The sequence below is a fragment of the Solanum stenotomum genome, chromosome 7 (assembly GCF_019186545.1).
Source record: "Solanum stenotomum isolate F172 chromosome 7, ASM1918654v1, whole genome shotgun sequence".
NCBI lineage: Eukaryota > Viridiplantae > Streptophyta > Magnoliopsida > Solanales > Solanaceae > Solanum > Solanum stenotomum.
The window spans coordinates 30678385-30750473 of NC_064288.1; the positions used below are offsets into that span (position 1 = coordinate 30678385).

The 72089-nt window shown below is 35.1% G+C and overlaps 3 protein-coding genes and 3 pseudogenes across 3 annotated transcripts; 2 read left to right on the top strand and 4 right to left on the bottom strand.

The window, feature by feature from the left end:
• Positions 1-2432: 2432 nt before the first annotated feature.
• LOC125871555 (protein RETICULATA-RELATED 3, chloroplastic-like) lies at positions 2433-3912 on the bottom strand. Its single transcript, XM_049552181.1, has one exon. The coding sequence runs from the start codon at positions 3774-3776 to the stop codon at positions 2712-2714; it is 1065 nt and encodes a 354-aa protein (XP_049408138.1). The 5' UTR covers positions 3777-3912; the 3' UTR covers positions 2433-2711.
• A 9165-nt stretch (positions 3913-13077) lies between these two features.
• Positions 13078-13782, top strand: LOC125871828 (protein MAIN-LIKE 2-like; annotated as a pseudogene).
• Positions 13783-14183: 401 nt separating this feature from the next.
• On the top strand, positions 14184-15484 carry LOC125869808 (uncharacterized; annotated as a pseudogene).
• Positions 15485-15885: 401 nt separating this feature from the next.
• Positions 15886-16704, bottom strand: LOC125869809 (uncharacterized; annotated as a pseudogene).
• Positions 16705-17576: 872 nt separating this feature from the next.
• LOC125871843 (uncharacterized) lies at positions 17577-17980 on the bottom strand. The gene is made up of 2 exons (XM_049552526.1): positions 17710-17980; positions 17577-17626 (listed from the first exon to the last, which is right to left on the bottom strand). The coding sequence occupies exons 1-2, from the start codon at positions 17978-17980 to the stop codon at positions 17577-17579; spliced, it is 321 nt and encodes a 106-aa protein (XP_049408483.1).
• A 984-nt stretch (positions 17981-18964) lies between these two features.
• On the bottom strand, positions 18965-29350 carry LOC125871305 (KH domain-containing protein At2g38610-like). The gene is made up of 7 exons (XM_049551898.1): positions 29129-29350; positions 28963-29054; positions 28013-28164; positions 23271-23387; positions 23046-23162; positions 19906-20049; positions 18965-19556 (listed from the first exon to the last, which is right to left on the bottom strand). The coding sequence occupies exons 1-7, from the start codon at positions 29206-29208 to the stop codon at positions 19410-19412; spliced, it is 849 nt and encodes a 282-aa protein (XP_049407855.1). The 5' UTR covers positions 29209-29350; the 3' UTR covers positions 18965-19409.
• Between the last annotated feature and the right edge of the window lie 42739 nt (positions 29351-72089).

Sequence of the window (72089 nt, forward strand, 5' to 3'; positions counted from 1 at the left end):
AATATGCAAATATGTTAAAGGTCAAGTTAGTTGTCCTGGGAGAGTTGACCTTTTTCCAAAAAAGATTATGTAACCAAAATTATTGCATCTCTACAATCAACTGTTAACTTATTTCATTTTTGGGTGCTATCAAATATGCTACAAAGTTGTGCAAAACCACAGAGAGGGAAACAAATCTGACATATATACCACTGGCTTAAGCAAGCAACTCCCCTACAAAGTTATCCTGGCTTTCCCTTAGTTTCTCAAATTTTTGACCAAAGTACGCCATTAAGTAAGTCAATTCGCCAAAATAATATGTTTTTTTGAAATTTTACAAAACTAGAATAAACGTATTTGGCAGTAACATTTTAGGTATTATTTTATTAAAAGAAATCAGTAACAAAAAGACAAAAATCTGACGGAGTTAACAGACCTAAAACGTTACTTTCAAATACGTTTTATTAATTCGTTACTCACAGACACATTTTATATCTAAAACGTTACTTTTAAATACATTTTATTAATTCGTTACTCAAAGACACATTTTATACCTAAAACGTTACTTTTAAATACGTTTTATTAATTCGTTACTCACAGAGACGTTTTAAGACTAAAAGGTTATATTTGATGTATCGTTATCTCTAAAGGCGAAATTTTCTCCATTAATAACACTCCCGACTTTCACCACCATCAACCTCACTAGTCACTCCCACAACTCCGCCTCCCCCAATTATTATGACGCTCTTCTTCCATATTTCTCCGACGACTTCACAAATAACCTCTGCGTTTCCGTAAACAAAACTCTTTTGCTGGCATTTCAAACAGTTGTCGTCTTTGCTATGTTTGTCACTATAAATTTCCCACTTTTTCAAAAATTTCTTAAAAAAATATATTGAATTGATTCTTGGAATTTGACTTTCTTCCATATATAAGATTCAAATTTCAATAAGTGATTTCGATTAACTTGTCAGTTAGGTATTTGAACAACTAATTTGAAACTTAAATTTGAAGTTTCTGGATGTAAATCTTACTAAAAGGTAAGATTTCAATTACAAATTTGTAATTTCAGTTTCTTACAAATTAATTAAAACATAGTAACTTATATGTTTATATTTTATTTTAAAAAAGGGAAAAGGTCCTGATTTACCCCTAAACTTTATGATTTGGAGCTGATATACCCTCCGTTTAAAAAATGGCTCATATATGCCCCTGCTGTTATAGAAATGGCTCATATATGCCCTTTTACTTAACAGAAATTTTTTTAATAAATTAAAAATTAATTTTTTTTACTTTAATTTGGGTGGGTGAGATTTTTTGTTTCCAATTGGGTCGGGTGGTATGGTGGAGTTGAAGGTGGGTATTTTAAAAGCCACATGACATTTTCTTAAATTAAAGTAAAAAAAAAAAATTTTTAATTTATTAAAAAAAATTCTGTTAAGTAAAAGGGCATATATGAGCCATTTCTATAACGGCAGGGGCATATATGAGCCATTTTTTAAACGGAGGGTATATCAGCTCCAAATCATAAAGTTTAGGGGTAAATCAGGACCTTTTCCCTTAAAAAAATTCATAATTCCGAAGTTTGGATACATGTGCAGACACTCAGTTATGTTTTAGCCTCTATCTGTAATTGAATTCTAATGGTCAGTAACGTTTTAGTCATAAAACGTGATTGTGAGTAACGAATTAATAAAACATATTTGAAAGTAACGTTTTAAGTCTGTTAACTCTGTCAGCTTTTTGTCTTTTTGTTACTGATTTCTTTTAATAAAATAATACCTAAAATGTTACTGCCAAATACATTTATTCTAGTTTTGTAAAATTTCAAAAAAACATATTATTTTGGTGAATTGATTTACATAATGACTTACTTTGGTCAAAAATTCTAGTTTCTCCTCCTTGAAATTATCAATCATGAAAATGTGTTAGAACTCCAAAGATACAGCTCACGGATGACTCCACAGGATACAGTGAACTACCAAGAAATGAGTCTACAATTTGAATAGTCTATAACTGCTGTGCTGATTGGTAATGAAACAGGTGGAAGCTACTACAGATTGTTATACCTTTCCTTATTTGGAATCTACGTTTTTTTGTCGACTATGACTTTCTCACACTACCAGCAAGCTCCCACAGGCAATGAACTGCTTCCAAATTCTTCATCTTTTGCTTTTCGTGAGCATCTACTAGCAGGTGAGAACACCTTCTCTGCCACAACTAACTCTAGGCGATACTATATTTTTTTTTTGAGAATAACTCTAGGCGATACTATATTTAGTACTACACCCATAAAATTTCAGTGTCTTGATTTTTTGAGACAAGTTTAAAATATGTATTTTCCATAAAAAGAAAGAACCCATAAACCATCAAGACTATAGCTAAATCAGAAGTAACGCAAGACTGAATAAAAGAAATTATCTATGCTGCAGGACCGGAAAACGGTTCTACTTCCTTTAACATGATTTGGGCATAATGTCAGTTGCAAGCATGAATGTCATGTTTACCATACAAACGGACATAAATCATAATCAACACCAACAAATAACTGGTTCTATCATCACTGAAAACGAAAGGTAGACAGGACACACAAACTCAAAACTCCTAGAGGACATGAAGTCAGAGAAGCTAAATACTACTATTATTTATGATCATAATTCATAGTAAGGGGCAAAAACTGACTAAGCTGAATCGGGGGATTGTAACTAGATATTCATACACACAAAGCCTATTCACTTTGAAACAGAATGACCAGTTTGTATGCTGTCGCTCTGATTCAGCAACCTCTCTTTCTCTACATTTACTCCATCTTTTGCAGTAACTACCTCCCCTTTATCTACACTCTGAGAACCAGTCAGCCTTGCCAACATGACAAATGACATTCCCCCAAGGACATTATTCAAGCATCTCAAAACCACAACGAACGTTTTAAAAACCACTGGAGGAAGAGCTTTGTCTAGCAAGAACTCAATTCCATTAAGAGTTTGGTATCTTAAGTTACTGCTGACACCCATATGAGTTGCCCATGTTGCAGCATTTAGAAGTGTTGGAGGAGGCTTATTTGGCGTCTCAAAATTAGGATCCATCTTTTTCCTTATCTTGATTAAACCATTAGAAATTGCAGTTCCAACAAGTCCAGCAGCAAATCCAACTGCAGCAAAGAGAGTTCCTTTGTAGACCAATGTCCCAACCCTACTGAATAAACTGTAAGCACCAGGCTCGAACATGTGGCTTGGTGGGCAACTGGCAAAAATTGAAGGCAGCGTTCGACTAGAAACAGATGCTGTTGGAGCCAATATATACATCAACACAAAATTCAAAATGGAACCAACGACAAGTGTGGAAAACACAAAATCCAATTCATTAAGGCCAAAGTTAGGACGAGATGCCATGTCTCCTATGACAGCAGAAGTGACACCAACCAATTCCTCCATAAGAACCTTAAAAGGGAATTGTGGATCCGCAGCAACCCTAGATCTCCAGCCATTAAGAAAAGCACCAATTGGTCCAAAACTGTCCCAGGAATCATCTGAATGTCCCCCATCACTCGAATCCTCATCACCACCACCACCAATGCCAATGCTTCCTCCATCACCACCGCCACCCCCAGCACAAGGAACTTGATACTTGATAAGCAATTTTTTAGAACCCACATGGCTGGTTCTTAATGGGTTAAAGTTGAGAATTTTGACGCAACTATTGTCTGAAAATGTGGGTTTGACAGCAGAAAAGTAACGACTTTGATAGTGATAGTGGGCTGGAAGTGAAGAGCAGCGAAGTTGAACCACCGCCGACATCTTTGAACCTACTTAGAAGAAGATAAAGAGATGAGGAAAAAAGAGAGTATGATTTCAGCAAAAGGGGTTAGTTTTTGCAGATAAAAAGGGGAGTAGAGAAACTACCTTTTGAAGAGAGAGAGGGGGGGGACTGGAGTGGTTTGTTGTACTATCAGCAATGTTCACAAAAGAGACGGTGAAAATGTATTTCTGAGGAGAAGGTTGAAAATAATTTAAAACCCTAAATAGAGGGTCGGGTCGACTTGCTTCATTTTTTTTTTAGTAGGAAATAGATTTGTTGTATTTATGTATTTTTCATATCATCACAGCTCACAACCACTAATGAATAAAAATAGGGAAAATGATATGAAATAATAAATTATTAATTCAAATTAAATGTTATAGTCATAGTTTATTTTAATTGTAATTTGCAGGAAACATCTCATTTTTCTGTCATCTGATTCGATATACAATTAGCCATTTTCGGTATACAATTAGTCAGTTTATACATTTCAGTATAAAATGTATAAAATGTATTTGTGTTTGTATAAAGCGAGAGAAAAATGTATATACAGGTACAAATATATATTTTTTCATCATATACACTTATAATTATACAAATACAGATCTTATTATACAAATTACACTGTATAAATAAATTTATACAAAACTGAACAATTTGTATAAAACTGGATGTTTGTAACGAATTATACAAATCAAAAGTTCCATAGTAAACATAAAATTTGTTATGGAGCGCAATTATTTAAACTATAGTTATAACATACAAATATAATTTTTATGTTTGTTATATGTGAAAGTTGCTCAAAAAAAATCACACTTTAATAAAAAGTGGATCTAAAATATCTCAACTTCTGGAAAAAAAAAAGGGTCCCTAAAATACTTTTAAAATTTCTTTTATTTTTTACTTAACAAAACGCGCAAAATTCACCGAATCAACAAATTAAATTAGTATTTGACCATCCATTATTTAATTTATATATATGGCCATAAATTTAATTAGATTTTTAAATTTTGATATTTATTATTAAATTTATCTATTTTACCATGATTTTAATTAGATTTTTAAAATCCGATTTTCAATTATTTTAAGGTTTTCATAATTAATTGAGATTAGTTTTTGGGGTTTTGGAATTTTTATTGATAAGACTTTTTAAAAAAAATTATTACATATTCAAATGCAACTTCAAATTTTTAAAATCTAATTTAAGAAACTTGAATTTCAAATTTAACTTCAAAATATATGACAAGACCATTAGAGATATATCTTAGATCAATTGTATATTATTTCATTCCTTATTTACAGATTTAGTTTCCATAGTTTTAACTTATTCATAACAGTAAAGATCCTCACTTATATTGATTGATTGTATTAATTTCCCTCCTAGTCCTTATGAATCCACCCTCTTGTATAAATACACCATTCAGTATTAATAAATCATCTATTATCGCTTCATTAAACTACTATATGGTATCGTGACTATTCCGCTTCACAACCAAAACGTTTTTTGGGCAGTAGTTTTTTTTTCAACAGTCATGACTTATTCGAAGGGCACCTCTAATTCCCTCCCAAACCCAACAAACAAAACTACTCCAAATATTGTTGCACCCTTTAACAACATCATCTCCTTGAATAATAATGATCAACTTATCTCCATTAACACCGCTTCTCAAGCCCCATTGAAACTCACCACCACCAACTACCAATCTTGGCAATATCAATAAGAAACACTACTTACTGACTATGATTTTCTTCAATTTATAAATCAACGACCATCCACCACAGTTATCTCGCTCTATAAACGACAAGACCATCTCATTAGAAGTGTCATGGTTGCATCCATTTCAATAGAAATTATGTCCTTTGTTACTGATGACAAAATTTTCTATGTGCTTTGGCAAAACCATGCCACGACTTATACAAGCCTATGATTTTCTTCATTTTAGAAATGAACCACCATCCACCAGTCACCACAGTTATCTCGGTCTATAAATGACAACATCATCTCATTAGAAGTGCATGGTTGCATCCCTTTCACCAGAAATTATACCCTTTGTTATTGATGACAAAACTTCCTATGTGTTTTGGCAAAACCTTGCCACGACTTATGTGAAGTCGTCGTGTTCTCACATAATGAGTTTGAGAGAAGACTTGAATACTATTCAAAAGAGAAATCTCTTTATTACTATGTATTTGCAGAAAATCAAAGAGATTTGCACCAAGCTTGCTTCAGTTGGTGTTCACATCTCCGCTGATGAAAGTTTTATTCATGTCGTACATGGCCTTCCTTCCGAGTATGATAGTGTTGCATCTGCACTTTGTGCTCCTGAAACAGACATAATCTTTCCAGAGCTTCATGACAATTTGTCTGACTTTGAAGCTCATTTGACTTGTCGATCATCCAGAATGTGGCGCCAACCATGGCGAACTTTGCTGCTAAACCTCCCGCATACACCAATCGAAATACTGCTAACTCATGCTCCAATCAAAGAAATTTCCTTTCTTTCAATTGGAATAAAAATGGAGGTTATCAAGGAGGTTATTTTGGTGGCCAAAATAATCGACCCAAGGTCACTTGTCAACTGTGCGAAAAAGCTGGACATCATGTGAAGCAATGTGATAACGCTCAAGTGTCCTCCTTAAAACCCATTAAAAGAGATAGCGCTCGTAGTCAATAAAAATCCAACGAAGAGTCGGGGTCAAATCCCACTTAGAATGGTATTTCATAGAACATTCCTTTCAAGAAATTTGGATTATAAAATTTATCATTTGTAATAGTAAGAACAAGTGGGTGGATGACTCTACTAATTTAATAAAAAGCTTTGGTTATCAATTATCGCAATTAAACTAAATTTTCAAAGAATTCAAGAGTAAACAAGCAATCTAGGGGTGCAGAGATTGCAAATCAATATCACGTAGGGGTATTGTGCAGCTCTATAGCGATGAGCATTCATGAATAGGCTAGGTCATCCTCAATGACACTAATCATCTTTCAACCTCAAAGCATCTATGCATAAAATCTCTTTTCGGTCTCATCTAAATGCCAAACTAAACCGCTTAATACCTTACTCTATTTTCTCTTTCGATGCAGAAATAGGGAAAATAGATTGGACCCACAACCTTTATTTTCAAGCAAGTTACATGCATCATACCTAAATTTCTAGTACCAGACTAATTACCCACTCCAATCAATCTCTTTCAAGCATCGACCAGAGATCTGAAGTAGGAATTAAGTTTGCAATTTTAACCCATAAAATAATCCCATGCTAATTAGCCCAAATTCATGTATGAACAGCAGCAAAACAGAGCATAACACAATACGTACTACATTAAATTAACACATAACCCATAATTGCACAACCCCATATTTGCACCCTTAGATCTTGGGGTTTTAGCCACCCATCACAAAAAGCAATGAAAATATACTTTCCATGAAAGATTACAACTAAACCCATTTTGGATTCAAGTTCAATTTATCAAATTCAAGAGCAAAATTAAAAAAATCCCGAAAAGCTAGAAATTGTTCTTCACGAGGGTTAAAATTTCTCTCTCAAAACTCAATTTCAGAACAAATATTTCATGACCTCTCTTCTTCGACTCTTTAATTTCTCTCTCCTTTGGGTTGTTTATAGTTTCTCAAAATTTGGCTCAAAAACTCAATGCACGTCTTATTCGGCAATATAAGTCGGGCTTGCCGAGCTCGTTCGGTGAATTGCCTCTTGCTCTTCAGCTCGCCTTTTCATGTTCTATGCTTCATGTGTTTGAACCTTAGTTTGTGAACTCGTTTGAGTCAGCCTTTCACATTCAGCGAATTTCCAAGTACCACTTTGGTTCGCCTTTCGAGCATTCAATCTTTTCTTCTCACACTGTCATTGTTGGTGATGTTTAGCAAGACCGACTTTCTCATTCAGCGCATCGCCTTATCTAATGGTGTTCGCCAATCGTGATTTGATAGACACAAGTGTTATGCATAATCATTTTGGACGAGGTCGTGCTCATTAGGCAATCCACCTTTCTTGTTAGGTTATCAATAATGTATAGTTTGCACTTCTTTTTGCATTTTTGGCTATTCTTTATAACATCAATCTTTGCCTTGTCTGTTTGCCTTCATAGTTATAAATCATTAACATTTTATTAGAATAGAACAAAATTAGGCATTGAGAACACTAATTATTAAGCTAAATATACCTATATTGAAAATCTACCACTTATCCATACCCTCAAATTAAATTTTTGCTTGTCCTCAAGTAAATAAAGAACAAAATTAGAGAAAATAAGGGTGTCTACAACAATACTCAATAAGAGATAACATGTAAGTGTCATAGCAAGACTACTCTCAACAACATGCTACACCCAATCATGATAAAAAAAAAAAAGCTTCAAATGATGACTAGCCATTCTCAACACAAGCTCAAGCTCACTTTAGCCTCTTATCTAATGCATGAAATTATTTCAATAAATATATTGCACTCACATCCAGAACGATTCCATGCACTCATAAAGCAAATCAACAAAGATATAAGGAATCAATGCAACTCTCACTCTCTTCAAAGGAGTCCTATAGATTTGCCTATATTTTTCAATCATCACATAACCTAGTTCATGCAAGATCTCAAGGGTATTTTAGGCTTGAAATAGGGTGAATGTCACGACCCAAGGTAGCTCCTAGACGTAACATGGCGTATAAGAACCCGAGAAGCCCCATACAATCCACTTAGCATTTGTCATACAAGATAATATAGAATATAAGAGATTTAAAAGATAGTTTCAACATATAAAACTTTTATAGAGAAAAGCGGAAATCTAAACATTGTCTCAAAGCCATTTAGTACATAAAAATGATCAAGGTGTAGCCAGTACATCAAGTTTCAAAACTGGAAGTAAAGACAAAAAGGGAAACCAAGCTCGGTCCTCGAAACATGAAGACTCACCAATCTTCAAGCTTCTATATGAGATTCCTAGCCACAGAAGTGCAAATCTGTAAGTTCAGTCCCTACATTTGGGGAAAATGTTGGCAAGATGTACCAAGTAAGATAGCCATGCATGAAGCATAAAAATCATGATAAAGGGACATTTTTGTACTACGCAATAACCAAGTTAAAACATAATATGAAAGAGCTAGAAAACATAGTCATAAAACATGGTCAATGCAAGTAGACATCGTCTTAAAACGCATGTGAGATGCTTATGAAGTAACCTTGATTCATTAATGTGGGATAATTACCTTTAATCGACATGTAAGACTATGTGAGCTATTAACATGGAATTTGGTGTCTCCCGCACCGAAAAGAGGTGTCCTACATGTCAAGGTAAGACCATGAACTTCTAGCTTACGTGGATCCACTAGCTAATGTCTATCTAGACAATCATATGTTGGCACATAGTTTATGGGACATGGGTAATCACCACTTGTCTACTCGATGCTAAGCATAACTCCCACTGAATATTTATTATTCTTATTCATCTTTTCTTTAAGGGATTTGGGTAATCGCTTCTTGTCCTTACATCTTGTGACATGTGTAATCACCTCTTGTATTTCATTAGAGGTCATGGGTAATCGCCGCTTGCCTCATTATTAGAATAGCTCCTTAACTTTAATTCATTTTAGGTGAGAAGACCTTTCAACCTTAGAATTCTTTTATGTGAGAAAACCTTTCATATGCATGAATGAGGTACTTATGTGAGCAATCCTTTCACATCAATTAACCACAACAATAACATATATGTTTTTACTCTTAATGCAATTACATCCTATCTCATCAATTCCATAAGAACATGCATAATTCCATAATTCACCTTCATAGTTCAAAACTCACTTTCAATCATCAATATCTAGAAAACATGAGTTAAGCATGGATTCATTGGGATTCATCCTAAAATCATGGAATATAACTCAATTCATGCATAATAATTCATAACCCAATCAAATAAATCAATATATAAAGGAACCCATGACATGAAAGAAAAATCTTAACTTAATTGGGGGATTCTAACTTTGTAAATTGGAGAATTTGAGAACTCCATGGAGGAAAGGGCTCCATGGATGAAAACCATCATACCTCAATGCTAAGAGCTTGCCCTAAATGGTGAAATTGGAGGCTAATATGGGGTCAAAGGTAAGGGTTAGTAAAGCATACGACCGTAGGCCGACAAAGTTATGTGGTGAAATTCCCTATTTGGACGACCAATCACTTAGCAGATACATAACTTACTGATTTTGCATGTTAAACACTAGATAGAAATACTACTATAAGGTTTACTGCGTTAAGGACTTGTGGGGAACATGTACACCCTAGTTGCATCATCTATTGACTTAACAAAACATTAAATCTTGTTTACTTGGTTACTTGTTATTCAACTAAATCAACATAGATTTTGTATTACAAAATCCCCCTTTTTATGGAAATAATCTGACTAAAAGTACAATCAACAGTTAAATAGCCTAAGTCTAGACCTCATTCCTCGTGGGATTGACCCTAACCTCTGTTAGGTTCTTTATTTGAACAACGACTTTTTATACTTCATTAGGAAGGTGTAATTTGGACGTGTCAATGGCTTAGTTGATCGGATCTAGATCAGACTCCATATGCTCCCATGATGGTTATGTTGGGTTAACCTAAATATCTTACGAAATTAAAAAAAATCATTCTTATTTTAGTTTTAAGATATATTATTTTGGCCACCAGTTGTAAAGATTTTGAGAAATGTATTGCATATATATATATATATATATATATATATATATATTCAGTTAGCCAACATTTCATTTAGTTATCGATTTCTCAGTTTCAGAAGTTCAGTTTAAGCTCTTTAGTTTTACTAAGTGATTTAGATAATCATAATATGTTTATTATACTTTTTATACTCTAATATTTTATGTTCTTGACGTCTATCATATTCACATTTAGTTGTTCAACTTTACCTATTATAGTACCATTTCAATTCAACTATTTTACATATTGTGCATTTCATGTAGTGACATCATCCGCGTTATATCATTTTATGTGCATATTCAGGTATTCGGATCCAATACTAGAAGATTTGTTAGCTCTACTTTTCTCAGCTTAAGTGAGTCCTCCTTGATCGTATAGGACTTAGAGCCCATTTATATAGGCTTAAAAAAGTAGTTTTTAAGTCAAAAATCAAACTTAAATGATTTTCAAGTCAAAAAATAAAAAGTAGGGGGAGGTCTACTTTGGTTTTTAACTTATTTTAATATATTTTACACTTATTTTAAGTTATTTTTAACTTTGTCAAACATTTCCTAACTTATTTTAAGTTATTTTTATATTCTCAAACACTTCTAGAAGTCAAAAACTGACTTAAATGTAGGTTTGACCAACTTTAAACCAATCCAAACACCCTCTTAGTTATATTGAGCTCAGCTCAGTAGATAGTGATTAACTGATTAGCCAAAGGTAAATCGAGGGTCTTGTGCCGATAGACACTACTCGGTTATGTTAAGGTTTCATAGATAGACAAACAATCATGTATTTTAGTTTGACCTTGGTGTCATTATTCTTCGAAACATCAATAATTTATTCATGAATAGTTTTTATTTAAGGCTTTATCCTCTTTATCATGATGAATTTTTCAAAGAGAATATTTTTAAATTATGCATTACGCTCATGTCTAAGTGTATGCACAGTTTCATGTCATGTTATGAATATCCTCACATTAGAAATGGCATCAGGTGTTGACCACGTTTAGGGTGCAGGCTCGGGAGGGGGGTGACAAATTTGATATCAAAGCACAAAGTTGAAGTGTTTTAGGGAGTCCATGAAACCATGTCAGTGAAATCTTTTTTATTGTTATGAGGACTCCACTTCTATAAATGAGATACTATAGACATTTAAGAATTTATTTTTTCTTTCATACCCTAGACCATCCAACTGAGTTGACCCCTAAGGAACATCTGCAAAATCGTGTGCTCCAATTTCTCCACCTATACCTCATCTATCAGGTAGTAGAAATAGTAAAGCTCAAATCCTTATCGATGGGAAAGTCTCAATTAAAGCCATTAAAAAGTAAAGAGATTGCACAAGGGCATGAAAAGAGCTCAAGTGCATTTAACCTTATTCGATTTCAAAAGATGCACCTTTGTTGGTTCTCATAAAGCCATTAGTGCATTTAATCTTATTCTATATCAAAAGATGCACCTTTGATGGTTCTCATAAATCATGCATTGAGCTATAGTATGATATGTGAGTCCGGAGTCTAACGGGCAAAAAAAATTGACAAAAATTTCAAAAGGGTACATCAGATTTTTTTCTAACCAAAAGGGCAAAATCGCTTCCCTATCAGCGATTTTGTCCAACTTTTTTTATTTTATTTTTTCAAAAAATCGCTGCCCATGAAGCATTTTTGCGATTTAAAAAAAATATATTAAAATCGCTGGTATGGCAGCGTTTTTATAAAAATGATTTTTTTTTTGGAAATTGCTGCCTTGGGAGCGATTTTCGTTAACTTTTTTTTTTAAATCGCTGCTGTTGTAGCGTTATTATAAATTTTTATTTTATTTTTTTAGAAATCGCTGCCTCAGCGGAACTTTTTTTTTATATATATTTTTTTAAATATCATTGCCAATTTTTTTTTTTAAAATCGTATTAAATATTTTTTTATTTCATTGACAAGCAGCGAAATTTTCTTTCAAATTTCTCTTTTTTTTTTAATTGTTCAAACATTCACATGTCATATTAAAAAAAAAAATCAACTCACAGGCATGCCTAAAAAATAGAAAAAGTTTACATGTTTCATTTAAAATTTTCTTATAAATTGGTTGAAGTCTCCCTTCAAACTTCATGTATAATTTTTCAACTCTCCTTTCAAATTTTTTCAATTTTTTTCAAAAGTCTTTCCTCTATAAGGTAAGTTTGGATTTATTTTATTTTTAATTTTAAGAATTAATTTTTAACTTTTATATTATGTTGTGAATATATTCATCTTTAAATAATTATATTAACATTAACACTTATTTTTATATTTTGTATATAGATATGTATCAGTCAAATATTACGTACATCTTGGTCCAGTAGAGTATGATGTATTAACAATTCAAGTTCATCATCGTTCCGAAGAAATTTGTAACGGTAGCTTAAGAGAAGAGAATTCTTGCTTATATACGCATCGCGGTGATGTTGAATTTTGGCCACATATAAAATATCATCCATACATCCTCGCATTCGTCGGTATTTTGAAAATTGTAGGTTTAAAGGAATTCTTGATGTAGAATGTGTGTTGTATGACTTCGGATTAATTTGTGTTTTAATTGAAAGGTGGCGTCTAGAAACGCATATCTTTCACATGCGAACTGGCGAGGCTACCATAACCTTACAAGATGTAGAAATTTTGTTCGGAATGGTAATAGATGGTAGTCCTATGATTTTACATGGCGCTGATACTTTAGGAGTTTTGGGTAGACAAGAAATGATGTTTGAATTAACGGGATGGTTACCCGATAATGATTGTTTTTCTAGTGTTAGTAGATTGTTAACATATAAATTAATTGAGCATATTGAAGGTTTAGATGATATTACTGATCATTCAACTAGCATGAGGTGCAACAAAAGTTTAGATTATATTTATTATGGTTATGTGGTGGATCAATATTTCCAGATAAATCTAATAATAAGCTTAATTTAGACCTTTTGATTGACATGAAAAATTTAAATGTAATGTCAACACAAGCATGGGGAGCAGCCGCATTATCATATTTGTATAATTGCTTATGTCGTGCATCAATGAAACAATCAAATGAAGTTTGTGGATTTCTCTCTTTAATGCAGGTATACATTTTTTAAAATTATTTTTTATATACTAGTAATATGCACTTTTAAATTTAATTGTATTCTAAGAAATGTTGAATTTTATTTATTACAGATTTGGGCATGGGAACGTATTACTCCCCTGCAATCATTACCGAAATCTCTAAGGACCAACCAACTTGGGGCTTCAACTACGCTTGCACGTAAATGGACGCGACGTAGAAATCATCAAAATGAGGCATGAACTGTAATCGGTGTGATTAGGGATGTACTAGATAATCTAAGTAATAATCAGGTATTTAAATATTATTAGTGTTTTTAACTATTCATATTTGTATCCCATTTTATTTAAATTTTTAACTATTCACACTTATATCTCACTATCCAAGAAAATCATGTGAATATAATGACATATACATAGATTTTTGGTAGGTCCTCAAAATAAGATATTATATGACATAATAGTACAAAATAAATATTTCATCAGATTGTTTTAATTAATGTACATACTTGTTTTTATTTTTTTGCCAAAAAAATTTAATAATTATCTTACTTACATTTTTTTTATAGTTTATGTGGCAACCTTATTCAGAAGATGTTATTAATGGATTGCTTGAGTGGTGTAGGTCAGGACAATCTATCTGGATGGCACATGTGCCACTTATTTGTGAAATTTATCATGAGTGGCACATGATTGATCGTGTTGTGAGACAGTTTGGTTATTTACAACATGTTCCTGGATCGTGTACCCAATTTTCCAAACATCATTTTAAGCGTGATAAACTATCCAAAATAAAACAAGAGGATATAGATGTGTTTAACTACACAATATTTATGGGAACAACGTCAAAATCGTATATTTCGACCTCCATTTGTAAGTGATCAAGCAGATTATTTTCGTTGGTACATGATGCATTCCCGCATGTTCATTGGAAATTCACAACATGTTGTACAGAAAGGGTATCAACACATGGCAGGAAGACATGAGGGTATTAGTATGTATATTATGTAAATTTTAAATTATTATATCGATCTTTAGCAATTTTTTTGTTATTAATATTTTTTTATTCATTATAGGCTAGGGGTCATGAAATGCAATCTAATGAAATGAGACAATATGCGGAGGAAGTCGCTCGTATTTCAATGGAGTCAATGAATGCGGCCTTCCAGGGAATGCGATTGAGCTTTGCTCCTAATTACAATTCTCCCACTCAATACGGTGAACCACCACTAGTACAAGTATCTCGCCGATCGCGACAAACAACACCTAGAGATGGTGCACGTCGAGGTAGAAGGAGCGCTGGTGAAGGTCGTGGTCGAAATCGTGCGGAGTATCATTTGATTGATGGAGATAATTTGGTTGATAATAACACACATTTGGTGGCTACTCCCGAGCCTTATTATCCCACGTTTGATTTTTCTGCAGGGCCCTCTAGCACTAATGCTAATTTTTCAAGTCAGGAAATAGTTGATTGTGTAACTCCACATGTTTCGATATCTGATTTTGCGCAATTTAGCGGTTCTCAATATGGTATTCAGCATGGTATGCATGAATTTCCTATACATAATTCTCCATTTGGTGGGAGGTTGAATTTTTCAAATGTAAGTATGATAATTTTCGTAGAAATTTTATAATTTTTTCTTAATTTTTTGTGCATATTTATTTAATTATATTATATTGTATTGTATTATAGGTAACCGTGTCCCATGATTCAAAGTTTAATGCTGAAGCTTCACAATATTTAATTTTTGATAGAGAAAATCCACCTCAAAGAACATCTAGGCTACACAAATCAACTATATGTGGAACAAGTTGTCACCAAAATGAGAAAGATTCTGAAAATGAAGACAAAAATGAAGACGTAGAAGATTCGGAAAAAAACTCAGAAGAATATTTTTTATGTATCTTTATTCGAAAGGCTAAAGAGTTTTATGCAGTAAATTAGATTTTTATGTGTGTTGAAATTTATTGTTTCGTGTAAATTTGAACAAAGAGTTTGAAAATTATTGTTATTGCAATGAGATTCTCCTCTTTATTTTCAACATTTGCTGGATGTTTTTTTCCCTTTAAGTTATGTCAAATCATTACTTTTTAAGTTAGGTCAAATTATTACTTTTTAAGTTAGGTCAAATCAATTATATAATTATAATATAAATGTAGTGTACTTACAAAATATTAAATTATCTTTTTACTTTTTAACTCACTTGAAAGAATAATTTAATCAATATATTTAAAATACAACAAGACAGATTAAAGTCATGTCAACAAGTATTTAAAAATGATATATTATAATATTAATAACAAGACAGAAAAATTACATTCATCTTAAAAACATAGACAATATATTTAAAATCGAGTAGGACATCGTGCCTTTGTGTGACATGTTTCCTTACAAACACTATATTTTTTGGCCATGCGAGCTGGAGCTATATCCATATCATTCTTAAGTCGGCTTCTTACTTGCATACCACATGTCCGCAAATATTCAGTATTTGCAATTAAATTAAAAGGAGTTGGCGGCCAATACATTTCATCACCCACTGGGGTAAATGTCTCAGTGTATGTTTGTTTATAATATTTTGTACTGTAAAATTTACTTACATATGACTTTGGCTCGATTCCGCGAAGTCCACAAAATTTAATGACATGCGAGCAAGGCATATGATAATTTCTCCATTTTCCACAAGAACATTTCTTACCTTTTGCAGTAACCTTGTGGACATTTCCACCTTTACCATCATGAGCAAAAGTAAGAATTTCAAATACTCCATCACCAGTGTTGTAAGTCATCATATCTGTGTGCCCTTGAGCTCTTTGTTAATAATCATTAAATTTTTTATCTATTGCAAGAGGCCACGACATATTACTTTGAAGTAATATGATTGCAAGGTTGTTTCTTTCGACAAAACGATCAACAAGAGCTTTGAACGTCATTCGAACCATGGCAGTCACAGGAAGCCCCCGAGCTTTTTTCAATAAACCATTATATGACTCAGACACATTTGTTGTCATGACACCCGATCTACGACCACCATCCTTATACATTGTCCATTTTTTCAAAGGAAATTCATTTAACCATTCACATGCTGCAAGAGACAATATTTTGAATTGTTGCATCCGTTGCACAAACTTTTTCTTCTGGTGCTCTGTAGCAGCCAACCACATTAATTTCTCGAGTTCACTATTTACAATTTTTTTATTAAAAATTGCTTTTAAGTGTCGAACACAAAAGCTATGGTATGTGTTGGGTGAACTCAACCAATCATAAGATTGAATGCATTGCAAGATTTCTTGATGACGGTAAGAAATGAGACCAATACCTTGTCGTTCACAAACAACATGTGTCCATAATAACTTGAGAAACCACGACCAAGACTCAAAACTCTCATGTGCAACTAAAGCATATGCAAGTGGGAAAATATTTCATTCACATCAATTCCAACCGCAATTAACAGTTTCATATCATACAAACCATAAAGATGTGTGCCATCGATGGAAATGACCGGCCTACAACTTTTGAAACCATCAATGTTCTGTTTAAAGCCCAAAAAAGAAATTTAAAGATTTGCTCACCTTGCATTGTTGTAGAGTGATGCTCCCACTCAATAATAGTGCCTGGATTGAATAATTGTAGTGCAACCATGTATCAAGGTAATGTCTTAAATGAACTTTCAAAATCACGATAAATCATTTGAAATGCTTTTCTCCGACCTTTTTGTGCTTTTCTATAACTAGGAGTATAGTGATGCTTTCCTTTGATGATTTCACGGATCATCTTAATATTTATGTCTGAATTTTGCATAACATATGGTATCAATAAAGTGACAATCATGTTACTAATCAAGTTGAAATGATCATCCTTATAATTATCTGTAAGACAAGTATGCAGTTAAATCATTTTTCATGCCTTTCAGATACCACTTGAAATCTCTCTAAAGCGAATCATCCAATTACACTCCAACTCATGACGCTTGCAAATAACTCTCCAACTTTTGCTCTTGGATTGATCACAAAGAAATTCTTTTTCTATTGCAAGACTATGCTCTTACGACAAATTTCATTTGCTTCTTATTCATAAATAGCATACCTAGTTGCATTTACAAATTAGATTAATCAATATAAAATAAATAAATAAATAACTACAAAATATTTAGTTTGCAACAATCAAACCTGACTGGATATATTTAGGATTGTTTGGATTCCAAAGTGTCGTTCGGATAGAACCATCATCTCTTGTATAGATAAAATCTTCTACACTTTCTTCAGTGTGATCTAAGTATGGAATCAATGTAAAATGATGATTAACACTTTGATCTTCAACGGGTGCACTAGGTGCACTATCCACATCATCATCGTCATCCTCATGCATTTCATCATTGTCTGTTAATTCATGCTCCAAAGGTTCATCACTATGCAACTCATCAACTCGTTCATCACCCATAACATTATTATTCACAATTTGTGTACAATAATTCACTGCATCTTGAAGTTGGTCACATCTATAAAATATAATAATATAAATATATTGCATATTAAAAAAAATTAATTTTAATAAATAAGAAAACATTACATTATTTACCTATTAGTTGGCTCCGGTAGAAAAAAATTCAAGTGCATGGAAGCATGGCTAGGCTCTCCCATATTGTAATCTGGCACACTTCAATTCAAATAATGATCATGAATATATAAGACAATTTTTATTTATGAAATCACTGTGTCAGAAGCGATATTTAAAAAAAAAAAGTTAGAGGGGAATTTCGCTACCCTGGCAGCGATTTTTTTTTTAAAAAAAAATTCTTTACTAAATCGCTGCCAAGGCAGCGATTTTAAAAAAAAAATAAAAAATTTACAATTAGATGTTGACTAGTTGACAGAAATTTTTTTGTAAAAAAATAAAAAAATATTCCACTAAAATCGCTGCCTTGGCAGCGATTTCTAAAAAAATAAAATAAAAATTTTCCACAAAATTTATAATAACGCTGCAACAACAGTGATTTTTAAAAAAATCATTTTAATAAAAATGCTGCCATAGCAGCAATTTTAATTTTTTTTTTTTTAAAAAAATCGCAAAAACGCTGCACGGGTAGCGATTTTCTGAAGAAAAAAAAAGTGGGACAAAATCGCTGATAGGGCAGTGATTTTGATCTGTTAACGGCGTCAAAACAAAATCGCTACATCAATACCGATTTTGCCCTTTTGGTTAGAAAAAAATTTGATGTGTCCTTTCAAAATTTTTGTCAAATTTTTTTGTCCTTTAGGCTCCAGACTCTATAATATGCTCTCAAATCCCTTTTAGAACCTTTGTATGGATGATACCTTTGGGCCAATTCTTATTTCCTAGCACAAGAAACAAACAGATCATCCAAGAAAGAATTTAAAATACTGTCGCATTTCAACATATTACATGTTGCACTAATAGGTGAATATACATAAATCCAACTCCAGTCAAAGCACCAATATTGGTGTCTCTTTGATAATAGTTGTCCAAATGTACGACTCCAACAAAATGAAGGAAAGACCTATTGGCTTCAAACTGCTAATGCTACCATGTACCAATAACAGCATATTTCACACTACAATTACTAACACAAGAATAAATCAATGAAGTTTACAAGGGACTGACATGACCAAACCTAAATAAAAAAGCCAACTGTATAGACCATAAGTTCTAATTTTCCTTTTTACTCTTTCTCATTTCTGTTGTTGAAAAAATAAATAAAACCCAAAAGCAAACCAAAAATCACCCGCAAGGACCTGTGTCTATTTATAGCTTGGGTTTAGGTAGTGATGCGGATATGATGTATGTTGAGAGGCATGTCCGAGGAGTACAAACCTCTCTTAGCATCAACAACTTCAATTTCTCATTTCTCTCAACGGCCAGTCTTGGGACGTTTCATGCCACTAGTATTGAAAGGAGAGACACTGCCACTTGGTCCAGGGCTCTCTTCCCTGAAATTTGAATTTAGCATCGCCAGTTCACGCAATTGCTGTCTCTTTATGTAGTCCTCTGATTCATCCTGTAGATAAAAGCATTGCAAAAAATTAAACACTCATTTGCTAAAAAAAAGAAGTGCACCTAATAGGAGAATTTCTTCTCATCAAAGAAAAAAAGGGAAGTAAATAAATTCTATCTAGAAGCCACTGATGATATCTCAATATTCAACTATGTTAAAGGTCAAGTTACTAAAAATAGTTGTCGTGGTCAACCACCTCTATAGTTGACCTTTTTCCAAAATAAAAAAAGTAAGGTAACAAAATTATAGCTTCTCTACAATCAACTGTAAACTTATTTCATTTTTGGGTGCTCTCAAATACGCAACAAAGTGATACAAAACCACAAAGAGGGAACAAATCTGAGATACATACCACCGGCTTGAGCAACTCCTCTATGATTTCCTGTGCCTGTCTCAATCTAATATCCACAACACTGGCTGGCAAATCAGCTTCAATTAAAATGTGGAGTGGTTCATTCAGGTGCTCATATCCTGGTCTTCCCCTTAGTTTCTCCTCCTTGAAATTATTAATCATGAAAATATGTTAGAACTCCAATAATACAGCGTGCACAGATGACTCCACAAGATACAGTAAACTACCAAGAAATGAGTCTACAAATTGAATAGTCTCTAACTGATGTGCTGATTGCGAATGAAACGGGTGGAAGCTACTACAGAATGCCGTGTCGATTACTAATGAAGGTGTAGATTCCAGAATCAACCAGAAGAAACCTGGTATACTAGGCAAGCTGGACATAGAGAATGCATATGATCATGTCAACTGGAGCTATCTACTACCTTCTGAAGATGTTGGAAAGAATGGGCTTGGGGCAGAAATGGTTGAGATGGATAAAGTATTGTATTTCAACTGTCAAGTTTTCGGTGCTTATTAGTGGATCCCCTGCAAGATTTTTCAATACTCAGAAGTCTCTGGCAAGGTGACCCTTTGTCACCTTTTTTGTTTTTAGTCACACTATGGAGGGGTGAATAGTATGATCAAAACAAAAAACAACAAAGCTTGATTGAAAGGTTCTGATGTTGCCAGAGAGGGTAATGATAGTTTGGAGGTGACATAGACACACCTATGGTATGCAGATGATACCCTAGTTTTTTGTGATGCTTAGGAACAACAACTAAAATATCTGAGGGTTATGGTAATTCTATTTGAAGGAATTTCTGGACTACATATCAATTGGAGGAAGTGCTTGGTGTATCCAATCAATGTAGTCACAACTATGGTATGGTCTGCCTAGCAGCAATCTTTAGTGGGGAAATTGGTGCTCTGCCAACGACTTACATGGGCATGCCTCTAGGTGCCAAATTCAACTTTGTTGATATATGGAATGGTGTGGGAAAACTTTGAAAAAAAAATTGGCTAGATGGAAAACTCAATATCTGTCCTTGGGAGGCAGACCGACTCTCATCATTTCTGTCCAAGATGCCTTGCCAACTACATGATGACCTTGTTCCCAATACCAGCAGGAGTCATCAAGAGACTGGACAATATTAGGAGAAAATCACTATGGCATGGCAACAAGGAGAGGAAAGGCTTTCATCTGGTGAAGTGAAAGTAGTGATAACTGGCTAGAAGCAGGGGTTTAGGGATAAAGAACCTGAAGGTGCAGAGTAAAGTTTTCAGAATAAAGGGGTTGTGGAAGTTGTCAATGATAATCAGATGCTATGGAAAGGGTAATAAGTGCAAAATATGAAGGTGAAGATATGTGAATGACATAGAAGTGACTACACCTTATGGAGTAAGTTTGTGGAGATCAATAAGAGGCCTATGGGATGAAGTTAAGAGTAATGCAAGGATCAAAGTTTAAAATGGAAGCAAGACAAGATTCTGGAAAGATGAGTGACATGAAAAGGGAAACCTAGAGGCTAGAAGTACTTTTCCCTAACATATATAATATAGTTCTGGGATGACAAAATACCATAGCATAGTTATGGACAAATCAGGGGTGGAGCTTTAATTTCAGAAGACAATTCAATGATGGGGAAATAGTAGGAGTGTCGAATTTTTCAACATTGTGGAAGCTTTCAATGGGCGACAAACAGGGGAAGATGTTATGTGATGGAAGGGCAATAGCATAGGAAAATGCAAAGTTAACTCAGCCTATAGGCTGATGGATCAGACAAACCCACAAATACACAATCGGTCATGAAAACAAATATGGAGAAGCAGAATACCTCATAAAGTTTCATGCTTCATATGGTTGTGGGCCAAAGAAACTGCTCTGACTCAAGATAACTTGACGAAAAGAGGGATAACATTATGCTCTAAATGTTTCCTTTGTGAGGATAACTTGGTGAACCATTTATTCCTACACTGCAAGTGTACCCAACAACTATGGAGGTTTTTTTAAACCTCAAAGGCATCTCTTGGACCTTTGCCCAGAAAGGTTTCAAAGTCTTTAAAGAGTTGGGAGGCAGCAAGGGTGAATTGAAAGGACAGAAACAGATGGAGAATTATCCTTGCAAGTATATGGTGGACTAATTGGAAAGAAAAGAATTCTAGGTATTTTGAGAGCATAGAAAATAGTGTCCAGAAGGTTCAGTTGTGCTGCATTTTATTGTTATGTTTTTGGTGTAATCAGTTATACTCCGATGACAGTATCTATAATTGATGTTTAAGGCTCAATATAGACTGAAAACACTGGAAATTAAGACATATGTATGTGCAGTACAACCCATGTACTGTTTTATGATATAATACAAAGTTATCTATTTCAAAAAAAAAAAAGCCATAGTTCTGTAGTAACTAAACTTCAAATACCAAAATATGGTCTATATTTTAACATTGTAAGTAACAATAAACAAAAAAATCATAAGGGAACTAGCATTAAACAGAAATTTGATAGATGCAGTATGATCTTCTTGGTTTATCGAGTTCCACTATACTGACTTGTATTTCACACAACTTTTGGTTTTCTCTGAACTAAAGAGCACTTATTATCAGATGCAATAGCTTGTTTTTATTTCATGCATCCCAAGAACTAGCACTCAACTTTTTTCACCATTTCTACTCTCTGTCCTTTGATTGTCTAGAATCTTGCTTTATCAAAAGGCACTTCAATGCAGTCACTCAATACATCTCCACACTAAATATCCACTTTGGATGGGTCACTTCATATTTAAGACCTTCGTTGATAGGTAAGTCACACCCTTCTTATACAAATATACTTAAAAGGATTAATGTGAGAAAGCTATAGCAAATAGAAAGATCCAGCTGCACTTCTTTTTTGAAATGCTAAGGGAAAAATTGCAGCCCATCAAAAGGATGTGGTAACCTGACATTTATTCACTTATTTATTCAAATTGGTAGAAGTAATAAGTAAAAGACCTGATAATTAATCAATCAATTGCCAAGACTCCAAACCAAATTGAAGTCGGAAAAACCTGACAATCATTGGCTCTAACAATGAATAGTTTATATATCTCTACAGTTATAGTTGTGATACAATCAACCACGCAATCCAACAGTAGTGAGAAAGAAAAGAAGATGAAAACTACCTTGTCTGGATCTTTTATTGAGCCTTTTCCTCTAATAAAAACACGGCATCCTGTGGTAGCTTCCACCCGTTTCAATGAATTCCCTCTGGGGCCAAGAAGTCGCCCGACAAAATTAAACTGAAATCCAAAATGAAGTTAGTTCAAAGTTCACACAAGCCTATACTACTAAGCTATATACCTATTCCAAAGCAAACTGTGGTTAAACAACAGCACTAACAGCCTTACATTTGGATAAGTGTCTACTGGAATTTCTAACCGCAATATTCTTTTCACAGTGTACGAACTAGGACTTGCTGGGGCCCCTTGCCAGTCCATAGACATTCCAGGAGGTCCACTCAACCTCTGTAACAAATTTGAGAATTGGTATTTTAGATAAAACAAGGAAAAATAACTAGCAAAGAAGAAGAGAACCAGTTATCTGACAGCACAAAATGCTTGGCACTTTGGATTGTAAAAATAAAGAAGGATGCCGACTGAGAGATAATTAAGCACAAAAAAAGAAACTATCAGTCCTGAAAGTGTTCAACAGGAGCAAATTGCACACAGCTATACTGCTGAAACCAGTCAGAGTATTAACCTTAACTATAATTGATGTGACAACCAGTATAACTATAACTGATGTGACAATCGGTATGCGATAATAGCCTCCAAAACGAGCTAGAAACCGTCTGTATCTTCACACATTGTCCAGCCAAAATCCCGCATTCTTACCTTCAAATTACTATACCCAGAGAAGTGATAAAACAAAAATTCTCAGGGAACCAATTTTGCATTTTACGGGTTCACCTATCTTGTTTTTTTGGGGGGCAATTTTCTGGTATTATGAGAAATTGATGTCCAGATGGAGAAACCCAAGAGATAATACAAATACAATGAGTCAAACATCTCTGTTCCCAAAATATATTCAGAATATAGCTAAATTCGACAGTCACATCACCCTTGTTATCAAAAGATAATCTGAAGCTTCCAAAATTTGTGTCCATATACTGTGTCAGTCACATCCTTAAGACTGCAATATTATACATGGAATGCATGAGAGACTTGAGATCCCTCCAATGTCGACATATGCTTGTTTCAACTCTGGATCAATCAGATGACCGTACTCCGCCGCTTATGGACACATATAGCACCCAAAAGGAAATGCATGGGAAGGGAAACCAAAGACCTAGAAAATATCTACGTCTGAAGAAGATAGCTTTGCAGCTAAACATTCTCTCTCCTTAAATAAAGTTTAAAACTAGTTGTGAGTAACATTGCACAGCGTCCAAAGCGTTGGTTACAAGCAATGAACTGGGCAAGGACAAGTCATGTAATTGCAGGGCTCGGCTATCCTTGCTCAGTCCTTGATTGTGGACAAAAGATATTAGGATGCACATGGAAAAAAAATATCCTGTGATCTACAACCAGATAATCAATTTGCAATACAATCATTCTTTTTTTGGGACTTCTACAAGGCAAAGAACCAATCTACAACCTTGGGGCAAGAAAGAGTGATGTTCTGGTATGCTGCATTCGTCTCCACGGGCCCACTGTTGATCTCATCGACTCACACTAACTACACTCATACATCTAGCTTAAAATTGTTCTCTTTGTCTAATGCAGTCCTTGTGAACCTGAATAATTATTGCCAGGTCTCTCACCTAAACTAAAATAAAAACCCAACCAAATTAAAATTAAACAATTTTACTTTAAAGAATGAACGATATGAAGTGACAGCTCGTATGTCCATGCAGACAACTCAATATTTCTAGAGGTTCACTGAAAATCAAGCAATCAATAACTATGCAAAAGTAGCTTGAAAAATCTTTCTACGAGTAAAAGAACTTCATTTAATAAGTCAAGTACTTCAAATTACATGCTGACAAGGAAGAAATACATGATTCATAGAAATTTAAATCAGAACACAAAATCAGGCCTAGTATATTATATTAGTGTCATAAAATAAGCAGCTCCTTTTAGTGTCCAGTACGCCAAAATTACCAGTATGCCAAAATCAACCCAATATTTCTAGAGGTCTCCAGCATGTCCTTAATGTTAGAGAATTAAAAAAAAAAAAAAAAAAACAGCTCGTTTTAGTGTATGCATTAGAATCCAATGAGATTCCATTTTATTTGTTTTTTTTTTTTGAAACTGGTAAGATTGAATTCTTCAGCATTAAGGGTATGCAGGCTACCTCCAAAAAGGGATAATTACAGATTTCCTATCAAATCTATAATCTGTTCTATATCATGTATACAAAGCTGTTTACACCAAAAAAGTAGAGATACTATACAATTCCATTTAACTTTGTGGATGGAATTGGATCTTTCTTCAAAACATCTTCCATTTCTTTCTTTCCAGACTGACCACCATATACATGATGGTGTTAGCTTCCACCATCTCTTTTGACTCTTACTGCCTCCCCTCCTAATCCAGCAGCTCAACAGATCTGATGCATGTTCTGGCATTGTCCAGTTCATGCTTGTGATGTTGAGAAACAAGTTCCAAATTTGAGCAGTAAACTTACAATGCAGGAAGAGATGGTTATTTGTTTCCCCTGTCAAGTTGCACAAAAAACACCTAGGAACAAGTTGTCTGCCTTTCTTTTGTAGAAATTCTTCTGTTAAACATGCTCTCTTTATCACTAACCAGGTGAAACACTTTACTTTTGTAGGAATGTCACTCTTCCAAAAGTAGTTCCAATTATACTTTGGGGCCCCTGTCATCCCCATTAGTCCTCTTTTGTAGGCATTGTTGACTGAGAAGACTCCATCCTTGCTATGTTTCCACAGGATCTTGATCTTGTTTGTTGCTGTTGTAGTTATAATCATTCCAGCTAGTTTTTCCAGTAGCGCTGCCACCCTCTCCACCTCCCAGTCATTAAGTAGTCTTCTTAAAGATATGTCCCATCCCTGTTCTGTCCAACAATCACTCACTCTAGCATCAGGGTTCTCACAGATTAGAAACAGATCTGGAAAAAGCTCTCTAAGAGAGGTTTGATCTATCCAACCATCTTTCCAAAATTTAGTTTTGTTTCAAGTACCCACCTTAATATACATATTTCCTTCCATTTGTGGCCATAGGTTCCTGATTGTCCTCCATACTCCCACCCCATATGGTTCAGAGGTGATTTTTGTACACCAGGGATTTAGTTCTCCATATTTTGCTACTATAACCTCCTTCCAGAGAACTGCATCTTCCTTAGTGTATCTCCATAGCCATTTCATCAAAAGGCTTTCATTTTGCAGCCTCAAATTTCTGATCCCTAAACGTCTTTCTTTGCTAAGAAGAATATTCTTCCAGTTGACTAAGTTATAACCCTTCCCCTCCTTGTTGCTTTTCCATAGGAAGTTCCTTCTAAGCTTGTCTAGTTTTTTCACCACCTTTGCTGGGATTGGAAACAAGGACATCACATACGTTGGTAAAGAGTCCAGAACAGAGTTTATGAGGATCAATCTACCCCCTAGGGATAGGTATTGTGCCTTCCATCTAGCAAGTTTCTTCTCCGTTTTCACCAGAATACCATTCCATATCTCCATTGTTTTGTGTTTGCTACCCAGGGGAATGCCCAGGTATATGGTAGGCAAATGCTCCACTTTGCATCCCAATATATTTGCTAGTTGCTGGATCTGAGGGACCTCATTTACCGGAAAGAGACTACTTTTTCCCCAGTTTGATTTCAACCCTGAAACTGCTTCAAACAAAACCAAAATCACTCTGATGTAGCTAATCTGTTCTGCTGTAGGTTCACAAAAGATGATAGTATCATCCGCATAGAGCAGATGACACACTTCTTTTATTTGTTATGGAACCTGACCATGTAGACCAGGTTGTGAGGTATTTCCACCAAACTTATGCCAAAAGTCAAATACAACCTTTGCCAAATCTAATAGTAGAATAATATATTTCGGGAAGAAGAAAGCGTAAGAGCAGTACAGCTGCTTCAAGTAAAAATTATTTTGATTCCAGGACAAGATTGTCCAAATTGCATAGACAATGTTGCTACCTCCGAATGCTCAGCCTCAAAGTGCACTCTGTATTATTTCTCTATAGGTACCGTGTTCTCTATCTAGCCACTGCTATGGTTCCATTTAACAACATCTAGAAACTTATGAGTCTTTTCCTTAGATAAAAGTGACGCATAACTCCTAAAGTACTAAGTTAGTAGAGTACTTTTAACTCATTTTTTTGAGAAAGCAAAAAGAAGTTATTAATAACTTATAAACAAATATAAAGCAGGCAGCTATTAAGTTCCAATTATTAAAAATAGTGAGGAACTCAGGATAGTAAAAACAGCAAATTCACTCAATTTAGATTCTAGACTATGATTTATCGCCAGATGCCACTTGTTTTGAAATAAGTGGCTGAAGCATATATGCTTTCCTTAACCTATGAACATCAACTAGGCGTAACCTTCAATGGGTAAGGAATTCTTGTACACTTGGTCCACATACTCCAATGGATTCAGCCACTTATTTTGCTTAAAAAAAAATTAAATTTGAACTTGCAATCACGCAGAACCATAAAGCTCTAACTTTGCTTTTTTTTTCTTTGGATTTTCATCATATGGTTGACACTCTTCTCAAAAAAAAGCATGTATGTAGTACTTACTAAAATAAGTAGGGGGGGTATTCAAAATAATGAGATACTTCTGAAGATAAAAGAAAAAGAAGCTGATTTATTTGGTAAACTAATGCACTTGGTCCAGAAACAGGCAAGCATGCTAATTAATATATTTTATTGGTATTAAAAAACTTATTAACAATAGTTGCCACAACACACTGTTCATACTCCATCGATGTGAAGACATTAAGATAATTTATATCCATTTGCTTCACTTGGACCCAACAGCAGTATTCAGTTAGGCAGACATTAACAGGATTTAACATCTATACGTGTCCCACAAGATATAAAAGGATAGTCCAGTTAAGAGAAGACATTTGCTACATTGATCCAAGTGTCAAAGATAACATCAAAAAAACAATTACCTCCTGGGGAAGTCCATTCCAACCACTCAATCCTGCTCCAGCAACATTTGACATAAGGTTTGCTGAACCCATAGGACTGGGACTTCTATGTCGCAATCTGTCTAGTTCACCAAATCCTTGGTTCGGCAGCATTCCAGAAACCCTTAAAATCTCTGAAACCCAGATCATATTTATCAAGCGCCAATCAATAATTAAGGAACAGGTTCATGACTAAGAAAAAATATAGTTTTAACACCACAGCCAATTTGATTATCACCAAAGGTTGGAAAAGGAATGTGGATTAAGCTCCACAAGATTAAGAAGATTAACATATCATACCGTGTACCCCAGAGGAATGAGGTACAAATTGTAAATATCATCAGACTTAAGATTCTTAACAAATTCAAGTTGCAGGTAAAACCTTACTTATCAAAATTCCATCCCGAGCACATCCGAAGGTTACTAAACTGGCCAGATATCATTTCCGGCAAGGATTTAGATCACATTCAAACCCACACTCTCCAGCACATAGTTTGACAAATGACTGCTCCATCACCTTACTTGTTTTTCCTCATTTTCAATTTCTTAAGCTTTTTAGTAGCGTGTAACAAGAGCATACAGCCAAAGGCTACAAGTGCCTTTAGGGTACAATTTAAAACTGATAACTAATTAATAAGACACACAATTTGCAGTCCAAACAAGTATCACTAAGCTTGAATAACAATTTTCTAGTGATTATCGGCACAACCATGTTATATCAATTTGAAAAGATACAATTTTCTGAATGTCTGCTTGTGATTTGTGAACATGAAGTTGGAAATGAACCAATTTAGCATGTGTAAGTGTTGGATTTCTGTTCCATTTGCATCGCAAAAGGTAGAGATAGGAGTAAAATGTAAGTGATATCCAATTGAGTCCGATCTAAGTGCTAAAAATGCAAAAAAAAGGTAGATCCAATACAAGGAAGTAACCTTGATTCAAGAGTCTGCTACATATAGGAAGAACTTGCATAAAAGGTCCAAGCTTTTGATGTTCCGCCAACAGCTCTGACAAGTAGTGATTACTAACAAGAGAGATGAAGATTTGATGAGTAAGTTGATTGATTATATAACAGAAAATTACGGAAAAAGCAATTACCTGTCAACATCTGGTGTACTTCTAATCTGGGGAGAAGCAGCTCTAGCAGGTGAAAACTTGGGATTATATAAACCTGACATAGCTTTTTTCTTTTCTTCTTTTTTCCAGGGGGAACAAACTTTTACACTAAAAATGGTAGCTAGCCGCACAAGAAAAGAACAGAAAAGAAAAGAAAAGACAACCCTTCAAAAGGGTTTTGTTTTTCTTTCTGTGTAAATTAAAAGAGTTCTCCAAAAATATATCTAACTTACTATACTAGCTAGTACTAGTAAAATAAGTGTATCAAATTATATTTTGAAAAAATAGTATCTAATTAATGATGGTTTTGATCTAATAATTGTATGTCAACACAGACTGTGCTGTCCCCTTCTCTTTCTGTCTAACGTATGAATGCAACAACAATCAGAATAAATATCAACCAAATTTCAGGCTTTCCATTCGCCGTCTAACCTTTTTGAGATTATCTTTTTAATCGTTAAGAAATGTATTTTATAAGTATTTTTAAAATTTGTCTATGCATTTGTTTCGATGGAGCGGGGAGATAATTATGTTTAATAATTTATTTTATTAGATAGCAGATTTCAAATGAAAAAATATTAAACTAGTCAAAATTAGCACCTTATTTATGAAAAATAATTTTACTTTTAATATATTATAAAAAAAAAAGAACAATATATTATTTTTATAACAAATATTTTCCCTCTCTCTTGCCCTCTGCTCTCTCATACCCTCTCCTCCTGCCCCCTCTCTCTCTCTCGCCCTCTCCCCCACTCAAAATACAAGAATGCAGCTTCATTAGAGAAAGAAATCAAAAACCTCCCAACATTCTAACACCACCCCACAGTAAAGATAAAAAAAATAAAAATCAAGAAAGCAATTGGGTTTGCATACCCACCTAGTTAGAGTCTAGATTTAGTGAAGAAGTGAGAAAAAATGCAGTTCAATAACTACCTAGACCCTTTTTGCTCTTTTTGCTTTAGAGTTTTGGTGCAAAAAACGTAAAGGTATTAATGTGGTGACGAGCATGAGAAACTTAAATCGATTTGAAGGCCATGCTTCTCTTCTTAGTGACCAGCTCCTTCATGAATTTTGCATATCCCGACATCTCCAATAATGCTTCCACTAAAGGAAGGTTTTGTAACACCTAGAAAAATTTTGAACTAAGACTCGAACCGTTCTTCGTAATGAGTAAGTTTTTCCCAAGGAATTTAAAAAAATTTGAGTGTTTAGGTCACTAGATGTACCACCTTGAGTTCCAAGAATAACTAAAGAGAATTCACTCAAGTCCTTCTGAAGTTCTTCTAAGATTTGGGTCAACTTCAAACAACTATAACTCTCAGTACATGATGATTTAGGTGTGCCATGAGATGGAAAATGAAAGGTCTTTGAACTATCTTTCCAATGTCATCGAGTTTTCTAAGTTTCAAGTTCGGATGAATGAGATATTCCCTTTTGAAGTTAAGTTGTCCAGTTAAGGAAAGTTACCCGAAAATAGTGAGGGGTATTTTGGTCTTTTCTTTACCAAATCAGATTTAATTCATTTTTAGTAAGTTTTCAAGGGTCTAATCCTACTAGGTTCAGTTTTATAATCCTAATATATGCGGGTTTTAGTTGAGAGTTCAAGAAGAGAAAAGAGGAGAGGATCAAAGCATTCGTTAAGGTTCCTGAGTTTTGTTGCAGATTTGTGCCATGGGTTTAATACCTAAGAGGTATGTAAGCTTTCATAGTGTTGGGTTTGTTCACCCACATGCCAATCATGTTATTTTAAGCACAATTTCATTCTTCAAGTTGACAGTTTAGAGTTTTTGATGAGTTCTTGAGAAGTGTTCTTGAAGTTCATCCTAAATCTTGTTGTGTTGGGGTTTTGATGATTTATTGAGATGAAAGTGAGTGTTTTGAGGTATGTATTGAGTATATTATAGTGCACTTATGTTAAGTAATTGAGTCCAAGTGATTGGGGAAGAAACCGTTCGATTCTAGGCGAGTTACGGTGAGAAAACGAGTAAAGAAATTCTTCAGGTTTTTTTTGGGTTGGGGCCTGGAGCGTCGCGCCAGCCAGTGCTCCCCAAATGATGTTCTGTAGTTTCCGCGCCACTCATTGCACCAGGGTCGCCTGCCCCGTCCAGTTTGCAATCGGTTTCTCCGTTTGAGTTCCTTTGAAGTGTACCTTTACTCCCTTTGATTCTAAACACTCTAAACTACTTCTAAACACTTAGAAATCATTGCTAACATGATCATAACCTTGAATTCATAATTCAAATTCAAGGTAGAGTTAAAAGTCAAGTCTTGAGAGTTCTTTCGAATATTTTGAGAAAGTCCCTTCGAGTCTTTTTGAGGAGTCATCTACAACTTCTAATAACTTGTTTCGAGACTCAAGTAAGTGAGCATGAGAGTGAGGAGAATGTATTCATGAGTCTACATTATCACCTAGATCCTTCATATCGTTAACTATAACTCTTGAATTCATAATTCATATTCAAGAGAGGGTTAAGAGTAGAGTCTAAGAAAGTATTTGAGTTCAATTGTGAATCCTTTGAGATCAACTATCGTTATGAGCTAAGTTTTTTGGAAGTAAGTACGAGAGTGAGAAGAGTCATATACTCGAGTTCCATATTGTTATGTAGACCCTTGAGTCGAGTCATTCATGCCCATAAATTCCGCATGGACTCCATAAATTGAGTATCATCGAGAAGAGTAGTATTTTCAAGCTCTAAGTCTTGAGTATCGAATTCCTAACCTTTTCGAGATTATATTCCTAATCATGGGACTGTTACATGTTACCCATTAAGTCCTTGAGTTGAGTAGTTCATGCCCATAATTCTGCATGAACCCTATAAGTCGAGTAGTCTTGAGATGAGAAGTATCTTTGAGTCCTTGAGTTCAGTAGTCCATGCCCAAAATTCTGCATGAACCCTCTGAGTCAAGCATTCTTGAAGCGAATATTATTAGTGAAGTTCTTGAGTTCTGAGTTGCTGAGTCTCGAGTATTGAGTTCTAGTTATGGTTATTGAAAACGTTGAATTGAGTCGTTCACGCCCATAATTCGGCATGAACTTTATTTCAAGAAGTCTTTTACAATATTTTAAAACTTGTTTTAAAACTTGAGCATTGAGTTGAGTAAGAGTAAGAGTGAAGTTCGTTTCTTCAAAAGATTATATGTGAACTAAGTATTTCCAAGAGTAAAATGTTTTCACATTTAAACAAGAGAGGAAACATCGATTTTCAAGAGAGCTTTCAAGCTAGTTTTTGAGTAATAACCTCAAACCACAGAAAGAGATATGTTTTTAAACATATGAGCTGAGTATATTTTTGGGAGTAGTATTGAGAACCGATATGGGGATGAGTTTAGATATCTCAAGTCTCCATAAACCATGTAGCTAACGTGGGTAGAAAGGGTCATACTTTTTAGATGATTCCTTAATGTTTTTTTGGCATAGACTAGTGGATCCACTTAGTTGAGGCGTTCTATATCCCAAAAGGTCATAGGACAATTCTGGCAGCATGGGCGAGACGTTGTATCATCACATAGCTCATAGTAATGGTTGTCGGTTAGAGAAACTCCCACAGAGTTATATAATATGTTATTATATACAAATTGAGTTGTTGTTGTGTTCTTCAATGCATTGAATTGTTATCTACTGTTTTAAAAGTTTTCCATATATCCTTGAATACTTCTGAGTTGAGTAAGTTTGAGTAGTTTTGAATATCCTTGAGTATTCCTTGAGTTGAGTTGAACCTTGTTTCTTTGAGTTGAGTTGAGTTGAGTTGAGAAAAGGTAAGTATGTTTCTTTTTCACCATTTCAAGCCTATGTTATGCTTTAGAATTCCCCTTACATGCTCGTAAATTCTATGCACTGAGCCATTTGGCCTGTATCGTTTCATGATGCAGCTTCGTTGATACCACATGGAGTTTGAGTTAGCTATGGTGGGCCTCCTTGCTTTCGGAGGGTTCCACTTGTACTTTCAGTTATATCAGTTGTTAGGATGTCATGGGTCTTGTCTCCACTTCCATCTTTGTCAGTTAGAGGCTTCATAGATAGACTGTAGAGTTTCAGAAGTCTGTTCATTTATTTTGTTAAATGTTTAAAAGACTTAAGTTGCCTATTTTATGGCGAGTTGAATATATTATTTTTTATTCAGAGTTAATCATTTGAGTTAAAGATTTGTAATAGAGTTCAATGAATTTTATTCAGTTTTTAAGCTTTGTATGCTTGAATTAGTCTTCCACTTGTAGTCAGCTAGGATGAGGGTTTGCTTGAGGACCAGTAATGGTTCTCAGTGCTGGCCACGTCCAGGGTGTAGGCCCGGGTCGTGACAGGTTTATAGAAAGTGTCTTGAACACTGATAGGAATTTCTTAAACTTTTCATCATCGTTGTTCTTTTTGAGACATTGAGGGAATGGGGGATTTATTTTAGGAAGAGGTTGCACTAACTTTAGAGATGATGTAACCCTTTCTTTGGATTTTTGTAACTCTTCGGTGTGATTTTGTTTTGGACTCTCTTCCTCATCTTTGAGCATATCATTTTCCAGTGCTTGAACAAACCTCTCTTCCTCAACGATGTGTCTTCTTTTTTCATAAGCATTTGTCCAATCATTAAACCTCACATTACCGACTGCTACCTTCCCACTTCGAGTCACCACCGCCAAATCTTTCTCATTATAAACCCTCGAACTGGTTACACACTCATCTTCACTTCCTTCAATTATCTTGGGTTTCAATTGTGCTAAAAGATGGCTTATTTGACCTTCAAGTTGCTTGATCGCATCCGTATGAGAATTTACCCTATTATTCAATTATGAGAAATTCGTTTTCATCTCCTTAAGCATGTCATCAGATCCTTCAATCTTATCTAGGATACGCGACAACTGTTCATCCACTCGTAGGTTGCCTGAACTACCCTTAGATCTTGGACTGTCGCATGATTGCGTGTGGTGCTCTTCTTCTCTCTTCTAAGGGCCATTTTGATCCGTCCAATCATGATTGTATCGTCTCCACTCTGCTTCATTATGTGAGTTCAAACCTTTATTCCCATCCGACATTAAATAAACTAGGTGAGAACCCTCCTCAAGTTTAAATACTCTTTTTACATCTTTGTGTTTACCAACGCTTTCTAACACTTGCTTACTCAACAACTCCATTTGATACATCATTTTGCTAATATTCTCATCCAACTCTTTCTCATTGTCAAGCTGCTCCTTTGTCATCCTAAAGTTTAAGGGAGATACTTGATCCTCTTGAGTATACTACTCCCGATTGATATTTGTCATTAAATCAAGAAGAGACGAGGCTACCTCAAATAGTTGTAACATTATTCCCCCTCGAGCCGGCTGGTCAACTACCCCTTTGTTCACTGAGTTTAAACTCCGGTAAAAGTATTTAAGTATCACATTACCCAGAAGCCCATCAGTAGGACACTGTAGTAGCAACTTTTGAAATCTCCGCCAAGTTTTATGAATCGGTTCCCCTTCTACTCGCTTGAAGTTTTGGAGATTGTCACACAATTTCACCATTTTTGAGGGTGGAAAGAATCTTATATAGAATGCCTCGGTAAGATCTTCTCATGATGCAATGGAGTCCCTTAGTAGACCTGCTAGCCACTTGGTTGCTTCCCCAATCAAAGAGAAAGGGAACAACCATAGCCGAACTGATTCTTGTGAAATATTCTTGAGTGAAAATGGACTACATATATCTACAAACTTCTTAATGTGGTCATGGGGTTCCCATAATCCAACCCTCCAAATACACCTTTAGCTTGCAAGAGTTGTAGCATTGTGTTTTTCACATGGAATGCGGCATGACCCACAACCGGAGGTAAGCGAATAGCACCCACTCTCCCCAATTGAGCTTCATTGGCATGATTCAAATCACCAACATCATCTTGGTGACCAATTTGGTTCACGATGCTTCCAGTTGCACTTATTTGGTAACCTGATTGCAAACAACTCACACCACTAGGTAAGTCGATTCAACTACAATACAAAAAGATCACAATTCAAACTTCAATAATATAACTCTAAACACCACTCCCCGGAAGCGGAGCCATTTTTTTATTAACGCTCAACTACACTTCATCCAATACTAGGTGTAGACGGTCGTAATCTAGTATAAACCCAACAAATGAGTTGGGATCGAACCCACAGGGAGAGGTACAAGTTTTAACTAAGTTATGAAGTTATAAATGTGGTCTGATCTGTTATAGGAATAAAAATTATCGAATTCAATTAGGTAAGTAAAAGGGTTGACACAAATGACAAAAGGGGGAAATAGGCATGCCAACTAACAACAAAGATAATTACGAACAACGGGGTGTAATCAAGTAATTAAGGGATACTTGGGGATGTGACCGAATAGTTATTAATTTTGCTAAATGGGTGATCGGTAATTACTAGAGTTTGCTAAATCTTAGTGGGTAGGCTAGACTTTAAATGTAATAGCTTTCTCTCAAACAACTATTACAGTTCAAGCAATTTCTCTCGAACCTCGACAAGCTTAACACTATAAACAACCCAATACCTCACTTTATCTACTCTCTCGAGCTAGATAGGCAAAATCTAGTATAGAATTCACTCTCTCGAGCTGAACCCACAACACCTCATTAACTACAAATGTTGATTAATAACCTTGACTGTACACCTCTCTCTCAAGCAATCATAAAATACTAAATTAGAATTAAAATCATCATTCCAATTCATATCAACAGCTATAAATCAAACCCACTTCAAAACAACAATAAAATCAGTAATTTCTAACACCCATAAGCTAAATTAGACAATTAGTCACATAATCACACCCCCCCAACAATAGGGGATTTAGCTACACATCATAAAAAGTAAGAAATCGGTACCTAATACATTAATCTCCAAATCCTTACAATGATTTAATGTAGCTTTAGTTCCAAAGCCCAATTCAAAAATAACTTCAAAAACTAATCAAGGACAGTGTTTTCGTTCAAACTATGAGTTTTCACAATGATAGGATGCACTGATCTTTTCTTAAAAATCCATCTATACTTTCTCAAAATTCAGCCTCTAAGATCATTCGGCAGTATAAGTCGAGTGTTGCCAAACCAGTCAGCAACACGCCCAATGCTCTTTTTGATCGTCTTTTTCTCTTGCGTTTTGCGATGACTATAAATAAAGCACAAATACAAACATTAGATTATGTTGATATTTATTTATGTGAACCAGTTTTTTCTGATGGTCAATTATATGTTGCTTTATCAAGAGAAAAAATTTCAAATTGTATAAAAATATTGATTCACCCACCTACTGCAGATAATGATGATGATCACTCAACTTATAATGTAGTGTACAATGAGATCATTCAAAAAGCTTGTTATAAACATATTGGTGCTATTTATGTAATTAAAAGAACTACCTTGCTACATATCTTTCAACTGCATCATCATTCAGTGATAATAATGTTTGAAGAAGTATCTTCCCAAATGACTAAGATGTGCCAACATTTATGCAGCTTCTACACAAGGTCGGTAGAAAATCTTAACTTTTATGGATATTGACTTATTATATAAGTTATTCAATAGGTTCTTCATATGCCCTATATAACTAATGTTGAATTTCATTTTCCTGATTACTCAGTACTGCTTCTTCTTACTGAGATTGCAGGTTGATTAAGCTATTTTCAGAGTTAGTATAAGTAAGTATATTCAATCATGAATATTTTTATGCTTTTCATTAAATTAGAATGTTCATTGCAAGGCTTGAGCCCATGACCACAAGTTTAATAGCTTTGCTCTCTACTCTTTAGTGTTGTTGGAAATGTTTGTAGAGTTCCAATTATAACCACTCTCTCTCTCTCTCTGTTAATATTTTCATTAGAAGGATTTAAACAGTTTAAGGCCATTGATTGCATTCATGAAAAAATCAAGGAGTTGTCATCATACCTGAATGTACATTTTTACAATGACTAATTTGAATTTCTGGAATATGACTGTAGTAACATTTTGATCCTTGTGGAGATGGTGATTTACCTCCATGGTCGGATGTTAAATGTTCCACACATGGTAGTTATAGAGTAGTTACTGAATTATAAGTGTTGCTTCACCATTTCTAAGTAGTTTTTTTGTAACTAATATAAGGTTCAGATCTGTATGAAGTTACCCGTAGAATTGAAATGTCCTTTCTTTGTCACTTATTCACAATGTGTTTTTCTATTTTACCACTTGTAGAAAAACTTATGTTGTTTCAATTGTTGGCCCATTTCCTACTACTGTCACTATTTTTTTCAAAACAAGTTGCTCATATCACACGAGAACCTCCGACTCTTCCTCAAAAAGGTTCCCGTTATTATTAATTTAATACTAGAAATTATTATCTTTCACAATGTGTATACCACCTTACTAATACTAATATAACTGTGACTTTATTTCTTCTCTTTTAAAAAATAACTTGCAAATTATGTTTTAGTTACATGTCTATTAAAACCATATGTTCACTATATTACAGATTACTGATAAAAAGAGGACCTATAATTTCTTCAACTAACAAACGTTTTAAGTCGGCAGGATAACTTTGAGAACAAAAGGAAAAAAATAGTTTGACAATATATCTCATACTATTTTTCATATATTAAAGTTCAACTTATAATTTCTTACTTTTGCTCTGATCGTTTCCCAGACATGTATCACCCGATAAAATAGTATACATTGTATAACTGCTTACATCCTCATCGTAACGCTAATTGACATTGTAAACAAAATTAAACATCTACAAGATCTACTGTTTTAGTTTTGGTTTTGATGCATCTCTATTTGCAATAAAGTTTTTGCGAGTTTACTGTCACATGTAGTTAATCATGTTCATTTATAACATGAACTACAACCTACTTTTCTCGGTCACAAATACATCTCTTCATTTAATATCAGCGATAAACTTCATATGTTCATTACCAGTGTCAAAACCCTCCACACTGTATCACCATTTGTGTCTATGCATAAAACAACTTTCTGGTTTATTTGGCTATTCAACACTCTCTCTATACTGGTAAAGTGATAGATTCTTGCTTATTCAACAACTTTGAACTCTGCAGCCCCTGATGAGTCCGAGATTTGGACTCATTTAGGGATTTATTTATATAGATTTAGTGTCCTCAAATGCTTATTTTTTACCAATAACTTATGTAAAACACTTGATTTCCAGGTATATGGATTGAGGAACAAAGCAAGGACACTAATTTACAAAAAGGAACGAAGTGAGCTGAAAGAATGAAGAAAAGCATGCATGGTGATCGCCAAGTCCACTTGGTGAGTCGCCGAATGGCAACTTGATCGCCTAAAGTTCCAGTGTGCCTACTCTAAAAGAAAGAACCAAGTTGGCGAGAGGAAGAAGCAGTCGGCAGATCGCCGAGTGGTTCCGTGATGCAGTGTTGGATAGCCCAAAGTTGAGGATGTTGAAGGCCAAGGCAGAAAGGCGATGGAAATGACCAAATGGTGGATCACCAAGTGGTTCGGCAAGCCCGACTTACTTCACCGAGCGACTCTTTGCAGCATATTTTTGTTGACTATAAATAGGTTTTTGAACATTGAGCTATCTATCTATCAACTATTTGATATCATAATATTTGAGTATGTTATTATGTTTTGAATAGTGAGACAAGTTTTCTCTAGTTTTCCTTAGCTTTGAAGAATTGAAGTTTTTCACTTTTGAGAAATTGGAAGTGGGTCTTGGAGATTCTTCGAATTGGACCATTGTAGAGACGAAGTCAATCTTACCCAGTTGATGGAAACTTAATTTGGTAACGATGTTTATCTTTTTATGATATCTAGCTAAAACCCCAATTCGTGGGGTGTGATTATGTGATTATGGGCTGATTTAGTTTATGAGTATTGTTAATTGTTAGTTTAAATGCTATTTGGAAGTGAGTTCAATCATTAATTGTGGTTAAATTTAAGAATTGTAGTCGCAAATACAGTTCTACCTTTGTGTTTTTGGCTTGCTCGAGAGAGAGGTTTTAAAACTAAGATTATCGATTGATGGTCTGTGGGTATTGGGTTGTCATGGGTAAATCTCAAGAGAGTGAATCATAAACCCTTTTCCACACATTCAACTTGAGAGAGTGAATAGACTAAGGTGTAGGTTGTTTTTACTTTGCATGTTTGTTGATGTTTGAGAGAACTCAATTTGATTCAAGGTAAATTGTTCGAGAGAAATTTTACCTCCTCTATAGTCTAGCTTACTCACTAATATTTGGGTATTTTCTAATAGTTGCAATTACCCATTTGTCTATATTAGCCTATAATCGAATCACATCCCAAGAACCCGTCTCATTATTGTTATTTCGTATTGATTACCATTGTTTGTAGGTGATAATTTCAAACCAAAACCCCCTATTTGACATTCGTGTCACCCTCTGATTTGAATAATGTCTTTATTCGATAATTTCTATTTCTATAACTGATTTGATCATATTTGTACTTTTCAATTGAATCTTAAACACGTACGCTCCCTGTGGGATTCGACCCCAACTCATTTAGTTGGGTTATATACTGCTTAACGATCGTTGACACTTAGAGATGGATGAAATGTCTTTGAAACGTCATTAATCAAAATGGTGCCACTGCTGGGGAGTGGTGTTGTTTGAGATTCATTTGGTGAAGTTGAATTTTGTTCTTTTTAGTCATAGTTGAATCCACTTACTTTCAGTTTTGGTTTGTGTGTTGTTGTTTAAAATAGAGGAAATATGTGTCAACAGAAGTAATGGTAGCTAAGTGGGCCACCAAGATAACATTGGCAACATCAACGATGTCAATGAGCCGATTGTTGACCCTCATCTAATGGGTGGAATTGGTGCCATTCGCTTGACTCCGATTGAAGGGAACGTTGTGTTCCACATTACAAGTACCATGTTGCAGCTCTTGCAACTAAAAGGGTTGTTTGGTGGGTTGGCTCATGAGGATCCCCATAAGCATATAAAAAACTTTGTTGATGTTTGCGGGTCATTCTCCTTCAAGAACATATCCCAAGAGTCAGTCTGGTTGAGGTTGTTCCCATTTTCTTTAATGGGAGAAGCATATAAGTGGTTGGCTGAATTGCCAAGAGACTCTATTACTTCATGGGAAGAGCTTGTCACCACATTTCAAGTGCGATTTTTCCCTCCTTCGAAGATGATGACACTTCGGGACAGCATCCAAAGCTTCAAGCATTTGGAGGGTGAGTCAATTCATGAGACTTGGCTAAGATTTAAGAAGTTGGTGTTGCAATGCCCAACTCATGGTTTGCCAGACAACGTCTTGCTGCATTATTTTTACCGAAGCCTTGATTCGGTGAACAAGGGCGTAGCTGACCAACTTTCTCTGGGAGGTTTGATGCAACAACCTTACATTATAGCATCCCATCTTTTGGATGGTATGACCAAAATTAATCGGGCTTGGTACACCCGCGAAGATTAGGTCTCCCTTATCACTTATAAATTGACAAAGAAGAAGCTTGAGAAAGAACAAGAGAGGGACCAGAACATGGAAAAAATGATGACCCAACTTGACATTTTAGCCAAGAATGTCATAGGAGCTGGTGCTACAAGTGTGAATGTTATGGGTGTTGGGTGTGTAAACCCCGATGAGGCCAAGTTTGAAGCATCGTACAACGAAGAAGTGAACTTCCTAGCCAACCAAGGTAGAGGTTATCATGCTAACTACCCAAGGCAGGGTGGTAACCAAGGTTAGAACATGGATGAAGGCTGGAGAGATCGTGATAGAGAGTGGAGGGATCCTAACCCCACTTGGAAGGAAAGAGATAGGGAGAATGATAGGTATGTTCCTCCCCACGAGCGTCAAAAGCCCAATGTTTCTGAGGGTGACCGGTCTGAGGATATGATCTCTCGTATTCTCAATGAGGTTGAAGGGTCCGATAAGATTTTTAAAAAGATGAAGGAAGATGTATCGACCCTCAACCAGAAGGTTGCTTCTCATTTCGTCTCTATCAAGCAGTTGGAGACCCAAATGGGTCAAATTTCTTCTCATTTAAACCCCAGACAGCAAGGGGGTTGCCTAGTGATACTATGGCAAACCCCAAGAATGAAGTTTGAGTGAGGACTTGCGTCGTGCCACAACGTTAACTAAGGCGCTGCTTGGGAGGCAACCCAAGTTTTTATTTTCTTTCTTTTTGTTTTTGGAATAATCGTGTGTTGATTGTGCAAGTGAAAAAGTAGAATGTGTTTGAAATGTGCAGATTGGTGAGAAAAATGTCCAGTTGGTGACTCACCGATGAGGTCGGCGAGCCCAACTTGGATCGCCGTTGGACACAAGAAATCATCAAGTTAGAGTCTGTAAAATTCAGCAGGACTATGGACAACTCAGCGTGTCGCCGAACAGGTCGGCGATCCCGACTTTGTCTGCCGTTTGGGCCCCCAGGTTGATTGGAGGTCCTATAAAACTCGGTGTGGCAAGTAACCACTCGGCGTCTCACAGAGTGGTTCGGCGAGGTCGACTAATATCACCGAAAGAGCGCAAACTGAACGGTTTTAAAAGGCAAAGGTTTAAAATTGCAAACTCTTTCACATTCCCTCACTTTTTAACTTCATCAATCACACCCACACTATAGTTTTCGATATTTTTGCATTTTTTACTGCTTTCTAGTCGTTAAATCTGTGTTTGGAGTTGGATACTTTGCCACCTAGCTTTACAAATTCTCATATTCGGCATTAAAGGATGGTTTTCCGAACTCCAAACTCGTATTTAGCGGTTATACTCATTTGCAATTTTATTGTTCTTAATGATGTGTGTTGGGCCTCCCTGAATTTGTATAAGTATGCTTGTTTGCATGTTTTAAATTCGATATCATGCCTAAAATGCCTAATTGTTGATTTCCCAAATTTCACGCTTTAAAATTGATCTAAATTTTTGGGTTGTGCTTAATTGTTGTTGGGTCTAGTCGGCTGAAGTCTGAGTAACCCATATTTGTGTTAAATGACATGTTTTGCCCAATGATGGAGCGTTTGACGTCATTCTTAAGGGCTTAAGTCGTCAAATGGCCAATTTTGGCCAAACAGGGGAAAGTTTGAGTACCCCGGTGGCATGGGTCTTATGGGTCTAGATTAAATTGAATAAGTGCATGTTTTGATTTCATTTTTGGGGGATGCGGGATTGATTTTGGAAGTTGGAGTTGAAAATGGCACGTTGGGCAGTTTGGCGAGCTGGGTCAAGCTCGCCGAACCACTCGGCGGTTCACTGAGTCCCCCTTTATCACCTTTAATTTCATGCTATTGTTGAGTTTGGGTTCTGTAACTTTCAGCAAGAAGCTGGAGTTCACCGAGTGCACACGGTGACTCACCGAATGTCTTCTTTTATCGCCCTTTCTGCGCCCCTAACCCCTAAAATGCACTGTAATTTTTGGTAGGCTAATATATGCTCGCCAAATGATGTCGGTGATTCACCGAGTAGGCCTTCCCATCGTCGACAGACCATTTTTCTGGAAAATTGTTGAGCCAATCCTTTCGGCGAGCCCGATCTAGCTCGCCAAAGTGATTCGGTGACTCGCCTATAGGTTCGGCGAGTCTTTCTGCAACCTATTTTTCTGACCTTTTCTTGAATGATTCTAACTCTTTTTTGGTGTGTTTTGCAAATATGGCTAGACCAAAAGTGGCAGGTAGAGACATGTTGCCCCGTAAGAGGGCAAAGGGAATCACTATAAATGAGGATGCAGCTGCATCCCGGGCACGGGCGACAAAACTTCCTACCACTGGTGGGAAAGGTAAAGGGAAAGGCAAGGCACCTGCTCCTACATCATCGGAGGTCGGCTCCGACAGTGACGGGATATATGCCACTCACCTCACCACTTCTCATAGTGAGGGTGAGCACTATGATCCTCGGGCTACCACTTTTGAGCCTGAGGATGATGAGTTATTGTTAGCCCAAAGAGTTGAGCTACGTTCCAAGAGGTTGAATGATCCGTCTAGGATCAGGACTCCCTAGGCCACTACTTCTCCTCCTGTCCCAGATCAGGCTGTGGTCCCAGCACCACCTTCACAGGGACCTCCTCCCCGGTCTATGAATAGATTAAAGACTGAGGGATTGAGGACCATCATCGAGTAGAAGAGGTTATTTACTGATGGAGTAATAGACAGACACCCTGAGATTATTAGCTACTTGACCCCGTGGCCCTTACATTCCAAACTGGGTCCGAGAATTTTACACTTCCTACGGAGCACTAGTACCACAAAGAAAGAAGTAGGCCACTAAATTCCAGTCGGTTGATTATGTAGTTGTCAGGGGAAAGAAGGTGTTGTGTGACAGTACTAACATAAGTGTTGTCTTGGAAAGCACCGACAACATTGCAGACAACTACCAGTACAGGATCAAGACTAAGTCCTTGGAGAATATGAAAAGTTGGTTAGCTCCTCTCATATCTGATGGTACTCCTAGGTGTTGGAGGCAGGAGCTCCGATAGAGAAGAAGGACCTCAATGTAACAGCGAGGTACTGGTTTGGCTTTATAAACAGCACTATCATGCCATCCCAGAATGAGTCCATCCTCTGCCACACAAAGGTGGCTTGTCTTGGATTGATCATTGCACGAAAGCGCATAAATTTGGGTATGATCATTGAACATGAGATGGCTATGATGACCAAGCAGCGCCAAACCTCTCTTTATTTTTCGATGTTGATCACTGAGTTTTACAGATGGGCTCGGGTGCCTCGAGATGAGAAGAAGGATGTGGAAGTGATTCCCATATCTTCTACCGATATCAGGCGCATAAAGGTGGAGTATTTGAAGGATGAGGCAGAGAAGAAGAAGGCAGCTTCGGTGGACACCTCCTTGGTTGTTGATACTGAGACACTACCTGTAGAGGTATTGCCTACTCTGACCCTGGGCCTTCAGGTATATCTAGTGTTGTTCTTTCTGTGAGTCTTAGTTCCTCTATAGCTCTCTTACCTCCTAGGTATACTCCTACTGCTTCCCGACCTCCACTCACCCAGGCTACGATACTATAGATAGGGCATCTAGACCACTCTGCTGATAGACGTGCCTCCAAGCTTGAGGCCACCATTTCGGGGATGATTGAGAGGGCTCTGACTGCTTCTGTGACACCCCTCAGTGCATCTATTGATGCTCTATCGACATGGATAGCGGTGTGTGAGAAAGGTCAAGGGGTCACTGAGGAGGTGAAGGCTCTAAAGGCCGCAATTGTTGAGCTGAGGAAGGATATGGACCAGTTCAAGTCCACAGATATGTCCATGATTTTTGGGACTATGGAGATCCTCGACATGCCAACAAATATGGATATGCCTTTGGCTACCATCGGAGATGATGTTCGAGTTGAGGAGATGGTTGCAGAGTCCGAGGCTGAGACTCATGAGGAGCAACTTGGCGTTGATGAGGAGGCTACCTATGAGGTCTTGATAGAGGTTGAGGAGGTGATGATAGATTCAGAAGTGCATATTTCATTGGCAGACACCACCATGGCTGGATCTAGTGTTACTGATACCCCGCGCACTGATGCCAAAGATCAAAGTGTTGCATCGGGCACTGATGCCCCGAAAGATGGAGCGACTGTGTAGACAGGACTTCTTCTTTACCTCCCTCTCTGTCATTTCTATTAATTTGTTGTTACTATTTTGTTGCATTTGAGGACAACAACTTTTATTTGTGTTGGGGTAAGGTATTTCCATACCTACCTCTTGTGATTACTTTTTTGTATATATTGAGTTTTGGTGTTGTAAATTGTGTTGTTGATTTCTATTTTGTGGATATTTGATCTTAGGGCTCCTTATTTTAAATGCAAATGGTTTTTGACCCTTCTGAAAATATTTGCCACCCTTTGTTGTGTTTGATTGTGGTTGTTCTTGTGCAAATTTGAGTATCAGTTATGATCAATACCGATGACTTGAATCGTGCTCTTAATCGAACAAAAATGAATGTGTGGCTACGATGAGGCCAAATGAAGTTGCATAGATAATATGTGAACTTTTTGCATCTCGTTGTGACTAATCGATTATCAAATGAGTCTCTTGTGATGAACATTACACACTAGCGAAAGTGTGGAGTCTTGTTTGATATTTGTGCCAATGCCTAATATGATAAGTTTACCGTGAATATTGTGTGATGACACCTAGAATTTACACCATTGGTCCGGTTGACTAAGTGATCCAAGCTCTTGAAATGATCTTAGGCAACAATTTTGAAGAGTGAAACAATTTGACAATATACCTCTTTTGTGGCCAACCTTGTGAGTGTGTGAACCTTGCTTGAACTCCCTTTTTGAGCCTAATCCTTTTCTTGGAAGAAACTTGATGCAATTGTAACCCCTATTTATCCATTCACCCATAATCCTCATGAAGTGCAGTTTGTTTGAGTAGCCAGCATATGTCAAAAGCCTAAGTTGGGGGTGTGGTGAAAGGAAAAGGTAAATCAAGAAGTGCAAAGAAGTCCCCCTTGATCCATGGTTGTGAAAAATATGGAACCCCTCCATACAAAAAAAAAGAGAAAAGAAAAATGAAAAAGAAAAAGAATTAAAAAAATTGTGAAAATTGCAAAAGAAATGGGGTGTCCGGTATTTCATGAGAAATGAATAATGGGGTGAATTTTGAGCATGAGTGAAAACGTTGAAGAGAAGGAAAGAAAGTGATGTTCACACCATATTTCATTAGGATAGCAGCCACTGAGCCTGAATGACCATACGTTTACACAACCCCGTTCCAAGCCTTGAAAAAACATTTTTGATCTAAGGTGAGCTGAAGCCATTGTTGATTGGAAAACAAGGGCAAACATATGGGTGAAGTCATGCATGTGTTCATCTTTATGAGTGTGAGAGTTGTATGCGATTCTGGAGCTATAAAGTGTTGAACAATTGAGTGTGAATATGGAATCATCTTAGTGTGAGGGCATTTGAGTACCTTTGTTGAGCTTGAACTTGCCTTTGAAGCAAGTATTGTGAACTTCAGCATCTTTGGTAATGGTAAGTCACAACTTGAATATTTGAGTGCACAATTGATCCTTGAATGAGTAAGTTGAGTCTTGTTGTGTGCATTCATGATTGAGTCTTTTGCAGCACTGTTTGAGACATCCTTTTTGAACTGTTGAACTTGAGTTTTACATAAGGACAAGCAAAAGCTTAAGTTGGGGGTGTTGATGAGTCCGAGATGTGGACTCATTTAGGGCTTTATTTATATAAATATAGTGTCCTCAAATGCTTATTTTGTGCCAATAACTGATGTAAAACCCTTGATTTCCAGGTATATCGATTGAGGAACAAAGCAAGGACACTAATTTGCAAAAAGGAACAAAGCGGGCTAAAAGAATGTAGAAAAGCATGCCTATTGATCACCAAGTCCACTTAGCGAGTCGCCGAATGGCTACTTGACCGCCTAAAGTTCCAGTGTGCCAAGCCTCGAAGGAAAGAACCAAGTTGGCAAGAGAAAGGAGCAGTCGGCGGATCGATGAGTGGTTCCGCGATGCAGTGTTGGATCACCCAAAGTTACAAACCTTGAGGATGTTGAAGGTCAAAGCAGAAGGGAAATGGAAATGACCAAAGGGCGGATCGCCGAGTGGTTTGGCGGGCCTGACTTACTTCACCGAGTGACTCTTCGCAGCACATTTTTGGCGACTATAAATACATTTTTGAACATTGAGCTATCTATTTATCATCTATCTGATATCATAATATATGAGTCTATTGTTAAGTTTTGAACAGTGAGACAAGTTTTCTCTAGTTTTCCTTAGCTTTGAAGAATTGAAGTTTTCACTTTTGAGAAATTGAAAGTGGGTCTTTGAGATTCTTTGAATTGGACCATTGTAAAGACGAAATCAATATTACCCAGTTGATGGAAACTCAATTTGGTAACGATTTTTATCTTTTTATGATGTCTAGCTAAAACCCAAATTCTTGGGGTGTGATTATGTGATTATGGGTTGATTTAGTTTATGGGTATTGCTAATTTTTAGTTTAAATACTATTTAGAAGTGAGTTCAATAATTAATTGTGGTTTAATTTAAGAATTGTAGCTGCAAATGCAGCTCTACCCTTGTGTTTTTGGCTTGCGAGAGAGAGGGGTTTTAAAACTAAGATTATCGATTGATAGTCTGTGGGTATTGAGTTGTCATGGGTTCAGCTCGAGAGAGTGAATCCTAAACCCTTTTCCACACATTCAGCTCGAGAAAGTGAATGGACTAAGGTGTGGGTTGTTCTTATTTTGCATGCTTGTTGATGTTCGAGAGAAATCAACTTAATTTGGGGTAAATTGTTCGAGAGAAAGTTTACCTCCTCTATAGTCTAGCTTACTCACTAATATTTGGCTATTTTTTAATAGTTGCAATTACTCATTTGTATATATTAGCCTATAATTGAATCACATCTCAAGAACCCATCTCATTATTGTTATTTCGTATTGATTACCACTATTTGTAGTTGATAATTTCAAACCAAAACCCCCCATTTAACATTCGTGTCACCCCTGATTTGAATAATGTCTTTATTCGATAATTTCTATTCCTATGACTGATTTGATCATATTTGTACTTCTCAATTGAATCTTTAACACGTACCGCTCCCTGTGGGATTCGACCCCAACTCATTTAATTGGGTTATATACTGATTAACGACCGTTGACGCTTAGAATTGGATGAAGTGTCTTTGAAACGTCATTAATCATCCCCTTATTTCAAAACTAAATTTTCCAATTTTATCCTAACACCTCAAAAGTGCTTCAATGCTTACCCAAAAATGGACTCTTTTACTGCTCAATAGCATAGTAGATTAGAATTTCGTACTTTCAGCAGAAAGCGATTATATTTCTTTGTCATAGGTCGTATTTGAAGTATGTGTGTTCTGTGTATATCAGTTATGATTTCTTCCCTTTTCAGTCAAAATTATAGATGAGACATAGGAAGAAGAAGATGGAAGTGGACGCACATAACGCATTCATATTCGTCCTAAAGAAAACAACTTTTTATGTGAATGTAATTTTCCCCTTCTTCTCTTCTTCGCCCCTTTTCAGAAGTGAGTTTTGCTCAATCTATCAATTTTTGCTGCTCAAATTTAGTCTTATACAAACTAAGCAGATACACAAGATAGCTTAATCTCACTTTTATATGTCTCTGTTTTTCATTAGTTGTATGATAAAGTTCTTTTGTTATAACTACTACATATTGTATTCCATCTTTGATCTTTTACATTCATTTCATATATCTATATCTAGTAAACCTGAAAATACATAGACAAATCAATTATTACTATTGGGTCCCGTGCTGGCACGGGCACTGCCTATCTAGTTTTAATATAAGAGTTTGGTAAGATGGGGAGTACTACAGAATCCCAGAGAAGGCAAATACTCCCCCTATCCAATACTTTTCTTAAGAAACTATAAATAAAAGGGTAATTTTACTATATCACACTTTGAATATAATAAATATAATATTTGTAATAAGGAAATAAATATAATTAATAATAACAGTAAATTAGAAACTAAGTATAAAAAGTTTTGGGAAAAATTGTGCAGAATTGCAAACATTTAAGCCGTATTAAATGTCATAGCTACTGTTTAGGGAAATTCTAATTCGCAACTATAGTTTCACCCAATTTTTCTATTCACCTGATTTATGTAATTCGTCTTACTTGTACAAATTCAGAATTTATATAATTCGGTTCCTGATGGTATAAATCTAGAAGCTTGTATATGCTTACCCTAGCTATTTATATATGATTTATGGAAAATTCATAATAAATTACCTTATTTGTATCTTGGCAAGTGAAATATACAAAAGAAATTCTAAAAAATTCTTAAATATATAAATACTTAACTAGTATATACTTACCCTATTTGTATATTCCCAACAAAACATACAAACGGATAGAAATATACAACCTCAGCCTCGGAAATTTCACAGCGGTTGAGAAGAGTGTTTTTCCCCCGAATAGTGTCAGTAACTCGTAGACTACTTTCTGATTTTCTCGTGTGGGACACGTGTAATGCATGCAAAATGAAGGTGAACCCCATTGAGGAGCATGCTGCCAATAGTTATTGATGTTGCCATACCAAGTGTTAACTGGAGGGACAGTGTGGCCCACATTTCCTCCTACGACGCCGTTTCAGTCTCCTTACAATCCTAAAAATAATAATTTATTTTTAAATTAATCTTATTAATTATGTTTGGAAAATTTAAATTTGACTATTAGGGATTGTTTGGTGAGTGTATTAAAAGAAATAATGTATGCTTTATACCACCTTGTTTAATATACTTTTTCACCTATAACCAATACACTATAATGTGTAGTGAGGTGTGCATTACTAAAATATGGAGTCCATGATATTAGTAATGTTGTTGATTGAATTTTTCACTCTCTATTAAATAATTCTAAAATAGAAAAAATTATTATATACCATTTTAAAAATATAATATAATTATTACGTAAAAACCTTAATAATATGTATAATCATATCTTAATATAAGTGGGAACAAAAAAAGTTAAAAGTTGAAATATCAAAATATTCCTATAAAATTGAGTTACTACAATAAAGTCACTAAAAAAAGTTACTCTAAATTAAAATGTTATAAAATATTTATTTAATTATCATTCTAAATAAGTGACGGTTTCCTCAGTCCAGACGAAATCAGTAAAAACCCTACACGTGTTTTTTTTTTTTTATCTTTTCAGTTTCTTCTTTGATTGACGCGTGTGTTTAAATTCCACCTATTCTCTTGCTCGTCAGGAGAGATTAGGATCTTCTTGCGGAGCCATTGCATTCCATATCCCATGTGGTCATCCAAAAGGGCCTCGTCTTTGCCTTTCCGTGATCAGTTGCCGTGTGTTTTTGAAAGCTCCTTTATTTCCATGGAAAAATAACACATTCACTATGTGCTGATTCAAATCAACTCTTCAGAAAATATTTGAAAAGCATATTAAAATGTGATTAACTCTCGAAATTGCATATGCGTCATATAAATTAGAATAAAGGAAATATTTTTTGATTTTTTCCCCTTCCAAAAATGCCCTGTACGTGTAGTAATGAAAAGAGGTTCAGTCTGGAGTTCACGAGGTTTTGCTCTTAGTAAGTGGTTATTTTGGTTGAGGATAATATTATGAGTTACTTTTTCTGTATTGTATATGCGATCAATAAATTACTCTCTGGTTCTGTCTGTTTCCTACATTGTTGTCACTCTTATTGGTCTATAAGGACTCTGAGTCTTAGACATTCATTGATCTGTCCAGCGTTATCCACAAGAACATTACAAAATATTACTGTTTCTCTTACAATACATAGAAGATGATTGTTCATGTAGGAAAAGAGGAAGAGAACAACCAACTGTTCACGTGTTAAACTTGCGAAAGAGTTATTAAATATGATATATAGATGGTGATAGTTCAGGTAGGAAAAGAAAAAGAGAACAACCAATTGTTCACGTGTGAAATCCCGTTCTCTCTTCAATTAACTTGGGAGTAAAAAGATCAAAACTTTGCAAGACAACTACATCATTTTAAAGATTTTGACAATGTAAATAGTTCCCCTGTTGCAAACTGTGCTACATGCCAATGGTTAGATCGATAAGCTACCTTGGTTCTCTTTGTTTTCTACATTGTTGTCACTCTTAGTAGTCTCTTAGGATCTGGATGTAGTCAAATTTTACGAAGGAATTATTAAAATTGATGAAAAAGTAACACACATAGGATGGATTACTAACAACAGAAAGAAAGAAGATATCAAATCTTGAGGAAAAATTACAGAAAAATTAATCAGCTGATACCTGAAAGGGCAAAACTATCAACAGTAACAGAGGAAGACGAAGCAAGAGAGGCAGAGGCTAGAGCTTTGATTTTGTCTACGGGAGTACCTGTAGAGGCATCACTACAACACTCAGTCTGAGACATTCATTAACCTGTCCTGTGCTATCCAAAAGAACATAAAAAACCATCATTTTTCCCTTATAATACATAAATGGTGATAGTTTAGTTAGGAAAAGAAAAGGAGAACAAATTGTTTGCAGGTGAAACTCGTGAAAAAGTTATCAAGAATGATACGCACATAGTGATAGTTCAAGTAGGAAAAGAAAAGAAGAACAACCAATTGTTCACGTGTGAAACTCGCGGAAAAGTAATAGTTCAAGTGTGTTTATTTCCATTATCTCCTCAATTAACTTGTCAAATGTGAATCTGATAACTGGGGAACTTGTGAATTGAAATTATATGTAATTCGAGTAGAAAACATTGCTTTGTTACCTCAAAGGAGGTCTTCCCAAAGTTAATAATATTGCAACATTTAGGCAGATGAGTACCGACTGCATAATATAAGTTAGAATTGTCTTCAAAACTTTTCCTAAAAGGAAAACAGATGCATGTTACTCATTTGTACTTATGTTTCTTACTTTGGTGTGATAGTGTTTTCCTCTGTAAACAGAAATTGTTATTTTTTCGGACACCAATTTTATATGCCACAACACTTGCTTGAGCTAGATTATTACGTTGTGATTGATCCCTAGCAGTTGTTACCTCTCTACCTTAACACTTGAGATCGAGAAAATCCTTGGGAATAAAATAGTTTAGTGATCTGGAAATACACAAAATTTTTGAGCAAATAGGACTTACGAAAGACACTCAGTTCACTACCAATGTCTATGTATGCTAAAAAGGAAATTTCAAGTTTGTATGGTTAAGCAAGGGCAAGACGCAAGAGTTTGAAGATGTTGAGGGAACACCACAAGTTTCTTGGGAATAAAAACAGTAAATCATTTTCATGTTGAAAGGTATCATGCTCTCTAACTTTAGCAAATACACTTTTGCAGGGGCCATTTTCTTATTTGTACTAAAGTTAAACATGGAGGTTCAATTTAGAATAGAGGGAGTAAAACAACATTTTATATATTTTTCTACTAAAAGTTTCTGCATCGGGTATTTGTCTTTTCAATTAGAATTTTAATAGCAGAAGTAGTAAGTTTTTCTTTCTTTTCACTGGGATTCAAGAGTTGGTGTATGAATTGTTCAATATCCAAGTACGAAAGAATTATAAGCTTTCAACTTTTCTTGAATTCCTGCCGAGTCTAGCCATCTAATAACCACTCATGGGCTGCACATGTTTCTATCCAAACTTAAAAAAGGTTGCTGGTTATGACCTATTATGGGTGTGAATAGTATGATATATTTTGTGTAAATTAATATATTCATGAAGGTACCGTGTTGTAGCTATAATATTAATAGTGGTATTTATGATATATTTTAGGTATTTATATTTTCAAGGAAAAACTTCATTGCGCACTATACAGGGATAGTGAATGTACGAGCACCAACTCAACACCACTACATTTTATTTTGATGGTTCCCTATTTCATGTTATAATTTGGATGCTTCATTGGGGGTATCTGGACGATATCTGGAGATTAGTTATACCAATTAAACTTATTTCGACCATATGCCCGTGCCTCGCACGGGCACCCTTTATCTAGTATTTAGATAGGTTGAAAGTTGAAATACCAAAATACCATATAAAATTGAGTTACTACAATAATGCCACTAAAAAAAGTTACTCTAAATTAAAATGTTATAAAATATTTATTTAATTATATTTAGATAGTAATTATATAATATTATATTATACAACACTAGAAGATTCAAAAGTTGCAGTAAATACTATTCATACAATTAATAAATCAGTTAAAAGTAAGAGACTATATATATTTAACCATATGTCATTAGTATATGAATAATTTGGATGTTTAGGCTTCTCCTTATAGTTCGTGAAACGTGTATTTTGAATTTACATACACTTAATACTGTATATTTAATATTTCTTGAACTTTGTATCACTTCTTTAGACTTAATTATGCTTATTTAATGTCAATTTTGAATTGCTTCATCTTCCAATCTTTATTGCAATATTAACTTTTGAAATGTCAATATACATGTAATCAATCAAGGATCTATTTTCCTAACAAAATATACCCAACCTTTTCATTTATTTTCTCCATACATGAAGAGTTTAGAAGTTATAATCATGATTTAGCATAATTGAGCTTTTGATGATTTAGTAGTGAACCTGCATGGGGATGTAATCTTGGTTGTCTAATATATGTTGCTTCTTGAAAAGGTATTTGGTATATGAAATGAAGTTTTTTGTTATTTTCTTGTTACATCTTTTAACCAAATTAAAATTACATACTTTTGAATAAACCTAAAGATTATGTATCACATTCTAAAGATAATGGAGTTACTGGACATGTATACATGGGAATAGCATGGTTGCCTCGAATGTGGTACATCTTTATTTTTATATTTGTGCCTTTTTATGGTTGGTAAAAAGCAAGTTAGTCCTATTTAGGTGTTTTAATCATTTTTTTAATATTATAAGTATCAACGCTAATTCTATGTCAGCAACTTCGATAATGTTAGATGTTATATTATCTTAATTAGTTTTACATAGTTTAACATTTCCTATTTCGTGAACTACTCTCTCCGTTCTTTTGTAGTTGTTACTATTTTCTTTTTAATAGTCAAACGATCTAAACTTTAACTAACATTTTCAGATGTATTTTTCATCATATTGATATGAAAAAAATTGCAATTTATAGTACTTTTTATATAGTTTTTGAATATCTAAATTCTTATTTCAAAATATTAAATTAGTGTAATCTAAATTAACTTTAAAAATTAGTCAAGTTGACTCTCAAAAAAGCACAATATGACAACTAAAAAGAAATAGTGGGAGTAATAACTAATATTGTGTTAAAATTAGATGATATTGTTGTGTTTGACTAAACACATACTTAGTAGAATAATACATAAAATTAGACATATACAAATTTTATAAAAAATAGCAGTCATTAAAAATGTGGATTTGAAGATATAAAATCAGACATGTACATTTTTTATGAAATAATAGGGGATAAGTTGCACGTTCCAAAACACTAGTTTTTTTAAAAAAGCGTACACAATCTTTTTACTACTATTTCCTTATATTAAGGACATTAAGTTAACTAAAGTTTTAATTTTTAAATTAAAATAACATAATTTTATGTGCAGAATATTTAACTATTTTCTTTTATTTAGGATATTGAAGTTAATTAAAACTTTAACTTTTAAATCAAAATAAATAAAAAGTTACTTAAATGAGAAAACATATTACTATATATAATAAGTGGGAATATCTACTACTTAGCACATGACAAGTGTTGGATGATATGTGTTTCATAGTGTTATACATTCTTCTTTTATAGTTGTACCTTTAAAATTTATATTATTAGACAATTTAACACCATTAATTACCTACTACTTTATTAGCCAAAAAGTTTAACCTCATTTGGGCCCATTTATTATTTATATGTTTTCAATTTTCAATAAATGTTGTTTATCTAATTCCTTTTTTTAACCTTTTATTTCAAACTTCTTGAAATTTAATTACCTATTTATTACTCTCTCTATGCACTTTTAATTGTTATGATTTCCTTTTTAGAGTCAAACTATAAGAATTTTAACTAATATTTTACAATGTGTTTTTTCATCATATTCATAGGCAAAAATTAACAATTTATAGTACTTTTTGTATAGATTTTGCATATTTAGTTTGTTTTTTTTTAAAATATCGAATTAATACAATTTGGTTTAACTTTGAAAATTAGTCAAATGGACTTTCAAAAAGCGCAACATGACAAATACAAGTGGACGGAGAGAGTATATTTTAGCTACAAAATATATTAGAGGTACAACTTTTTAAAAAAATTAAATTTTTATTGCGTTGACTCTTGAAATCTTATCATTGTCATATGAATTTGAACAAATTATATTATTAAAAGTTGCATAAAAGATGTTATAAATCACAATAATTAGCAATTAAAAATATTTTTAAATCATATAAGAAATTTGGTTGACTAATTGGAATAGAATAAGTAACATGTACTATTTCAAAATAACGTCAAAATTTCTAGAATTCACAATAAATTAACAACTGAAAATATTTATGATTATTCACGTGAATTGAAACATGAGTAACCTATATTATTCAAAACTAACGCAAAAATACTATAAATCACAACAATTTAATAACTTCAAATATATTTTTAAGAAAACATATAAAAAATCGACTGATCTTCAAATTCCATTTATATCACATAAATTTTAAAAAAAAAATATTTATTGGGCTTGTGCTGGCACGGGCACCAAATATCTATATATATGTATCACAAATGGAAAAGTCCCAAGCAAGGAAGCAACATATATCATTTACAAATGAATTAAAAAACATTAATAATTACAATAATTACCAATTTAAAATATTTAAAAGCTATATAATACAATATGTTGACTCTTAGAATTCTATCAAGCTCACATATATTGGGACAGAAAAAATAACACATATCATTTTAAAATTACCAAAAAAGTATTATAAATAATAATAATTAACAACTTAAAATATCTTAAAGACATTTTAAAAGGGTTAATTTTGTAATTTTATCCATATTACATAAATTAGAACAAAGTGACCAGTAATACGTTATTTGAAAGTTACATAAAAATATTATAAATCACAATAATTAATAACTTAATATATTTCTTAAAAAAAATATGAAAATTTAGATGACTCTCCAAATTTCATTTGTGTCACATAAATTGAGACAACAAAAATAACATATATTGGGTCCATTTTAATTTATTTGTCTTATTTTTTAATTTTTTTTATATTTAAAAACTGCGTAAAAATACTATAAATCATGATAATTGACAATATAAAATATGTTTTTAAAAAAATACAAAAAATTCCACTGATTCTTGAAGTGAATCTATCGTAAAAATACTATAAATCATGATAATTGACAACATAAAATATTTCAAAAATGTTGTATGTGGGTAGTCTTATTATGCCTTAAATAGCGTCAAAAAAAGTATAGGTTTGTGATAAAAAAAACATATTCCTTTATCCACGCAAACAATCGCTTCAAAAACTCGGTTATTAGCCCCAGAACATATCATTTATATTATTGGGCTTGTGCTATGCACGGGCCACATTATCTAGTTTATAAAATAACTGCTAAATTTACTCACAACATTTACAGCATATCAAGTTATCAGTTGCCGAACTTTACCAACCTTATATGCACTGATTTGATTCTTTGCTAAATATCAAGTCTAATGGTTATGATATTAGATATTTTAATTTATAAACTCTACTATGTAATTTTTATTTTATAGCATTTTTTGTGGGTGCTCTAGGATCTATGCTACCTGTTGACTGATGCTTCATGTGAAGTTTTTTTATGGTCTGAAAATTAATTGTGAACAATGTGTGCTTGTTAAGTGAATATCGATTTGTTAAGAATTAATATATTGAATATATGTAATTATAAAATTATGTATTATAATTTATCACTTTGATTTTACCAAAATCAAACCAAATCAAATATTGTCATTTTATTCAAAATTAAAACCAAGTTAAACCAAATTCAAACATATATCAATTATACATTTCTTTGGTCTGATCTGGTCTTTGATTTGAATCGCTTTTAGCAACAATGTCTTGTTGGCATTTTGTTTAAATAAAATAAAGGCGAAATGATCTAATGAACTATGTACTTGAATGAGTCTATATTATGGACCCTTCTACTTAACCTTTTACAAATTGAACCTTTAAACTCAATAAAACACCATATATCAAGCATCTCTGACCATTGACCATGTTGATGCGATATTAAGATGGTTGATTTGGCGAGAGAGTATGACTACTCACGTTTTAAAGGCAAGTGAATACCATTTTTATGTTTAAAAATATTAAAATTATTTTTTTAAAATAATAATTTAAAAACCTCTTCTTCTACACCCACTCCACCCTTTTTCAACCATTTCCATCCCTGCCCAACCCCTTTTTATTTCTTCTCTACACTTTATTGTCATCTTCTTAGGCAGATCATGGCATTGTAATTGACATTTACACCTCCTTGAAACCACAAATTCGCCAACGAAGGGAGAGAGTGGCAGTGTTTGCCAAAATCCACTGATTCACAGTGGAGTGAGAGAGAGAGGTGGTGTTGGTTCTTTTTTGTTGAAACGGGAGACGCGATGAGGTTTGCCAGCCAGAGTTTGTGGTGCAGCGACTTAGGGTTGTCGAATTTGTGGAGGTTAGATAAAGAGGAAAGGAAAAAGGTGAAGGTCTGGCGGAGATGGAAAGGGTGAGGAAGAGAGTATATGTGGTCTCGCCAGCAAGAGGAGTTGCGGCAGCGACGACTTTCTCTAGTGAAATTTGGTTATTTCACCATAGGAATGAGAAGAAGATATGTCGTACTGTGGAGAGTGGAGTCCCAAATGTTAGTTTGATTTTTTTATTATTATTATATACCTTTAATTTTAATAATTTTGGTTAATTTTTTTCAAAATAATTAGTTAAGATTATTATGACATATTATTATTGTATGAGAGATGGATTTGTCATGTCATCTATTTAAGGGGGGTGAAGTACACACATGGTAGGAGTGTTTAAAAGTTTATTTTGATTGAATCTAAGGGTTTAGTTGGTAAATAGTTTAGAATAAGGATTCAAAATACAAACTGACGTAAGTACAATGGTCCAGTAGACCACTTCACCTTAAATTAATAATAAATAAGTATTAAAAATGAAGAAGTGTCTTTAAATGAAAATGTGTGTCCTTTCATTCTTTGGCTACCACTAGTTCTATTTAAATCCAACTTATGTAGATTCCAACATATCTTTTAGCAAAATATCTTTCTTTACAACATTCTTCAAAGAACTCTTTTCTTCTCCAAAAATATCAAGTTCAAGTTTTTATTTTCCTAATTGGATTTCTTTATTATATGCTTAGTGCAGATTTTCATAAGCTTACCATATCCACTAAAATTATTTGTGTGCAATCCCATAGAAATCTCACAGAGAAAACAGAAAAAATATCGATTTTAGGAAAGTGTTTTGCATGTGTTTCAGGCCTTCAATTCTATGTCTATTGTTCATATTATCAAAACTTCTTCTTTGTATAAATTTGTATTCTAATATATATATTTCAACAATCAAAAAATGATATTTGTGGTTTGAAGAAGAAACTAACAATTATTTGGAAATCCAAAATTGTACTATACTGGTTAAAAAAGAAAAAATAAGGAAGAGAAATTATGGTTGCAACGTTTGTCTACCCAAAGTTGAATAAATTAATTAGTTGGTTCCTGATCCAACATTCTACAATTGAAATTGAAATGAGGAAGAGATGTTGGCTCTACTTTCTTATGTTTTTCAACGATTTGAAAAAGTAAAATGTGATTGTTTTCTTAAATTAAAACCCAAACAAAAGTTTGGTTTTTTTGTAATTGTCCTCTAATTGCAAGGAAATTTTATGTGGTGGATGATGTGTTTAGTTTAATATGACATCCTATGCCATGTGGAGCTACGTTGTTTCCAAGAAAATGTCACGACATGAAATCGAGTCATAACGACACCTACGATAAATCCTTAATTGGCAAGTCAAAATCCCACTACAAGCGATAAGTACGCTAAACATGAAACTAAGCAGAAACAGTAATAAGAAAGAAGAGGGGCCTATATATATATACATATATATGTAGCGACCCTTCTGAAATAATATAAGTCAATAACTCACGAGATTTTTATGCATATATATTGTCCTCACACTAGTAAAAATGATATAAAAAGAATATTATCAACTTCCGAGTATCCAAACTAGGTCGTTCATGCTTCACACAATCATTCAAAATTAGTGGTAAATTTAATATATTACAAGACTTGGGCTTACACACCCCCAAAAGAACCAAACATAGAGCCATACTAATATTACAACCCATGGTGACATGATCAAATTAGTCCTCAAAATTTTATGTAAATATACAACACATAGATCATGTACAAGTCCCAAGGTTTATACAAAATATAGATGCCTATATGCAAATGTGATCTTCCTTAAGGCTCTCAAAATTTTCATCTCCAATGGCCAGCTTCATGCATCCACTAGATCATTCCCTACAATAGAAACAATTATCGCTAAGCATATAGCTTAGTGGTGCAAAACTATAGGTTCGGAACCATCAGATTCACCAAGTTAACTTTCTCAAGTCATGGGTAGCATACTCAAACATAATAAATAAATCAAGTAAACAATATATAAAGAGTATCAAGTTTGATATTTAAAGATCCAATGTCAAGAACGCTCATAGAACCAATTTCCAAGAGATTCAATAACAAGGCTCGCCCAATATATACATCATGTCGTCACACCAAGCACAAGCAGGTATCAAGAAGGGTCAAGCCCAATAATCAAGAGAATGAAGAACCATATTAAAAATGGCTTTCTAGTTCGTACTTAAAATGGACAACTTCCACTCTTAAGACGGACTAAAAATTCAGAGTCAAGATGACAAATGATCCGAATCAAGAGGCATGCCAATAGTAACAAAGTCACAGCCACAAGAAGGACAAGATCCCAACTAGAGTGCCAAGTGATCAAACAATCCGTACAAGTGAGCGAGTTACACAAGCGTCTTTAACGTCTTAAAGGATACCAACACAACAATGCAAAGTGACAAGAGATAACCAAGGTACCAAGATCAACTTTCAGATATACCAGCAGTTAAAAGAGTGCAAGTACAAGTTTATACACAAACCTCAGTGCTTTAGCAAAGAAACAGTCCAACACAACTTCGCGAGTTCAGACCGTAGACCAACCAACGTTTTAAGGTCCTCAACTTGTTCACGAGTATATACAACCTTAAAAATACAATTAAATAACGTTTTTAATTCCTAGCAGCTCAATAATGTTGATGTAAAACAGGATTATCATCACAAGTAAGCTTAGCCTGTACAAATACGACTATGCTCCCAAAATAGTAATTCTGGTCAACCTAGTACCTCATGTCGCAACTTAGATTTGAAAAGGAAAATGGAAAAACTATACATTATAACCTTATGAAAGATGTATATACATCTATTAGGGTTTCAAACAAACAAGAATCACCGCAAAATGTATTTTGTATAAAAAGATATATTCAAAACACTAACAGCTGTCCATACAGGATTTCTAATTTCGAAATCTAGACAGAACTTGTCCTATGTTGAGTCCCATATTTCGAATCCATAACAGCTAAATCAGAGTTTTACATAAACATACGATTTGTAGGTCTACGAATTAGCTTTCCAGATCATATTTATTCATTGTAAAAGAAGTTTGATAACTCAAGTTATGCTTTAAATAATAAACACTACCCAGCTCCAAAACAGATTTTACCACTTACCAAAAAGAAGTGTGTCTCGAATTCCAGCCAAAAGGGCCAAGTTTCTCTCTTGTGATTTTGAAGAACAACTTGTTATATAATGTTCTAAGGTTCTTATACTTCAGGTGAGACAACTTTGACTAGAAGAGGTGTCAAAATATAGTCTCAAAAGTGATGTTTATCACAATGCACAGCTGTCTCCAAAAGGTGGTTGCCCAAATAGTTGTGTGCTACCCAAAATGCATACATATACACCTATATATATATATATATATATATATATATCCTTCACCTCCTTTTAAAGTTATAAATAATTCTAATTAGAATATTACGAAAATACCCCAATACAATACCTTAAATTACGATCACAATTTATGTTAAGCAAGTTTTCAATTATTACAAAACTTCAAGTTCCCAAAATGAGAGTAAAACATATTGTAGTAATTAAGCAATGGTATATCGACATGCGACTCTTGGTTAATATTTAGGGGTGTTACAACTCTCTCCCTCTTAAAGAAATTCCGTCTCGAAATTTACCTTACACTAGTCCCGGAACAACTGCGGATATTGGGTCTTCATATCTTCTTCTCTTTCCCAAGTAACTTCTTTTCCAGAATGGTTCCTCCGAAGTACCTTTACTAAGGGGATTCTCTTGCTTCTAAGTTGTTTTAGTTCTCGAGCTTCAATTTGGATACGTTCTTCATTATACGTCAAGTCAGGATTAACCTCAATAGATTCAACTAGAAGAACATACGATGGATCAGAATGATATCTTCTAACCATAGAAACATGAAAGACATTATAGATCTTCTCTAACTCTGGTGGCAAAGCTAATTTATATGCAACTGGTCCAACCCTTTCAAGTATCTCATAAGGTCCAATAAATCGGGGACTAATCTTTCTTTTTTGGCCAAATCTCATAATCTTTTTCCATGGAGACACCTTTAAGAATACTTTATCTCCAACTTGATATTCAATGTCACGCCTTTGAAGATCAGCGTACGACTTTTGTCTATTCGAAGAAATCTTTAGACGATCCTTGATAATTTTTACCTTGTCCTCTGTTTGTTGCACAATTTCAGGACCAACAAGCTTTCTGTCACCAACTTCACTCCAACAAAGAGGGGTCCGACATTTCCTTCCGTACAAGGCTTCATAGGGAGGCATTCAAATACTCAATTGGTAACTATTATTGTAAGCAAATTCTATCAACGCCAAGTGTTTGTCCCAACTACCCTCAAACTCCATAATGCAAGCTCGAAGCATATCCTCCAAAATTTGTATCACTCTTTTCGATTGGCCGTCTGTTTGAGGATGGAACGAAGTGCTAAATTTCAGCTTAGTACCCAAAGCTTCCTGCAAGCTACCCCAAAATCTAGATGTAAACCTTGGGTCTCGGTCAGATACAATATATACAGGGATCCCATTAGTCTTACAATCTCATTAATGTACAATTTAGCTAAACGCTCAAGTGAGTAATCCATCTTGATTGCTAAGAAGTGAGCACTCTTGGTTAACCTGTCCACAATCACCTATATTGCATCATGATTTCTTTGGGTGCGAGAAGTCCAGAAACAAAGTCCATATTTATTCTCTCTCATTTCCATTTCGACATCGACAAGGGTTGTAGTAAACCAACTGGGACCTGATGTTCTGCCTTTACTTGTTGACAAACCAAACATTTAGAAATGAACTCTGCAGTGTCTCTCTTCATACCATTCCACCAATAATGTTCTTTGATGGTCTGGTACATCTTTGTACCTCTAGGATACATTGCATATGGTGAAGTATGTGCTTCATTCAGTACTTTTCTCCTCAATTTGTCATCATTAGGGACGCATAACCTATTCTGATAAAATAAGACACCATCCTCTGTTAATGTAAAATCAAGTTTTCCCCTATTTTNTGGTGAAGTATGTGCTTCATTCAGTAATTTTCTCCTCAATTTGTCATCATTAGGGACGCATAACCTGTTCTGATAAAATAAGACACCATCCTCTGTTAATGTAAAATCAAGTTTTCCCCTATTTTGAACTTCTCTGGTCAATTTTACAAGTTTCTCATCTAACTTTTGTGCTTCTTTCACCTGTTCAAGTAGTATTGGCTTTACTTGCAAATTAGCAATAACTGAACCATTTGAATCAAGTGTAAAACAAACATTCATGGCTCTTAACTCAAGGAGCAAGGGTAAATGACTCAAGGAAATGCTTGCGAAGGATTTTCGACTTAAGGCATCTGCAACCACATTGACTTTACCTGGATGATAATCAATCGTGCAGTCGTAATCCTTGATGAGTTCAAGCCATCTACATTGTCAAAGTTTTAGCTCCTTCTGAGTACCCAAGTACTGTAAGCTCTTGTGATCAGTGAATATATGACATTTCTCTCCATACAAATAATGCCGCCATATTTTTAAAGCAAACACTACAACAGCAAGTTCAAGATCATGAGTAAGATAATTCAATTCATGCGGTTTTAATTTTCGAGAGGCATAAGAAATAACCTTCCCTTCCTGCATCAAAACGCATCCTAGACCATTGTGAGAAGCATCATTGTATACTACATACTATTTCCCTTCAATTGGTAAAGTAAGTATAGGCGCTTGAGTCAACAAGGATTTGAGAGTTTCAAAGCTCTCTTGGCATTTGTCATCCCAAATAAACTTTACTTCCTTCTGCAAGAGCTTAGTCAAAGGAGAGGCAATCATGGAAAAGCCTTTCACAAATCTTCTGTAGTATCCTGCTAAGCCTAAGAAACTTCTTACCTCGGTTGGACTTTTGAGAAGTCTCCATTCAACAACTGCTTGTATCTTACTAGGATCCACCCTTCACGCCTTCGGCTGATACAACATGTCCCAGAAACGTCACTTCATCAAGCCAAAATTCACACTTGGAAAGTTTAGCATAAAGTTCTTTCTCCTTCAAAATTTGCAAAATAATCCTGAGGTGTTTATCATGGTATTCACTACTTTTGGAAAATATTAAAATATCATATGTAAAAACAACCACAAACTGATCAAGATAAGGCTTGAATACTCGATTTATTAGATCCATGAATACCACAGGAGCATTTGTCAATCCGAATGGCATCACCAAAAATTCATAATGATTGTTCCGAGTTCTAAAAGCAGTTTTAGGAACATCCTTCTCTCTAACACGTAGTTAGTGATATCTAGACCTTAAATCAATCTTTGAGAATACTTTAGAACCCTTCCGTTGGTCAAACAAGTCATCGATCATTGGTAGTGGATATCTATTCTTGATTGTTATTCTATTCAATTGTCTATAGTCAATACAAAGCCTAAGAGTGCCATATTTCTTTTTTACAAATAAAACAGGGGCTCCCCAAAGAGAAACACTAGGTCGAATAAATCCTTTCTCAAGAAGTTCTTGCAATTGAGATTTCAATTCTCTTAATTCTGCCGGAGCCATTCTATAAGGAGTGATAGAAATAGGGGTAGATCCAGAAATAAGCTCGATTGGAAATTCAACCTCTCTTTTCGGGAGCAGTCCAGGAAGGTTTTCTGGGAAGACTTCTGGAAAATCACATACAGCAAGTATGTCCTTGATACAAGGGCTCTTCAACTGTGTATCAACTATGTGAGCAAGGTATGCCCTACAACCTTGACGCATTAGCTTTTTTGCCAAGGTCGCAGAAACAATACTAGATATCAATGATCTTTCACCTTGTACAATGATGTGTGAAAATGTAGGATCTTTAAAGGTCACATGTTTTGACCTACAATCTACCACTGCATGATATTTATAAAGCCAATCCATCCCGATAATAAAATCAAAATCCTTGAAGGGCATCTCAATTAAATCAGCAGGGAAGACTAGGTTCTGAATCACGAAGGGACAATCACAGTAAATTTAATTACACACAACTTGATAACCCAAAGGACTTTCAACCAATACATCATAATTAAGCAAGCGGAAGTCTTTACAACATCTTTTGTCTCAACCCATCTATTAAACTCTTGAATAAAAGTCTTAGGACGCAGCCCAAACAAAGTCTAAAACATAGAGAAATGACATAAAGGAAATAATAGGTTTGTCCTTGAAGCTATGAGGACTCACCAAATCTTCAACTCTTCTTCTTCTCGCTCCTTAGAAACCTAGCCTCTAATGGAACACAATCTCCGAAATCCTACATTTGATTAGAATGTAGGCAAAGTATGCGTTAGTACAAAATGTACCAAGTATGATAGCTACCACAACATCATAAGAGCATCTCAAATGGTTAGTCAACATAAGACATAAGCATAAGAGATAATAACATAATCATAGCATAATCTCCAACATAAGCATCATATAATCACAAGTCAACATAAGACATAGTTAATGAGCATAGGAGATAAACCATGTTCATGGCATAGTCTTTACTTAGACCTTTATACTAACATTATTCAACCCTTAGTCTTTCATAGTATAAGAGAACTACTTCACAATCCACCTCAAAGCATACTTGTGCAATGCATAAAAGTCATCCCATAATACCATTCACACTAAGCATAGCCTTGAAGTCAACATAGTCATATTTACCCTCCTTTGGTCTCATTCTTTATCTTACTTCATATAGACAAGGGAACTACCATCCTTAGTCAATCATATCATGGAAGGCAACTATAGCACAATCATATCTCAATATACATCACCCAAAAGAACTATTTCTTGAATAACCCTACGTCACACTTGTGCAATACATGAATAGAATCCCATAATACTATTCATGCTACATACTACATTTAGGTCCTCATACTAATAATTCTTGGTTTGGAACCTAGTTCCTCTCTTTAACTTTAGAACACTATGAGGTACTCTCTTAAGCACATCTTAGTTCATTATTAGATTGAACCCTATGAGATACTACGTTTGGCATGTCTAGGTTCATCATTAACATGGACCCTATGAGATACTACCTTAAGCATTCCATTTATACTCTTGAACACTATGAGGTACTTCATTAAGTAAGTCTTAGTTCAATTATGCTTTAGAACACTATGAAATGCTTCATTAAGCATGTCTTAGTTCATTGGATATGAAAATTGCTACTAGAAACCTTAACTCAACTATGTGAAGGCTTTCATCTAATAAGACCAAACTTTGGGAATACCCACACTCTACTATGTAAAAGTTCCCCCCCCCCCCTTTAACTTGGATAGTCCTCATATCAACTAGGTGTGGTTCTTCTTTCAACTTGGAGCCCGGACCCTCTCTTGTGTGACACTCCATCTCATTGTCAATATCCACTTGGGGTCAAGCATACACCCCAAGATTTCACTATTATGCCTTGCTTAACATTGATGTCTCATGGAAGGATGTCCTTGAAAACAATCCATGTTCAAGTGATTCTATCACTTTAGACTTTCAAGCATTCATAAGGTAGGTTAGGTGAGTATAGGCCTTTCACCATAATTCTACCTATTAGACTTCTATTCATCACATTGACTCTACTTTCAAAGCCCTAGTGATTCAACATTCATGACTACTTGCCTTATTCTCAAAGCTTTACTTCATTCTATCCTTATTCATAGCTAGATTACAATGCATCCAAGTCATAAGCTTCATCTTAAGCAATTCTCATCACATTCCCCATTATCAAGAGATTCTAGTCATAAGTCATCATGTAAGATCAATCTCAAGCACTACCAATCAAGAACCATCACATTCACATTATTCTAAATCAATTCATATATATAGGTTTTTAGCCTTAGACAATTACTAGTCAAAGCATTAATTCTAAAAAATGACCTTGACCTTTAATTTCACCTTTCATGGCAATAACCCACATAATTCAACTTCATCAATTAGACAATGGTAATCATGGAAATCACATAAATTTATCATAATATCATGAATCAACACTGAATTAATAATAAATAAGTATTATCCAACCAATTGGAATCATACCCAACTAAACCCACACATTGGAAGAAACCCTAGCTTAGATTGGGGTTCTTCTTCACAAATTTGGGGAAATTCTAGGGGACTCTATGGGTGGAAGAACCCATAGATGAATAAGCTAAACATGCCTTAACTTAAATCCCTAACACAAGCTTTCAACAATGGATTTTTGTTCTTGACCTAAGCTTCAAGCTCTTTCTTTTTCTCCAAGCCTTGGGTTTTCTAGAGAGAGAAATATTTGAGTGGAGAGTATTTTGGGGTTTTGATTTGGGTTCTTGTGATAAATTGACTTAAATGAGTGATTAAAAGCTTAAAATATCTTATATAGGGGTTTTAGGACTAGCTAAAATGACCCACCCAAAAACTCCCACGTTTGGAATTTCTCATTAACTCCCCCACTTGGCGGCCTACTGCCCAAGCCTCACAAGAGGCACCACGGGTCATGGTCCTCACCACTGACCGTGGTCTTACTCATGGTCTAGGGACCAGTATCTAGGCCACTTAGCTTGGCCCCTAAAAATCCATGGCATGACCACAAACCTTCCCACGAGCTGTGGTCAAGACCACTGGCAATGAAGTGGCTCATGGTTCATGGTCCAAGGACTTGGACTCAAATACTTGCCTCCACACACCTAAGGGACCTTCACGAGACCACTCAAGAACCATGGTCAAGACCACTGGTCATGAAGGTGGTCGTGAACATGGGGCAGTACTTGGCTCTAAGGTGTCTTGGCTTCCCTCACTCCAAGGGATCTTCACGAGCCTTCCCACTAACCGTGGTCAAGACCACTGGTCGTGAAGTGGCTTGTGAAGGTAAGCCACTTTGATGAAGCCCTTAGGGATATAATGCCTTGGCCTCACAAACCATACCACGAGCCGTGGTCCACACCACTGGTCGTGGTCTTAAAGCAGTGTGCTCCAATGTTTGGGGCAGCCTTGGCCTTTGGCTTAGGCTTTGCCCCTTTGCCTCGGCACTTGCCCTTGCAACCCTAAATAGAATCTTAAATGGTATTCTAAACTACGGGGTGTAACACGTGCCTTTACGTTTAACCCCTAAACCCCTTATTCTAACTACGGGAAGTCTCATCTACGACTCTAATCCACATACATCAAACTCTAGAACCCTAGCTTGAGGCTCTAGTTTGGTCTACTAGTTTTCGGGTTACAATATCTCCCCCTTGGGAACATTCATCCTCGAATGACATTTCTAAACACTTCTTAAGGGAAACAACTCTAGACTAGCATCCCATCATGCATGAAACATATCTAATGCACATAAACATGGAGGGAAACTTCAACTCCCACTACACATACTCAATGCAACACAAGGAAGTAGGAGCTTCATCAAACAACCCATTTATGCATGAAATTCTCATAACTAGTCATGTTCAAGGAGGAACTACCATCTCCTAGTCATAACATGCTCAACATACTCTCATGGAGCTCATATGCAATTTACTCTCAAAAAGCATTCATTTAAGGAGGAATCTTTCACTCCAACTAAAGCATGCTAATATAATCATCTTATGAAGTCTATATGCAAATTTATTCAATGCACTACAACATGAGGTAAAACAATGCATATAAGTCATTTCTATCAAGACTTAAGCTTTTTTCATGAACATGCATATCAGGAAATCATGGCAACACATAATCACACAATAACCTTATTAGATAGGCACACTATCTCCCCCTTGGGAGTAAGCCTATAACAAATTTTCTAAACATCCTCTATCACATGAAAGAAACAATGAGGCTCATACATACTAAATACAACATCAAGGTCATTATATCAAAAGTCATAAAAGACAAGAAACACCGAAATCTAGATAAAGCATGAAGCACATACCGAAAGCAACTTAAGGAGATCACTCTTGATCATTCTTAGCTTGGAGGTTATAGAACCTATTCTTCTTTTGAGCACTCTCATCCGGACCACTAGAGGCAACTTTATTATCCTCCCTTCCCTTAGCCTTAAGAACCGGGCAATCTCTCATTTTCTGCCCATCATTTCCACACCCATAGCAACCATCCATGCCGGCTAGGCACTTAGCATAGTAACTCCTTCCACACTTGGTGCAAGTAGACTTAGGAAATAGAAACCCACTACCCTTTTCTTGGTCAAACCTAGGGGTGTTGGAAGAATCTTAACTGGAATACCTTTGCTTAGTCCTAGGCCTACTTTGTCCATCAGACTTAGCATTAGAAAGTTCCCATCATCGGTTCTAGCTCTCTTTAGCTCCCTATTCATCTTCTTGAGCTTTTGATCCTCAATTTGTTCGGCATGAACCATAAGACTTGAAATATTCATACTAGGGATAAGCATTGCCGAACGACACTCATTCTCTACCAAGTCAAACACTCCCATCAAAAATTTATTCATTCTAGCCCTTGAGTCTACCACTAGAGTTGGAGAATACTTGAATAGTTGGGTGAACTTAAAAGCATACTCATTCACACTCATACCTCCTTGACGAAGGTTAATGAATTCTTGCATATTTCGTTCCCTCAATTATAGGGAAAAGAACCTATCTAGGAATGCTTCTTTGAATCCTTCCCACTCTATTAGGCCCGCTTCTACCAGCCTAATATCTTTCCATTGTTCATACCATATTTGTGTTATGCCTCTCAATTGATAAGCGGCTAACTCCGCTTTCTCTACCGAAGTCAATCTCATGATAGCAAGCACCTTATACACTTCATCTATAAAACCTTGAGGATTTTCCTCCATTTTGGAGCCATAAAACTCCGAAGGGTTCATCCTCAAAAATTCTCTCACTCTAGTAGCAGCCATCCCTCTAATTGGGTTTGTCGAAGCTACCACCTCCCTATTGGCTTGGGTCGTCATGGCTTGGGACAACATTATAAAGGCCGACCTAATCTCCGCATTAGACATATTTGGAGGATCAATTGGAGCTTGAGGAGGATCTTGATGTGGCACTTGGAGAGGAACCTCTTGCTCCTCATTTCCTTCCTCTTCTCTCCTAGCATTTTCCCTTGTATTAGCCATACCCTGAAAATCAACGGGCACATATTAGAAAAAGGGACTATTAAACCAAGCTTTATGGCATGACTTAGAGAATGAAGAAGTGAGATTTCCTAAACAACCAATAGCCTAATATACATAAATGTGGTGCACTTCACATTTATGAACAAGACTCTACTACATGTGGTTTGAGACAATCCTAGAACCATTCTAAACTTTATGCTCTGATTATCAAGTTTGTCACGACCCATGGGTACACCCTAGGAGTAACATGGCATACTTGACCCCGAAGGGGTCTCATACAAGTCATTAGCACATTATAACATAAGATAATAGAAAATTACAGAAATTTGAAAACTTTTATCCATACAATCGAAAACATTTTTATAAAGCAAGCGGAAGCCTTTACCACATCTTTTGTCTCAAACCATCTATTAAACTCTTGAATAAAAGTCATGGGTCAGGGTCCCAAAGAAGGCTACAGACCACCACCCAAGGAGGACCAGAACGGCCCGTGGGTCAACCAATGGCTCGTGGGTTGGGGTCTCGTGGGTGAGGCAGTGCACTCCTTTAAGTTGGTTAAGTTTTGGGGATAGGGAATATTCTAGAATTAATTAGTTATTAAGTGGTGTCATTTTATTAGTAATTAGACCACCTATATAAAGCTAATAGACCCCTAAATACATGGATCCAAATCATTATTTTCAATGCACCAAAGAACCCAATTCCCTCTAAGAAATTCTCTCTCTAGGAAGTAAAGAAGAAAAAGAAGAGAAGCAAGCTAGGTCAAATTCCTCCATTGTTGCAAGCTTTGTGAGGGCTTTATAATCAAGGTATTATAGCTTATTCATACATGGATTCTTCCATCTATGGAGCCCCCTATATTTCCCCCAATTATGAAGATGAACCCCAATTCTAGCTAGGGTCCTTCTTATATTGTGGGTAGTGTTGAGTATGATTCCAATTGAGTGGATAGTACTTGTTTATGATTTATTTAGTATTGAATTATGTTATTATGAAGATATTATATGTTTTTCATGGCTAACCCTAGTTAATTGATGAAATTGAAGTAATATGGGTTTGTGCCTTAAAGAGGGAAATTGAAGACTTAGAGATGATCTTCTAGAATTGATGATGTCTATAGAAATTGTTTAAGACTAAAATCAAGTATACATGAATTGATCTATATTATAGTATATATGATGGATCGTGACTACTAAAGCTTGAAGTTGAACCTTTATGATGACTTATGACTAGAATCACCTAACAATGAAGCATGTGATTAGAATGCCTTGACATCTAGGTATGTATGATGATTGTAGAAGTAAAGCTTTGAGAGTAAGGCTTGTAGTCATGAATGTTGATCACTAGGGTTTTGAGAGTAAAGCCAATATGATGAATTATGTATTTCAAGGCCCTAAGAGTGAATCTTATATGACAATGGTAGACTATTAGACAGAATGGTTGTGGTAGGCCTTTACTTACCTAATCTACCTTATGAATGAGAGATTGTATGAAGTGATAGAATCACTTGAGTTATGATGATATCCATGTCTAATGTAGAATTCTAGATATGACATTATGCATATTTTATGAAAGCTATGTACATGCCTTATGGACACTTTGAGAGTGAAGTGTCTATGATCATGATATGTTGTTCTGATGTGAAAGGATTCTCTCACATGCACTTATGCATGAATATGATATGATATGAAAGATTCTCTCACATAGAATGATTCTAGTATGAAAGGCTTGCTCACTTAGAATGAATCTAAGTCCAAGTACGATGAAATGTGATGAGGCTTGTGGTGATTCCCCTAAAGACCTTTGTATGAGAGGTATGTGAGGTGACTCCCCTTATCCCTAGATAGATAATCATGAGGAGATTACCCATGACATGATATGAGAAGTGTGTGGTGACTACCCTTAAAATATGACTTCTATAGTAAGGCAAGAGGTGAATACCCATTAGCCTTTATGTTGATCATGGAGGCGAATACCTATGATCATTATGTAATAATGTGGAGGCGAATACCTATATCATATAATGGTGAGGCATGGAGGTGAATACCTATGTTTCCCTAAAATAGCTATGGAGGCGAATACCTATTACTATACATGTAAAGTAAGAGGTGAATACCCATTTGGCCTATATGATAAACATAGAGAGGTGAATACCCATTGGCCCTTATGATAGACATAGAGAGGTGAGTTCCCATGTTTTAAGCATAAGTAAAAAGTAATATGAGCATGACTAGTTTGGATTGTAGCTTGAAAGGCCTTTCCAACACATGCATGACTTGAGGTGACTCCCATTGTCTTTTATGATTCCATGATATGCATGACTTGAGTGACCCCCCTTGTCCTTTATTATTCCATGATATGCATGACTTGAGGTGATTCCCATTGTCCATTATGATGAGCTAAATATGAGATCAAAGAGATGATTAATATGCATGAAAGCCTAAAGTGGTACTTAGTATAGGTAGGGTTATGGGGTCTTATCCATGCATTGCACAAGTATGACTTGAAGATAATTATGAAGTGTTCTCTTATAGGATGTATGCTTAGCTTGGATTGTTGCCATAGTTTCCTTCCTTTATATGTTGGACTAAAGGTGAAGATTCCCTTGCATGTTAGAAGTAAGCTAAGGATGAGACCATGAGATGGTAAGTATGATTATGATGACCAAAGGGGATACTTAGCATGTATGGGATTATGGGATCCTATCCATGCATTGCACAAGTATTCTTTGAGGTTACTTGAGAAGTATTTCTCTTATGATAGGAAGGACTAAGGGTGGAATAATGCTTATATGATGCTTATGTTGGAGACTTTGCTTATGATTATGATATTGTATCTTATGCTTATAGTTTATGTTTCATGAAGTATCTCTTATGCTTATGGATTATGT

Bases quoted from the DNA above. Each gene is read 5' to 3' on its own strand.
- LOC125871843 (XM_049552526.1), bottom strand. From the start codon at position 17,980: ATGGGTGATGAACGAGTTGATGAGTTGCATAGTGATGAACCTTTGGAG. The intron at 17,627-17,709 runs GTTTGATTGTTG...AAATGCAACTAG, and splicing joins TCCTAAATATATCCAGTCAG to GTATGCTATTTATGAATAAG.
- LOC125871555 (XM_049552181.1), bottom strand. From the start codon at position 3,776: ATGTCGGCGGTGGTTCAACTTCGCTGCTCTTCACTTCCAGCCCACTAT.
- LOC125871305 (XM_049551898.1), bottom strand. From the start codon at position 29,208: ATGTCAGGTTTATATAATCCCAAGTTTTCACCTGCTAGAGCTGCTTCT. The intron at 28,165-28,962 runs GTTACTTCCTTG...TCTGGGTTTCAG, and splicing joins TAGCAGACTCTTGAATCAAG to AGATTTTAAGGGTTTCTGGA. The intron at 23,163-23,270 runs GTAAGGCTGTTA...TTTGGATTTCAG, and splicing joins CAGTAGACACTTATCCAAAT to TTTAATTTTGTCGGGCGACT.